Raw genomic sequence first — 72,089 nt, 5'->3', positions numbered from 1 at the left:
GAACCACGTAGCACTGCTCGGTCTTCTCTGTTTTGCAATTAATCTATTCCTATGCTCGTGTGTGCAATCCTCTCATCTTTCCTGGGTTTCTTGTGCTCTTCCCGTGTGTGTGCAGGAGGCTCTGGTTCTCGCTTTGCTCCTCGTAGCAAGAACAAGAAGAGGGCTAGGAGATGCAAGCGCCTGGTTGAGACTCATGAAGAAGAAGAGGTTGTGATTCCCACCAAACCCAATGCCGTGAGAAGTCTGCTGCTGCCAAGCAACGTGTGGATATGCCCTTGCACCGGTGGAAAGCCAAGGATTGGGAAGCCTTCCGAACAAAAAATCCATATGAGGTTCCCATTGCGCCTCGTTGGACCACCGTTCAGTTCTGGAATGAGATGCAAGTGAGGATTGTTCATGAACTTTTTGAGCACAACAAGAATAGGTATGCCAAGCAGTGGACCATTGATCTTGATCATTGGAGGAGCAACATGGAGTATTTTGGTGAGGCCTTGGCTTTTTGTGAGGAGTTTGATTTGGTCAAGCTCATGTCTGTCAACTGTGACTTTGATGTTCAGCTCATTCATCAGTTTTATGCCACTGTTCACTTTGGAGAAGGTGACGCTCGCACTCTCTCGTTCATGTGCTGTGATGAGCTCTTTCAAGTGCCCTGGAGGGCTTTCTGCAATGCCATTGGGTATGAGGATACCGGCCTCAAAGGGAATAGTGGGATCCGTCCTCATGACCATCCCCATTCTATGCCTAAGGAGAAATTTGCTCCTCTATACATTCATGGACGAGGCATTATTGGAGAATCCAAGGATCTTCAGAAGGTCTATGATATCATGCATCGGGTGTTCCGCAATGTGCTTTTGCCCAAGGTTGGAAATCAGGATGAAGTCTATGGGTACCTTGTTGACTTGCTTGTTGCTATGAAGACCAAGGTGGGCTCTGGTGCTACTTTTGATGTGTCCAACTGGATGTGGCACGAGATGTACAACATGGTCATCTACAGGAAGGTCCCCATTTACGCTCCTTTTCTCATGTGCTTTCTAAACTCAGTTTGGGTTGTTCGCCGCCCTGGAGAGCTTCTCACTTCTCAAGACAACCTCACCGTGCATGAGGTCAAGCAACTCAAGAAGAAGAAGCATGTCGAGCCTCGCTTTCCTGCTAATGATCCCGAGGATGTCTATGCCACTTCAGATGATGAGGACTTTGAGCTGGATCCAGGGGCCAAGCCCTCTTAGGTGACCAAGCTCACTGCTAAAGTGAAGAAGACTTTCTACCTCCAGACTGACATTCAGAAGAGGATGTATGAGGCCCATGTCAATGAGAAGCTTGCCATGCGTCGTCAAATTGCTATGATGAAGCATCTCAACATGCCTGTCCAGAGTGGTTCTGAGAAGAGCATCACCCCTGAGGAACGGTGGATCTCTGCGCACAGCACATGGTGTGATGATGAGGCTCCTCACCAGCCTTCTACCTCCTTTGCTGCTGATGATGATATCATGGAGGACGCTGATAAGGACGATGATGAGGAGTCTGATGATGATGAGGATCCAAATGTGACCGAGGAGTCAGAGGAGGACTACTGAGCTCTGGGGCGCTAGCTTCGCTCTTTTCCTTTTTGGTGTCTTGATGCCAAAGGGGGAGAGAGTTCTATTAGGTCTCGGGATTTGCATGGGATTTGCTTGGGTTTGTGTTTGTTCTTTCGTGCTTCGTGTTGAACTTTAGTTTGTGGACCTTGTTGCTTATCTCGACTTGCATGGTGTGAGACATGCGCTCCTCTATTTATCATTAATGTCGTTAATGTTGTTTATCCGTTTAAGTCTTTACTCTTTTATTATGCGCTTATTGTTTAGTTTCGCATGTCTAGTAGGAGTGGTGGGACTATAAAATCTAGGGGGAGTCTTGCTCCTAATGTTTGCCTTTGCATTCCAAAAGCAAATTCAAATTAGTGCATACATCTAGGGGGAGTCCCGTCTATATTTTCTAGACCTCTCTCTTGCAAATTGTGTTGTTGTCATCATCCACCAAAACGGGGGAGATTGTAAGGTCATTTCCCTACTTTGTGTTTTGGATGATGATGACAACCCTTTGTTGGTCTAATCTTGTGCTAAGTGCTTCAGGTTCTCGGTGATTAGGCTTGCATCGATTAGGTATTCTCTCTGGAAGGAAAAGATCGAAGACGGTGTTTATCTATGTGTTTATCCCTTTGGTCGTAGGAAACCCGTACTATTAAGAGGGAATCCACATCGGAAGGAGTTGGGTGAATCATTGCCCGTACACTTTTCCTCACCCACCTTTACCTTCCGTTTCGTGTTAGAGAGAGAGCTCCCCTTCTTTGCAACTGTTTTTCTGTACTCTCAGCGGTTGTACCGCTCGATCGAGCAGTTGTACCGCTGGCTCTTGGCACCGACCCAACCACCACCCCAGGGGTTATGCCCTGGGGTTGAACATCCCAGTTCATGACCAAGCAGTTGTACCGCTGCCCCCGGGCGGTGGTACCGCCACCTTGCTTAAAAATGACTGTGGTGTGTCATTGGCGGTTGTACCAGCCAGGTACCGCTCAACAACCGGTCCGGTTTCTGTTTTGATGCGGTACTCGGGCGGTGGTGGCCCGGTTGTTCCGGTTGTGCTCCGAACACCGGCACCACCGGTGCCCTAAGCGGTTCTACTGCTTAGGACTTAGCCGCCCAGGGTACCAGGGCCAGGCGGCTGCACCGGCGCAGTACCGCTCGTTCACCGCTCACAAGGGTGACTCCCTACTGTTTCAAAGCGCTGGTTGAGCGGTGGCTGAGTGGTTGTTCTTCACAACCGGTACTACCGCTTGTCTGTTCGGTTGTACCACCTGGTAGGGTTTCTGCAGTATACCCGTGAGTCCCGATTGTACCGTGACGAGGAGCGGTTGTACCGTTGTAGTGCTGTTTTCGCAGTAACGGTTGGATTTTAGGGTTTGCTATATAAGGGAGGTTCTTCCACCTACCACATGGACCTCTTGCCTCTCTCTCACCACCATTAATGCCCTTCAAGCTTTCTTGTCTGATCTCCCTCTCTAGCCACTCAAACTTGTTGATTTGCTAGGGATTGAAGGAGGAGACCTAGATCGACACTTTCACCAAAGGATATTTGATTCCCCCATACTTTCATGTGTGGATTTTGTTACTCTTGGGTGTTTGAGCAACCTAGACGGTTGAGGTCACCTCGGAGCCACATTCCATTGTGGTGAAGCTCTGTGGTTTCGTTGGGAGCCTCCAATTAAGTTGTGGAGATTGCCCCAACCTTGTTTGTAAAGGTTCGGTCGCCGCCTCCAAGGGCACCAATAGTGGAATCACGGCATCTCGCATTGTGTGAGGGCGTGAGGAGAATACGGTGGCCCTAGTGGCTTCTTGGGGAGCATTGTGCCTCCACACTGATCCAACGGAGACATACTTCCTCTCAAAGGGAAGGAACTTCGGTAACACATCCTCGTCTCCACCGGTTCCACTCTTGGTTATTTCTTACCTTTACTTGTGCAAGCTTATGTTGTGTTGTTTCCCTTGCTTTCTTGTGAGCTTGTTGTTGTTGCATCATATAGGTTGTTCACCTAGTTGCATATCTAGACAACCTACTTTGTTGCAAAGTTTAAATTGGTAAAGAAAAGCTAAAAATTGTTAGTTGCCTATTCACCCCCCCCCCCTTTAGTTAACTATATCGATCCTTTCAATGACCTTCTCTTAGAACTTTTCCTTGGGGGTGCTTGGAGACGTCATGACGATCTAGATCTGTCAGAAATAGCTCGAAACAAGAACATGGGATATTGCCATGATACGGTGGTCAAAACCTTCGGGGGATTATATAACGAATTTTTATCGTCCAAAACAAGTATTTTAGGAGAAAACAGAGTCCAGAGGGCATACGAGGTGGACACAAGCTTCGGAGGCGCGCCCCCAAGGCTTGTTGCCTCCTCGCGCACTATCCGGACTACTACTTATTTTTCTATTTTTTAAATATTCCAAAACAGAGTAAAATTGCCTCTGAAAAACTTTTGGAGTTGGTTTACTTACATATCACATACCTATTCCTTGTCAGGGTTCTGGAGTGTTCTAGAAAGTTTCATTTATGTACTCCTCCGGTGTTATGGTATGAATATTGTTAGTTTCAAGATTTATGGGTGTACATGAGATATAATGTTTGATTCTTTGCCCATTCACCACCTTCGGGTTGTTGCCTTCAGCGTTGTTGATCTTGATGCCACCGGAACGATAAACTTCTTCGATAATGAAAGGGCCTTCCCATTTGGAAAGAAGTTTTCCTGCAAAAAATCTTAAACAAGAATTGTATAGCAAGACTTGGTCACCTAGATTAAATTCTCGCATTTGTATTCTTTTGTCATGCCATCTTTTAACCTTTTCTTTAAACAACTTGGCATTTTCATAGGCTTGGGTTCTCCATTCATCAAGTGAACTAATGTCAAACAACCTCTTCTCATCGGCAAGTTTGAAATCATAATTGAGTTCTTTAATTGCCCAATAAGCTTTATGTTCTAATTCAAGAGGTAAGTGACATGCTTTTTCATAAACCATTTTATATGGATACGTACCCATAGGATTTTTACTAGCAAATATGCCTGTGCATTGCAACGGGAGAAAAACAATTAGATTATGCACAGGAGAAAAACAATTAGATTATGCACATGTGGTAGAGATAAAAAAAGCCTGAATCAAATGTTAGGATGAGATAAGGACTTTTAAAATGTCATTTCACAAACTATCTCTAAATGATGTCATGATGATATAAGGGACTTTTAAAAGGTAATTTTAAAAACTAAAAATGTGATGGTCGGATAACAACTTGATTTCGTAAGGCGCGACAAAAAAATATTTTTTGGCTGAGCAAACTGCATTGATGGACCATGCCTAAGTTAGACTGATGAATGATGTCTCTCGCCTTGACCTAGCGTAGAGGTGTTTTCCATAACCAGTAAAAACGGTGGCACCAGAATAAACATAGTTGTGTATGGAGGCAAAATAAACATTTCGTCATATAGCTTACAAAAACGAACCGATAGGAAGTTGTGTCAATTTTTAGGGGCTCAGCGTTGTACAGAACACGAAAACCTTTTTCTTACCCGACACGCGAGGGACTAAATAAAATCATAAAACTACCTCTACAAATCCCCTAATAAAACCTCTACGTAAGCGAGCGTTTGTTTTGTTCATTATTTACGGATCTGCATTATTTTCTTTGAACATTTTCAAAAATTCCATGAGCATTTTTTTCAAATTACCAAAAAAATTGAATACACGATACTTTTTTCAAAATCATGAACAGTTCTATTTCTCTAAAAAAATAAAACATGATTTTTTTATAATATGCGAACAGTATTTTGAATTCATGAACTTTTTATGATTTCTCGATATATTTTTTCAAAACTCACAACTTTTTGAAATTTGGATTTTTTGTGAAACTTGAATTAATTTAAAGAAGGAAATACAAATACAAAAATGATAAAGAAAAAAGAAAAAAGAAATAATAAAAAGCAGAGTTGTCATGACCGGCAAATGGGCCAGCCCATTACTACTAGCAGGAAGTAGGAGGCACGCAGAAAAGGAAAGAAAAACGATTGAAACCAGGAGTTGAACCGCGGTCTCGCGCCTGGAAGACTATGGCCGCAACCACCATGCTACTTGTCTGTTCGTGATATGTGAGTGTATCGCTTATATAAGAACCAAATCTGGTGGTGTTTTTTTATGAATCATTTTTTCACTTATAGGTGGCATGGTGGGTAATTTAGGGCATCTTCGGGGGCAATTTTATGAAGGACGAACAGAAGCAATAGCCCATTTATTATTAGGGTAGATAAGCAGTTCTGTAAGCCCATAATGCATCATCAAGTTTCTTAGACCAATTCTTCCTAGATCTATTAACAGTCTTTTGCAGGATCAATTTTATTTCTCTATTACTTAATTCTACTTGACCACTAGACTGAGGATGATAAGGAGATGCAATTCTATGATTAACATCATACTTAGCAAGCAATTTACGGAATGCACCATGAATAAAGTGTGAACCACCATCAGTCATTAAATATCTAGGGACTCCAAACCTCGGAAAAATAACTTCTTTAAGCATTTTATGGATGTGTTATGATCAGCACTACTAGTTGGAATAGCTTCTACCCACTTAGTAACATAATCAACAGCAACCAAAATATGTGCATACCCATTAGGGAAGGAAGATGACTCATATAATCAAATCCCCAAACATCAAATGGTTCAATAACAAGTGAATAATTCTTAGGCATTTCCTGGTGTCTACTAATATTACCAATTCCTTGGCTTTCATCACAAGACAAGACAAACTTACGAGCATCTTTGAAAAGAGTAGGTCAATAAAAACCATATTGTAATACCTTGTGTGTAGTTTTGTCTCCCGCATGGTGTCCTCTGTATGCCTCGGAGTGACACTTGCGTAGGATTTCTTCCTGTTCATGCTCAGGTACACAACGTTTGATAACACCATCTACTCCTTCTTTATAAAGGTGTGCGTCATCCCAGAATTAATGTCTTAAATCATAGGAAAAACTTTTTCTTTTGTTGGTATGTGAAACTAGGTGGTATAAATTTAGCAACAATAAAATTAGCATAGTCTGCATACCATGTAGTACTACGAGAAGCATTTATAAGAACTAATTGTTCATCAAGAAAGCTATCATCAATAGGTAGTGGGTCATCAAGAATATTTTCTAACCTAGACAAGTTGTCAGCTACGTGGTTCTCAGCTCCCTTTCTATCAATAATATGTAAGTCAAATTCTTGTAACAAGAGAACCCTCCTAATAAGTCTAGGTTCAGCATCTTTATTTCCCATAAGGTATTTAATAGCGGCATGATCGGTGTGAACAATTACTTTGAATCAACAATGTAAGATCTGAATTTATCACAAGCAAACACAACTGCTAAAAATTTCTTTTTTCAATAGTAGCATAGTTTCGTTGAGCACTATCTAGAGTTTTACTAGCATAATGGATAACATTTAATTTCTTATCAACTCTTTGTCCTAGAACAGCACGAACAGCATAATCACTAGCTGAAGGAAATATGCCCTAGAGGCAATAATAAAGTTGTTATTTATATTTCCTTATATCATGATAAATGTTTATTATTCATGCTAGAATTGTATTAACCGGAAACTTAGTACATGTGTGAATACATAGACAAACAGAGTGTCACTAGTATGCCTCTACTTGACTAGCTCGTTGAATCAAAGATGGTTAAGTTTCCTAGCCATAGACATGAGTTGTCATTTGATTAATGGGATCACATCATTAGAGAATGATGTGATTGACTTGACCCATTCCGTTAGCTTAGCACTTGATCTTTTAGTATGTTGCTATTGCTTTCTTCATGACTTATACATGTTCCCATGACTATGAGATTATGCAACTCCCGAATACCGGAGGAACACTTTGTGTGCTACCAAACGTCACAATGTAACTGGGTGATTATAAAGGTGCTCTACAGGTGTCTCCGATGGTACTTGCTGAGTTGGCATAGATCGAGATTAGGATTTGTCACTCCGATTGTCGGAGAGGTATCTCTGGGCCCTCTCGGTCATGCACATCACTATAAGCCTTGCAAGCAATGTAACTAATGAGTTAGTTGCGGGATGATGCATTACAGAACGAGTAAACAAACTTGCTGGTAACGAGATTGAACTAGGTATTGAGATACCGACGATCGAATCTCGGGCAAGTAACGTACCGATGACAAAGGGAACAATGTATGTTGTTATGCGGTTTGACCGATAAAGATCTTCGTAGAATATGTGGGAGCCAATATGAGCATCCAGGTTCCACTATTGGTTATTGACTGGAGACGTGTCTCGGTCATGTCTACATAGTTCTCGAACCCGTAGGGTCCGCATGCTTAAAGTTCGGTGACGATCAGTATTATGAGTTTTTGTGTTTTGATGTACCGAAGGTAGTTCGGAGTCCCAGATATGATCACGGACATGACGAGGAGTCTCGAAATGGTCGAGACGTAAAGAACGATATATTGGACAACTATGTTCGGACACCGGAAGTGTTTCAGGAGGTTTCGGACGTATACCGGAGTACCGGGGGGTTACCGGAACCCCCCGGGGAGTATATTGGGCCTAATGGGCCCTAGTGGGAGAAGAGGAGAGGCGGCCAAGGCCGCCGCGCGCCCCTCCCCCTCTAGTCCGAATTGGACAAGGAGGGGGCGGCGCCCCCCTTTCCTTCTCTCCTTCTCTCCCTTCCTTCTCCTCTCCTACTCCTACTTGGAAGGGGGAGTCCTACTCTCAGTGGGAGTAGGACTCCTCATGGGGCGCGCCATAGGAGGCCGGCCCCGTCCCCCTACTCCACTCCTTTATATACGGGGAGGGGGCACCCCTTGGAGACACAACAATTGATGATTGATCTCTTAGCCGTGTGCGGTGCCCCCCTCCACCATAATCCACCTCGGTAATATCGTAGCGGCGCTTAGGCGAAGCCCTGCGTCGGTAGCATCATCATCACCGTCATCACGCCATCGTGCTGACGAAACTCTCTGGCGGAGCTCTACTGGATTGTGAGTTCGTGGGACGTCTCTGAGTTGAACGTGTGCAGAACACGGAGGTGCCATACGTTCGGCACTGAGGATCGGTCGATCGTGAAGACGTACGACTACATCAACCGCGTTGTCATAACGCTTCCCCTTACGGTCTACGAGGGTACGTAGACGACACTCTCCCCTCTCGTTGCTATGCATCACCATGATCTTGCGTGTGCGTAGGAAATTTTTTGAAATTACTACGTTCCCCAACAGTGGTATCCGAGCCAGGTTTATGCGAAGATGATATATGCATGAGTAGAACACAAGTGAGTTGTGGGCGATACAAGTCATACTGCTTACCAGCATGTCATACTTTGATTCGGTGGTATTGTTGGATGAAGCGGCCCGGACCGACATTACGCGTACGCTTACGCGAGACTGGATCTACCGACGTGCTTCGCACACAGGTGGCTTGCGGGTGTCAGTTTCTCCAACTTTAGTCGAATCGAGTGTGGCTACGCCCGGTCCTTGTGAAGGTTAAAACAGCACTAACTTGACGAAATATCATTGTGTTTTTTATGCGTAGGTAAGAATGGTTCTTGCTCAGCCCATAGCAGCCACGTAAAACTTGCAACAACAAAGTAGAGGACGTCTAACTTGTTTTTGCAAGGCATACTGTGATGTGATATGGTCAAGACATGATGCTAAAATTTTATTGTATGAGATGATCATATTTTGTAACCGAGTTATCGGCAACTGGCAGGAGCCATATGGTTGTCGCTTTATTGTATGAAATGCAATCGCCATGTAATTGCTTTACTTTATCACTAAGCGGTAGCGATAGTCGTAGAAGCAATAGTTGGCGAGACGACAATGATGCTACGATGGAGATCAAGGTTTCACGCTGGTGACGATGGTGATCATGACGGTGCTTTGGAGATGGAGATCAAAGGCACAAGATGATGATGGCCATATCATATCACTTATATTGATTGCATGTGATGTTTATCCTTTATGCATCTTATTTTGCTTAGTTCGACGGTAGCATTATAAGATGATCTCTCACTAAAAATTTCAAGGTACAAGTGTTCTCCCTGAGTATGCACCGTTGCCAAAGTTCGTCGTGCCGAGACACCACGTGATGATCGGGTGTGATAAGCTCAACGTTCTTGCACAACGGGTGCAAGCCAGGTTTGCACACGCAGAATACTCGGGTTAAACTTGACGAGCCTAGCATATGCAGATATGGCCTCGGAAAACTGAGACCGAAAGGTCGAGCGTGAATCATATAGTAGATATGATCAACATAGTGATGTTCACCATTGAAACTACTCCATCTCATGTGATGATCGGACATGGTTTAGTTGATATGGATCACGTGATCACTTAGATGATTAGAGGGATGTCTATCTAAGTGGGAGTTCTTAAGTAATATGATTAATTGAACTTTAATTTATCATGAACTTAGTCCTGGTAGTATTAGCATATCTATGTTATAGATCAATGGCTCGCGTTTAGCTCCCCTGTTTTATTTTGATATGTTCCTAGAGAAAACTGAGTTCAAAGATGTTAGTAGCAATGATGCGGATTGGATCCGTGATCTGAGGATTATCCTCATTGTTGCACAGAAGAATTATGTCCTTGATGCACCGCGAGGTGACAGACCGATTGCAGGAGCAAATGCAGACGTTATGAACGTTTGGCAAGCTCGATATGATGACTACTTGATAGTTTAGTGCACCATGCTTTATGGCTTAGAATCGGGGCTTCAAAGACGTTTTTGAAATGCCACGGAACATATGAGATGTTCCAAGAGTTGAAATTAGTATTTCAGACTCATGCCCATGTCGAAAGGTATGAGACCTTTGACAAGTACTTTGCCTACAAAATGGAGGAGAATATCTCAGCTAGTGAGCATGTGCTCAGAATGTCTGAGTACTACAATCACTTGAATCAAGTGGGAGTTAATCTTCCAGATAAGATAGTGATTGACAGAGTTTTCTAGTCACTATCACCAAGTTGCTAGAACTTCGTGATGAACTATAATATGCAAGGGATAACGAAAACGATTCCCAAGCTCTTCGTGATGCTAAAATCGACGAAGGTAGAAATCAAGAAAAATATCACGCGTTGATGGTTGACAAGACCACTACTTTCAAGAAAAGGGCAAAGGGAAGAAGGGGAACTTCAAAAAGAATGGCAAGCAAGTTGCTGCTCAAGTGAAGAAGCCCAAGTCTGGACCTAAGCCTGAGACTAAGTGCTTCTACTACAAAGGAACTGGTCACTGGAAGCGGAACAACCCCAAGTATTTGGCGGATAAGAAGGATGGCAAAGTGAACAAAGGTATATTGGATATACATGTTATTGATGTGTACTTTACTAGTGTTTATAGCAACCCCTCGGCATTTGATACTGGTTCAGTTGCTAAGAGTAGTAACTCGAAAAGGGAGTTGCGGAATGAACAGAAACTAGTTAAGGGCGAGGTGACGATGTGTGTTGGAAGTAGTTCCAAGATTGATATGATCATCATCGCACACTCCCTATACTTTCGGGATTAGTGTTGAACCTAAATAAGTGTTATTTGGTGTTTGCATAGCATGAATATGATTTGATCATGTTTATTGCAATACGGTTATTCATTTAAGTTAGAGAATAATTGTTGTTCTGTTTACATGAATAAAACCTTCTATGGTCATACACCCAATGAAAATGGTTTGTTGGATCTCGATCGTAGTGATACACATATTCATAATATTGAAGCCAAAAGATGCAAAGTTAATAATGATAGTGCAACTTATTTGTGGCACTGCCGTTTAGGTCATATTGGTGTAAAGCGCATGAAGAAGCTCCATGCTGATGGGATTTTGGAATCACTTGATTATGAATCACTTGATGCTTGTGAACCATGCCTTATGGGCAAAGATGACTAAGACTCCATTCTCCGGAACAATGGAGCGAGCAACTGACTTATTGGAAATAATACATACTGATGTATGCAATCCGATGAGTGTTGAGGCTCGCGGCGGGTATCGTTATTTTCTGACCTTCACAGATTATTTGAGCAGATATAGGTATATCTACTTGATGAAACATAAGTCTGAAACATTTGAAAAGTTCATATAATTTCAGAGTGAAGTGGAAACTCATCGTAACAAGAAAATAAAGTTTCTATGATCTGATCGTGGAGGAGAATATTTGAGTTACGAGTTTGGTCTTCATTTGAAACAATGCGGAATAGTTTCGCAACTCACACCACCTGGAACACCACAGCATAATGGTGTGTCCGAACGTCGTAATCGTACTTTACTAGATATGCTGTGATCTATGATGTCTCTTACTGATTTACCGCTATCGTTTTGGGGTTATGCTTTAGAGACGGCTGCATTCACGTTAAATAGGGCACCATCAAAATTCGTTGAGACGACACCTTATGAACTGTGGTTTGGCAAGAAACCAGAGTTGTCGTTTCTTAAAGTTTGGGGTTGCGATGCTTATGTGAAAAACTTCAACCTGGTAAGCTTGAACCCAAATTGGAGAAATGTGTCTTCATAAGATACCCAAAGGAAACTATTGGGTACACCTTCTATCACAAATCCGAAGGTAAGACATTTGTTGCCAAGAATGGATCCTTTCTAGAGAAGGAGTTTCTCTCGAAAGAAGTGAGTGGGAGGAAAGTAGAACTTGATGAGGTAACTGTACCTGCTCCCTTATTGGAAAGTAGTTCATCGCAGAAACCGGTTCCTGTGACACCTACACCAATTAGTGAGGAAGCTAATGATGATGATCATGAAACTTCAGATCAAGTTACTACTGAACCTCGTAGGTCAACCGGAGTAAGATCCGCACCAGAGTGGTACGGTAATCCTGTTCTGGAGGTCATGTTACTTGAACATGACGAACCTACGAACTATGAGGAAGCGATGATGAGCCTAGATTCCGCAAAATGGCTTGAGGCCATGAAATCTGAGATGGGATCCATGTATGAGAACAAAGTGTGGACTTTGGTTGACTTGCCCGATGATCGGCAAGCCATCGAGAATAATGGATCTTCAAGAAGAAGACTGACGCTGACGGTAATGTTACTGTCTACAAAGCTCGACTTGTTGCGAAAGGTTTTCGACAAGTTCAAGGGGTTGACTACGATGAGACTTTCTCACTCGTAGCGATGCTTAAGTCTGTCCGAATCATGTTAGCAATTGCCGCATTTTATGATTATGAAATTTGGCAAATGGATGTCAAAACTGCATTCCTGAATGGATTTCTGGAAGAAGAATTGTATATGATGCAACCAGAAGGTTTTGTCGATCCAAAGGGTGCTAACAAAGTGTGCAAGCTCCAGCGATCCATTTATGGACTGGTGCAAGCCTCTCGGAGTTGGAATAAACGTTTTGATAGTGTGATCAAAGCATATGGTTTTATACAGACTTTTGGAGAAGCCTGTATTTACAAGAAAGTGAGTGGGAGCTCAAGCATTTCTAATATTATATGTGGATGACATATTGTTGATTGGAAATGATATAGAATTTCTGGATAGCATAAAAGGATACTTAAATAAGAGTTTTTCAATGAAAGACCTCGGAGAAGCTGCTTACATATTGAGCATCAAGATCTATAGAGATAGATCAAGACGCTTGATAAGTTTTTTCAATGAGTACATACCTTGACAAGATTTTGAAGTAGTTCAAAATGGAACAGTCAAAGAAAGAGTTCTTGCCTATGTTACAAGGTGTGAAATTGAGTAAGACTCAAAGCCCGACCACGGCAGAAGATAGAAAGAGAATGAAAGTCATTCCCTATGCCTCAGCCATAGGTTCTATAAAGTATGCCACGCTATGAACCAGATCTATTGTATACCCTACACTGAGTCTGGCAAGGGAGAACAATAGTGATCTAGGAGTAGATCACTGAACAGCGGACAAAAATTATCCTTAGTGGAATAAGGATATGTTTCTCGATTATGGAGGTGACAAAAGGTTCATCGTAAAGGGTTACGTCGATGCAAGTTTTGACACTCAGATGACTCTAAGTCTCAATATGGATACATATTGAAACTGGGAGCAATTAGCTAAAGTAGCTCCGTGCAGAGCATTGTAGACATAGAAATTTGCAAAATACATACGGATCTGAATTTGGCAGACCCGTTGACTAAACTTCTCTCACAAGCAAAACATGATCACACCTTAGTACTCTATGGATATTAATCACATGGTGATGTGAACTATTGGTGTTAAATCACATGGCTATGTGAACTAGATTATTGACTCTAGTGCAAGTGGGAGACTGAAGGAAATATGCCCTAGAGGCAATAATAGAATTGTATTAACCGGAAACTTAGTACATGTGTGAATACATAGACAAACAGAGTGTCACTAGTATGCCTCAACTTGACTAGCTCGTTGAATCAAAGATGGTTAAGTTTCCTAGCCATAGACATGAGTTGTCATTTGATTAACGGGATCACATCATTAGAGAATGATGTGATTGACTTGACCCATTCCGTTGGCTTAGCACTTGATCTTTTAGTATGTTGCTATTGCTTTCTTCATGACTTATACATGTTCCTATGACTATGAGATTATGCAACTCCCGAATACCAGAGGAACACTTTGTGTGCTACCAAATGTCACAACGTAACTGGGTGATTATAAAGGTGCTCTACAGGTGTCTCCGATGGTACTTGTTGAGTTGGCATAGATCGAGATTAGGATTTGTCACTCCGATAGTCGGAGAGGTATCTCTGGGCCCTCTCGGTAATGCACATCACTATAAGCCTTGCAAGCAATGTAACTAATGAGTTAGTTGCGGGATGATGCATTACGGAACGAGTAAAGAGACTTGCCGGTAACGAGATTGAACTAGGTATTGAGATACCGACGATCGAATCTCGGGCAAGTAACGTACCGATGACAAAGGGAACAACGTATGTTGTTATGCGTTTTGACCGATAAAGATCTTCGTAGAATATGTGGGAGCCAATATGAGCATCCAGGTTCCGCTATTGGTTATTGACCGGAGACGTGTCTCGGTCATGTCTACATAGTTCTCGAACCCGTAGGGTCCACACGCTTAAAGTTTGGTGACGATCGGTATTATGAGTTTTTGTGTTTTGATGTACCGAAGGTAGTTCGGAGTCCCGGATATGATCACGGACATGACGAGGAGTCTCGAAATGGTCGAGACGTAAAGATCGATATATTGGACGACTATGTTCGGACACCGGAAGTGTTTCGGGAGGTTTCGGACATATACTGGAGTACCGGGGGGGGTTACCGGAACCCCCTGGGGAGTATATTGGGCCTAATGGGCCCTAGTGGGAGAAGAGGAGAGGCGGCCAGGGCAGCCGCGCGTCCCCTCCCCCTCTAGTCCGAATTGGACAAGGAGGGGGGCGGCGCCCCCCTTTCCTTCTCTCCTTCTCTCCCTTCCTTCTCCTCTCCTACTCCTACTTGGAAGGGAGCCCGGTGGGAGTAGGACTCCTCATGGGGCGCACCATAGGAGGCTGGCCTCCTCCCCCTCCTCCACTCCTTTATATACGGGGAGGGGGGCACCCCTTGGAGACACAACAATTGATGATTGATCTCTTAGCCGTGTGCGGTGCCCCCCTCCACCATAATCCACCTCGGTAATATCGTAGCGGTGCTTAGGCGAAGCCCTGCGTCGGTAGCATCATCATCACCGTCATCACGCTGTCGTGCTGACAAAACTCTCCGGTGAAGCCCTACTGGATCATGAGTTCGCGGGACGTCTCCGAGCTGAACGTGTGTAGAACACGGAGGTGCCGTACGTTCGGTACTGAGGATCGGTCGATCGTGAAGACGTACGACTACATCAACCGCGTTGTCATAACGCTTCCGCTTACAGTCTACGAGGGTACGTAGACCTCCCCTCTCGTTGCTATGCATCACCATGATCTTGCGTGTGCGTAGGAATTTTTTTGAAATTACTACGTTGCCCAACACTAGCATCACACATAATTTCAAAGGGTAGTTTCCAATCAGGTGGTTGAACAATAGGTGCAGAAATTAAGGCTTTCTTAAGTATTTCAAAGGCTTCTAAACAATCATCATCAAAAACGAATGGAACATCTTTTTGCAAAAGATTAGTAAGAGGCCTAGAAATTGTAGAGAAGTCTTTAATAAATCTCCTATAGAAACCAGCGTGACCAAGGAAACTTCTTATACCTTTGATATCTTTAGGACACAACATTTTTTCATTAGCGTCAACTTTAGCTTTATCAACTTCAATACCCCGTTCGGATATTTTATGCCCCAAGAACATACCTTCATTAACAATAAAGTGGCACTTCACTCAATTCAAGACAAGATTAGTTTCTTCACATCTCTGCAAAACTCGATCAAGGTTGCTTAGAAGTTCCGTATACGGAAAAATCACCCATGAAAACCTCAACAATCTTTTCACAAAAGTCAAAGAATATAGCAGTCATACATCTTTGAAAGGTAGAAGGTGCATTACATAAACCAAAAGGCATACTCTATACAAAGGTACCAAAAGGGCATGTAAAAGTAGTTTTTTCTTGATCCTCTTGTGACACAGGTATTTAGGAGAAACCAAAATATCCATCTAAAAACAAAAATGTGTATGTTTTGATAGTCTTTCTAGCATTTGATCAATGAATTGTAGAGGATAATGATCTTTCCTAGTATATTTATTTAATTTTCTCAAATCAATTACCATTCTGTAAACTATGATAATTCTTTGTGGGATCAATTCATTTTTATCATTAGGAACAACGGTAATACCTCCCTTCTTAGGGACAGAATGAACAGGACTTACCCATCTACAATCAGTTATAGGATAAAGTATACCTGCTTCTAAAAGCTTTAATATTTCATTTCTTACCACTTCCTTCATCTTAGGATTTAATCGTCTTTGGTGATCAACAATGGGTTTAGCATCATGTTCCATATTAATTTTATGCTGACATAGAGTGGGACTATATAATGCCCTTAAGATCATCAAGAGTATATCCAATAGCGGCACGGTGCTTCCTTAGAGTTTTCAATAATCTCTTTTCTTCATGCTCTGAAAGGTTAGCACTGATAATAACAGGATATATCTTCTTCTCATCAAGATAAGCATATTACAGAGTGTCATGTAATTGTTTAAGATCAAACACGGGATCACTTTTGGGAGCAAGAGGATCTCCAAGAGTCTCAACAGGCAAATTGTGTTTCCAAACATGCATTTGTTTATAGAATATCTCATCTATTTCATTTCTTTCATTCATAAACATATCATTCTCATGGTCTAGCAAGTATTGTTCTAAAGGATCGGTAGGTGGCACAACAATAGAAGCAAGACCAATAATTTCATCTTTACTAGGCAATTCTTTATCATGAGCTTGTCTACGGAATTTGGAGAAATTAAACTCATGAGACACATCCCCAAAACTTACACTAACAGTTTCTTTCTCACAATCGGTCTTAGCATTAACGGTGCTCGAGAAAGGTCTACCAAATATAATGGGACAAAAATCATCTTGTGGGGAACCAAGAACTAGGAAAATAGTAGGGTATTTTATTTTTCCACACAAGACTTCAACATCTCTAACAATCCCAAGTGGTGTTATAGTATCTCTATTAGCAAGCTTAATAGTAACATCAATATCTTCTATTTCAGCAGGTGGAATGTCATTCATAATTTCTTGATATAAAGTAAAATGGATTGTACTCACACTAGCACCCAAATCACATAAGCCACGATAACAATGATCTCCTATTTTAACAGAGATAACAGGCATGCCAACTATAGGTCTATGTTTATCTTTTTCATCGGGTTTAGCAATTCTAGTAGCTTCATCACAGAAATAAATAACATGTCCATCAATATTTTCACCCAGGAGATCTTTAACCATAGCAACATTAGGTTCAGCTTTAATTTGTTCAAGGAGTGTAGGTGTTATTGTATAACTCTTACGCACTACAGGTGAAGCTTTAGCATGTTCTTTTATCCTAACACGAGAAGGTGGTTTCTCAATATAAGCAGTAGGAATAACTGGATTGACACTATAAGTAATAATTTATTCTTTAGCTTTAGTAGGTTCTTCTACTTTTACTTCAATAGGGGGATGCTATTTAGACCAATTCTCCTTGGGGAGATCAACATGAGTAGAAAATGATTCACAGAAAGAAGCTACTATCTCAGAGTCAAGTCCATATTTAGTGCTAAATTCATGAAAAGTGTCGGTATCCATAAAACCCAAAGATTTAACACAATCAAACTCAAGGTTTAACCTGACTCCTTACCTTCGTCGAGCTCCCAATCTTTAGAGTTGCATTTAATTATTTCCAAGAGATCCCATCTGAATGCAATAGTCTTCTTCATAAAAGAAACAGTACAAGAAGTATCGAGCATGGATTGATTATTACGAGAAAGCCGAGCATAAAAATTCTGAATAAAAATATCTCTTGAGAGCTCATGATTGGGGCATGAATATAACATTGACTTAAGCCTCCGCCAAGCTTGAGCGATAATTTATCCTTCACGAGGCCAAAAATTATATATATATAATGCCGATCACGGTGAACCAGATGCATAGGATAAAACTTCTCATTAAATTCCAATTTCAGTCGGTTATAATTCCAAGCTTCAATATCATCACATAGCCTATACTATGTCAATGTGCCTTTCCCTTCAAAGATAAAGGGAAGACCTTCTTCTTGATTTCATCCTCGGGTAAACCTGTGATACGTCTCCAACGTATCTATAATTTTTGATTGTTCCGTGCTGTTATATTATCAATCTTGGATGTTTTATAATAATTTTATATCATTTTTTGGTACTAACCTATTAACATAGTGCCAAGTGCCGGTTGTTGTTTTCTGCATGTTTTTTACATCGCAGGAAATCAATACCAAACGGAGTCCAAATGCAACTAAACTTCACGGAGAATTATTTTTTAACCAGAAGACACCTAATGGGCCCTGGCTGTGCCTGGGGGGTGCTCCAAGGAGAGCACAACCCACCAGGGGGCGCTAGGAGGCCCAAGCGCGCCCTGGTGGGTTGTGCCCACCTCGGGTGCCCCCCGGACCGCCTCTTTGCTCTATAAATACCCCAATATTCCCAAAACCCTAGGGGAGTCGACAAAATATTGATCCAGCCACCGCAGAGTCCAGAACCACCAGATCCAATCTAGACACCATCTCGGATGGGGTTCACCACCTCAATTGATGCCTCTCCGATGATGCGTGAGTAGTTCTTTGTAGACCTTCGGGTCCGTAGTTAGTAGCTAGATGGCTTCCTCTCTTTCTCGCTGAATTCTCAATACAATGGTCTCTTGGAGATCCATATGATGTAACTCTTTTTGCGGTGTGTTTGTTGGGATCTGATGAACTTTGAGTTTATGATCAGTTATATTTTTTTATATCCATGGAAGTATTTGAGTTTCTTTGATCTCTTTTATGCATGATCTCTTATAGCCTCGTATTTATTCTTTGATATTTGGGTTTTGTTTGGCCAACTTGATCTATTTATCTTGCAATGGGAAGAGGTGCTTTGTAGTGGGTTCGATCTTATGGTGCTTGATCCCAGTGACAGAAGGGGGACCGACACGTATCTATCGTTGCTACTAAGGATAAAACGATGGGGTCTATCTCTACATAGATAGATCTTGTCTACATCATGTCATCGTTCTTATTGCATTACTCTGTTTCCCCATGAACTTAATACACTAGATGCATGCTGGATAGCGGTCGATGTGTGGAGTAATAGTAGTAGATGCATGCAGGAGTTGGTCTACTAATCTTGGACATGATGCCTATATAATGATCATTGCCTAGATATCATCATGATTATTTGAAGTTCTATCAATTGCCCAACAGTAATTTGTTTACCCATCGTTTGCTATTTTTCTCGAGAGAAGCCACTAGTGAAACCTACGGCCCCCGGGTCTCTTTCTCATATATTTGCCTTTGCGATCTATTTTTTCCTTTGCATTTATTTTCATATCTATTAAACCAAAAATACAAAAATACTTTGCTTCACTTTATTTTATTTGCGATCTATTTATTCAATCTATTACAACTTTCTCCCGTCCACGCACCAATTTCTGGCGCCGTTACCCGAAAGGGATTGACAACCCCTTTAACACGTCGGGTTGCGAGTGGTTGTTATTTGTGTGCAGGGGCTGTTTACGTTGTGTTGCTTGGTTCTCCTACTGGTTTGATAACCTTGGTTTCATCACTGAGGGAAATACCTGTCGTCGCTATGCTGCATCATCCCTTCCTCTTTGGGGAAATACCGATGCAGTCCTAGCCGACATCAAAAGGAATTTATGGCACCGTTTTTTTTTACTATACACAGTAGGGCAAAACCCCACTGCAATTTTTTGTTTATATTAATCTAAAAAAAGTAAAGTCCCAGAAAGGAACCAAAGTACAAAAGGCTTGAGATAAGCCAAGTAGGAAGACAAAAGAAAGAGGAAAGAAAAAACACTAACAACTAAGAAACTAGGATTACAGGACAAGATTATCCAGCCAAAAACAGTATGCTCTAGCATAGCTCTTTTTAATTCTGAATCTGAGAAGAATTTATGGCACCGTTGCCGGTGAGGATCTTCAACATATACCAGGTTCCTAATCACAAGTCTCATCTCCTCGCAATTTACATTATTTGCCATTTGCCTCTCGTTTTCCTCTCCCCCACTTCACAAAAATTTGTCGTTTTATTCGCCCTCTTTTTCGTTCGCCGTTTTCTCGTCAGATCTCATGTTTGCTTGTGTTGCCATGTGTCTCTTATTTGCTTGCATCTTCGCTTGCTAAAAATCTATTGATATGGATCCTCATCCACTTGCTAATCTTTTCAAAAGATCCAATTATGTTGAACAAATTTCTAGTGAGTTGAGTGCACTTGATTATCTCTATGAAGTTTTGGAAATTTATTTGAGCCTCATGATGAATATGTTATTGATAATAATGTTTGCAATAGTGTTGAAAGTGGGTTTGGAAGAGCGTCAACTTTAGGTGAAAATAATCCCACATATTTGGAGAGTGTTCAATCTTGTGAAATTTCTGATAAAAGTGGGCTTGGAGGGGTCATGACTTTATTTGATGATAATCCCACTATTTTGGAAGAGTGTCAAATTTGCATGCATTTGGATCATGAAGAGAATATTTTATGTGATGGTTATATTGTTGAATTTGATTATGATCCCACATGGAATTATTATGAGAGAGGAAAATATGGTTGTAGAAATTTTCATGTTACTAAATTTCCTCAGGTTATGTTGAGATTGTCAATGTTTTATTCCTTTCCTTTGCATATATTAGATATTTCTTGTGATGATAATTTGTTTGCTTATAAAATTCCTATGCATAGGAAGTATGTTAGACTTAAATGTGTTTGTTATATGCTAGATGATGCTCTCTTTGTGTTTCAATTATTATCTTTCGTGTGAGCATCGTTGAAATCTTATGCCTAGCTAAGGGCGTGAAACTATAGCGCTTGTTGGGAGGCAACACAATGAAAAAAAATTATTTTTGCTTTTTGCTTTCTGTTCTTGAGTGTTTGCACAATTATGCTACTGTTATGATTGTGTTTTTTGTGTTTTAATTAGTGTTTGTGCCAAGTAAAGCCTTTAGGATCTTCTTGGGTGATAGTTGTTTGATCTTGCTGAAAAACAGAAACTTTTGCACTCACGAAAACAATTCTCATTTTTTACCAGAGCGTGATAAAATACCAATTCTTTTTGAAGAAGATTAATATACAAATTGCTCAGGTCTTTCTAATTTTTCAGAATTTTTGGAATTTCAGAAGTATTCGAAATATCCAGATTGCTACACACTGTTATGTATTTGACATATTCTGTTTTCTTTGCATTGTGTGCTTGTTTTGATGGCTCTATGGTTTTCTTTGATGATTTTTTGCCATAGAAAAGTTGGAATACAATAGATATAATGCAAGAACAAAATATGAATTGCTTTGCTATAGTACTTATAGTAGTGATTTATTCTTATACTAACGGATCTCACGAAGGTTTTGTTGAGTTTTGTGTGATTGAAGTTTTCAAGTTTTGGGTTATCTTACGATGGATGAAGGAATAAGGAGTAAGAAGAGCCTAAGCTTGGGGATGCCCCGGCATCCCAAGCTATTATCCAAAAGAGAGCAAGCAACTAAGCTTGGGGATGCCCCGAGTGGCATCCCCTCTTTCTTCTAACGACCATCGGTATTTCACTCGAAGCTATATCTTTATTCGTCACATACTATGTGTTTTTCTTGGAGCGTCTTGTATGATATGAGTCTTTGCTTGTTTTATTTTTTGTTTTAAGTCTTGATCCCTTGTTGGACACACCTATTTGAGAGAGCCAAAATTATGTCATAACTTGTTAGAATTGCTCTCTATGCTTCACTTAAATCTTTTTTGAGCTATGGACTTGCTCTAGTGCTTCACTTATATCTTTTTGAGCATGGTGTGCTTTAGTATTTTTGAATAAATGCTCTCTTTCTTCACTTAGATTTATTTGAGAGTTAATAAAATTTTCAAGAAATTCTCTTTTGCTTCACTTAAATTATTTTGAGAGAAAGAAAAATTATGCTCATGATCTTCACTTATATTTGTTTGAGCTTGTCAAAAGCAACGTATGAAAATTAGTTCCAAAGTGATAGATATCCAAGAAGGATATAATAAAAACTTTCATGAAGATCATTGGACAAAATAAACTTGATTCCTAGTAATAGTTTTGAGATATGATGATGTGATATGTGAGTTATGTTGATGAGTAATTATGCTTTAGTAAGAATATTGGTGTTAAGGTTTGTGACTCCCTATGCAAGCACGAAAGTCAATAATTATGCAATGAAATTATATCCTACTTGTGGTGCATTATTCAGTGTTAATTATGCTTAATGCTCGCTTATGAGATTATTCGTTTCTTGGTTGGTCGCTTCTCAATCTTTTGCTAGCCTTCATTTTGCACGAAGTATGATCTCTACTTGTGCATCCAAAAACCTTCAAACCAGTTTTGCCACATGAGTCCACTATATCTACCTAGATGCGGTATTCTCTGCCGCTCTAAGCAAATTTGTATGTGCCATCTCTAATTTTCAAAATAAACTTCTCTTTTGTGTGTTCGTTCCGCTGGCGGAGCGGTGAGGGGTGGCTAATATTTTCCATGCTAGATGTGTTATTCTCACGATGAGTGTTTATTAACTTGTCATTGCACGAGAGTAAGGCAAAGGTATTAGGGATGCCCAGTCCTGAAATGAAAAATGAATTTACTTTATGTTGTCAAATAATAAATTCCTTGGAAAGTGTTGGTATGGAGGGCAACCGTGGATACGGCTAGCCATGGAAAGTGAAAGTATGGTTGAAAAAGGAATAAACTTTATTTTCTGTTTGGGAACCGCCTATGATATATCTAGCATGGAAAGTGTTGGGAACTCTAAGTCATTTTCATTGGTGGGAAGGATACACCTCCCAAAATGTTTTTATCTCTAAATTTTTTCGCTTTGAGCTCTGGCACCTCTACAAATCCCTACTTCCCTCTGCGAAGGGACTTTCTTTTACTTTATGCAATTTTTATTTTTGAATTTGAGTATCCATCTTCTCTTATAAAAGCACCAACTAGGAGGTAATATGATCGTACTTGAGTATTGGGTGTAGTTAATATGCGAGTGTCTTTCATGAATGGATCAATGGTTGAGCATGATGGGCTAGGGATAACTTATTTTAGTGTTGATATTTTGAAAGACATGGTTGCTTGTTGATATGCTTGAGTATTTAAATTATCATGTCAAAACTAGACTATTGCTTTGAATCACATAAAATTCCAAATGTCCATGCTATAAAGAAAAGATTATGATATGACATGATAGGCACCATTTCACATCAAAAATTCAGTTTTTATCACTTACCTACTCGAGGAAGAGTAGGAGTTAAGCTTGGGGATGCTGATACGTCTCCAACGTATCTATAATTTTTTATTGTTCCATGCTGTTATATTATCAATCTTGGATGTTTTATAATCATTTTATAGTCATTTTATATCATTTTTAGGTACTAACCTATTGACATAGTGCCAAGTGCCAGTTGCTGCTTTCTGCATGTTTTTTACACCGCGGGAAATCAATACCAAACGGAGTCCAAATGCAACAAAACTTCACGGAGAAATTCTTTTTGGACCAGAAGACACCTAACGGGCCCTGGTTGTGCCTAGGGGTGCTCGAGGAGAGCACAACCCACCAGGGCGCACCAGGAGGCCCAGGCGTGCCCTGGTGGGTTGTGCCCACCTCGGGTGCCCCCCGGACCGCCTCTTTGCTCTATAAATACCCCAATATTCCCAAAACCCTAGGGGAGTCGACAAAATATTGATCCAGCCACCGCAGAGTCCAGAACCACCAGATCCAATCTAGACACCATCTCGGATGGGGTTCACCACCTCAATTGATGCCTCTCCGATGATTCATGAGTAGTTCTTTGTAGACCTTCGGGTCCGTAGTTAGTAGCTAGATGGCTTCCTCTCTCTCGCTGAATTCTCAATAAAATGGTCTCTTGGAGATCCATATGATGTAACTCTTTTTGCGGTGTGTTTGTTGGGATCTGATGAACTTTGAGTTTATGATCAGTTATATCTTTTTATATCAATGAAAATATTTGAGTTTCTTTGATCTCTTTTATGCATTATCTCTTATAGCCTCGTATTCTTCTCCGATATTTGGGTTTTGTTTGTCCAACTTGATCTATTTATCTTGCAACGCGAAGAGGTGCTTTGTAGTGGGTTCGATCTTACGGTGCTTGATCCCAGTGAGAGAAGGGGAACCAACATGTATGTATCGTTGCTACTAAGGATAGATAGATCTTGTCTACATCATGTCATCATTCTTATTGCATTACCCCGTTTCTCCATGAACTTAATACACTAGATGCATGCTAGATAGCGGTCAATGTGTGGAGTAATAGTAGTAGATGCAGGCAGGAGTCGGTCTACTAATCTTGGACGTGATGCCTATATAATAATCATTGCCTGGATATCGTCATGATTGTTTGAAGTTCTATCAATTGCCCAACAGTAATTTGTTACCCACCGTTTGCTATTTTTCTCGAGAAAGCCACTAGTGGAACCTACGACCCCCGGGTCTCTTTCTCATATATTTGCCTTTGCGATCTATTTTTCCTTTGCATTTATATTCAGATCTATTAAACCAAAAATACTTTGCTACACTTTATTTTATTTGCGATCTATTTATTCAATCTATTACAACTTTCTCCCGTCCACGCACCAATTTCTGGCGTCGTTACCTGAGAGGGATTTACAAACCCTTTAACACGTCGGGTTGCGAGTGGTTGTTATTTGTGTGGAGGGGCTGTTTATGTTGTGTTGCTTGGTTCTCCTACTGGTTCGGTAACCTTGGTTTCATCACTGAGGGAAATACCTACCGTCGATGTGCTGCATCATCCCTTCCTCTTTGGGGAAATACCGACGTAGTCCTAGCCAACATCAACGTGCAAGCTTAAATAATCCACAAACTTCATCCACATAGATTAGATGCATATCATGATGTAATCCTGCATAAGGATTAGCTAGTAGTTTATCTATCATACCCGAAGGAATTTCATAATAAATATTTTCTATAGGTGTAGTAGGTTGAGGAGAAACTCTTTGTTTTTCCGGTCGGGGTGAAGATACCCCGAACAAGCCCCTCCAAGGATGATTTTCCATAGTGACAAGTAACAGTAAATTTCAGCACGTAATATAAATCTTTCCTTACCAAATTCCACTCACCAAAGGCGTTTCACTCCTCGGCAATGGTGCCAAAAAAGAGTCTTGATAACCCACAAGTATATGGGATCAATCTTAGTCCTTTCGATAAGTAAGAGTGTCGAACCCAACGATGAGCAGAAGGAAATGACAAGCGGTTTTCAGCAAGGTATTTTTTGTAGTCACTGAAATTATCGGTAACAGATAATTTGGTAGTAGAATAATTCATAATGGGTAACAAGTAACAAGTGTAGCAAGGGTGCAGCAAGGTGGCCCAATCCTTTTTATAGCAATGGATAAGCCTAGACGAACTCTTATATAAAGCAAAGCGCTCCCGAGGACACATGGGAATTATTGTCAAGCTAGTTTTCATCATGCTCATATGATTCGCGTTCGTTACTTTGATAATTTGATATGTGGGTGGACCGGTGCTTGGGTGTTGTCCTTACTTGGACAAGACTCCCACTTATGATTATCCCCTCTTGCAAGCATCCGCAACTACGAAATAAGAATTAAGATAAATCTAACCATAGCATGAAACATGTGGATCCAAATCAGTCCCTTATGAAGCAACGCATAAACTATGGTTTAAGCTTTCTGTCACTCTAGCAAACCATCATCTACTTATTACTTCCCAATGCCTTCCCCTAGGCCCAAATCATGGTGAAGTGTCATGTAGTCGACATTCACATAACACCACTAGAGGAAAGACAACATACATCTCATCGAAATGTCGAACGAATACCAAATTCACATGATTACTTATAACAAGACTTCTCCCATGTCCTCGGGAACAAACGTAACTACTCACAAAGCATGCTCATGTTCAAGATCAGAGGGGTATTGAATATCCTTAAGGATCTGAACATATGATCTTCCACCAAATAAACCAACTAGCATCAACTACAAGGAGTAATCAACACTACTAGCAACCCACAAGTACCAATCTGAGGTTTTGGGAAAAGGCATAAGTATTATACCATAATAACATTCCATAATGCAATAAATATCAACATAACATTATGCAAAATGGATGTATCAGAGGGCTACTGGCTATACATCTCGACAAAGAATAAATTGCACCAATTGAAAAAGAATGTAGAAACAGCCCAAGGCCGAGGTGGTGCGCCACCTCGGGAGCAGTCCGAGATAAAGCTCATACATGAGTAGCTGGCTCCACAGAGGACTTTTCTGGCATTAAGCTCGACTGAGCTCCTTCAACCTTTTTCAAGGCCGAGGTGATCAATGACTCCTCGGATGCAGGTCAGCATTGGAGCTCGGCTACAAAAAGACACCTCGGATGCAGGCCGGCATTGGAGCTCGGTTGCAAGGGGACACTGCCGCACGGGAAAACCTTCGAACCCGAGGTGTGGCGTAAAAATAACAAGGCATCTGTAAAGGCCGAGAACTTAAAGGGGTTCCTCGGATGCCCGACGTGTAAATTCTTCGGATACACCTCAGCGATCCTCGAGATCGAAGATGAGAAAATTATTGAACTAGCTTTCAAGTTCGACAGCAAAGACGAAGAACAGTTAGGAAGAACCAAGGAGCATCCCCAACTTGAAGACCAGTTCAGGGGGCTATTGTTGGTGTCCTAGACTAGAGGGTACTCACCACATAGTCTCCCGATCAGGTGGGCCGGGCCGAGGACCCCCATGACAGTTCACTAATGGGCTACTTCGAGCAGCCCATGACGCATACAAGAAAGATTCTACAAGACTTGACACACAAAATAAGGACTCTTCTAAACCCTAGGTCTCCGGTGCATTATATAACCCGAGGTTAGGCTAGTCAATAGATCATTTCATATTCATTACAACAATCTCATGGTAGATACATGTACTATGTACTATACCCCATATCAATACAATCAATAGCATGACATAGGGTATTATCTCTTCAAGAGAGCCCGATCCTGGTTAAAATCATGTGTCCATATTACCATCGCTAAGACACCTAGCTTAGGACCCCTACCTCAAGATATATCGGATTTAGCACTGACGGGACCACCGGGTGAACACTTTCAGCACTTGGTAGAGTTTTGGTTCTCTCCTCAAAACTTGTAGGAAGGTGTAGTGGGTGCAATAAAGATTTTGTGTACGCGATGTTTTCAGGCCACGGTACAGATGCATGCGCTCATATATACACACGTACACTCACCCATATAAACATACAAACATCCTACCCCTATGAGCACCTCCGAGAGACTGAGCCGATATATTATCTAGAGATTGACGAAGTCTCCACAGACGCCTCATAGTCGACGAGAAGATCACACTCTCGCGCATCGCCTAAAATACGGAAAAGAAATCCATAATAATGCTAGCACTAGGACTTGAACCCTGGTGGGCTGGGAATACAATGTTCTCCTAACAATCCAACCAAAGGTTGGATCACTTTTGTGCATGCGTTTTGATTCCACCCGTACCTTCCACCGTAGACCCCCTGCAAACAGTACGGATTTACTGACCAAAGAAATAAAACATCAGAAATGTTGTTTTCGATCTTTTCCTTTCAAATGGGTATCTAATCATTGTCTGTGCAGTTCAAGCATGTTAGAGTAAACGAGATTGAAAGCGAAAGGACAATCAGTCCTAGTTTCCATTGATTCTCAAGTATATATACATCTGGAAGAGGTGGGAAGAAGAGGTGTCTGTTCAAAGGCATCCCTCCAGAACAGGTGCCTGTTGGCAATAGAAAGAGAGAAGGGACATGACTGTTCGGGGTTGGACACACCCCTTTGCTAATGACTATTCATTAATTAGCATGTGCTAATTAATCTACTAATTAATTCCTAACACTCCCCCTTGTACAACACCGCTCCTTGAATGTTTCATCATTGAAAACTTCTTGTACATTGATCTTCCATCTTGAGAAATCTTCCGTATAATCTTGAGAGTCTCCCTCAAAAACCCTGTGGGAAAAATATGAGGAGAATAGAGCAGACATGTTGCTAAAACTCCTTTAAACCCAATGGGAAAAACAATAAGGAGAAAAAGTGCAACATATAATAATTATTGTCTCCTTGATAACTCATATGAGAAAACCTTTAAGAAAGGAGAAAACTGATTGGTGAATTTGGAGAACAATAAATATGCTTTGTATACTTTCCTTTAAAAAAACCAGTGGAGAAAAATAGAAAGTATTGCATATGTCACCTCGTTAAAACCTTTTATGAGAAACTTTGAGGGAAAGCTCATAAGGAAAAAGAGTGCGATCTGATATGTCATTGAAAACTCCTTTAAAACCCAGTGGGAAAAATATAAGAAGAAAATGATATGAAATATCATAATAATTGTCTCTTTTAACTCGATATGAGAAAATCCATAGAGTTTAGAGGACAATAAATATGTCGTGTATACTTTCCTAAAAACCCCGGTGGGGAAAACAGGAAGTATGACATATGATCTCATGTTGATATTACCTCATTAAAAACCTTGATGAGAACCTGTAAAAGTAAACTCATAAAGGGAAAAAGAGTATAATATGATGCTTTGAACAGGAGTAATTTAGGAATATACTCCCCCTGATACTTGCAAATCCTGAAGTCGTCAAATACCAACTCCATGAACATGTTTCTGAAATGTTCAAGTTGGTAGAGACTTCATAGACAAATTAATGAGATTGTCACGTGATTTGATTTGCAAGATGAGCACTATAGTGATATTGCTTACTATGTAACCTGTTTGCATCCAGACAACACAAGCAACATTATCTTCGAGACAATGGTTGGTGGATGTAGTCACGAGGTCTGTTTCGAAGACCTTCATGGGATGGCTACCACACCTAGCTAGAACACAAAGCTTGTCTATGATCTAGCATAGTAGGGATCTGATCTGGATCCAATGATATTGGTGTCCAGATTTCTCTGAAACTGAAGGACTCAGACAAAATGTTTGATGCCTTGGAGATATCGAAAGATATTCTTGAATCCCAACCAATTGTGTTTGGTGGGTCCAATGGCACAAGAATATGGAACTTTGTGTCCCAATATCTCATTCCCATAAACTCATGGTTTTAATGGATCTTTCTCTACGTCTAGAGAATGAAGCCATGTGAGTTATGGATGTATAAGATTTGTCCACAATGAAGTTCTCCAATATATTTTGCATATAGACATCATAGTGTACCATAATGTATGAGTGAAGGTGCTCGAGGTTTTACCCAATCCTTCATCTCAAAACCCGCCATTAATATGATCATGTGCTTCGTCATTGCAGGAGTAATTTCTGTGTATGACAGACATGCATGGGTAATCATCATTGTAGGAGTAATCCTTGTGTATAAGGAACTCACCATATCGGTTGTACCAAAATGTACCAACAACAATAAGTCATATGGTGACTTATTGGTTTTTACACAATGTATGTTGCGCTTTCCATTTCGATTCAGATGTGAGATTCCATTAGGAACCATCTGTGTCTAAATCTAGTGATCGACATGGATATGTAATCACTACATCTATCAACTGCATAGATAGATGATTTTGTACTACCAATGATATAAGTTACCGGAATGAGATTTCACCTCTGGAGAAGAGTTGGGTATCTGCGTGAATCCTTGTGCTACAATACTTGCTCTATGTTTCACCACCTTGTTGTTCTCAATTCTGTTTCCAGAAGAAAACTGGTGTAGGTATTGCTTATGTGAATACCTTTCCCTTTATTGAGCAAGATTATTTCTACCTAGATTATACCCTTTGCTCGAGTTCAGTCCGAGTGTTGTTCACACTTTACCATGGCCATGGTCTTTGGACCTGAATCATGTGGAAGGTTTTTTCAATCTAGTTGAGAAATGTATGTCGACAATTGTAGACTTCCGGTTATATGTTTCTCCAGAATCTATATATCAATATACACTTGATGGAAATATCGTTACCCATGGTGACTGTTCGCAATTTCCAATGCGGTTGAGTCGGGTATCCTGATGTCCCAGTCATTGTGTGCACTATGACCTGGGTTGGTGGAGGTTGCCCATCCACTGGGTGTACACTACCCATTAGGTGTCTGCCAACGTGAAGTTGACTTGCATTTACTGATTCAGAGGCCTCGACATCCTTGCTTGCGAGAAGCTGAATCCTGATGTACTATTGCCATACTTCTCCCCCTGTTGCTACCTCCACTCTTTCGGGCATATTTTTGCAGGATTGTAGGATTATGTGACACCTTTATTTTCAGTAAATGAATCTGGCAGGTTATTTGCAATGTGTTGCAAATCTTCTGAATGCATGGTTCAGATCTTTGAGTACGTGGACTTGAGGAAGAAATATGTTGAGCATTCCACTAATTTCCTGGCATTCTGTATGGTACTTGAAATATCCCCCCTAATGCCTGGAAATGTTTCTCATTGAATCAACATACTGACCTTGAATAACTACCCATGTGAGGGGCTTGAGGTATTGACGGTTATACAGTTATTCCTCACATAGATCCCAAATATATGTTGAGGGGCCAATGATGTATGTCGGGGTGGTGATACCGGTATGCAACCGAATTACCGCAGATGGGAAATACTTGGTAGGTTTCCACGTATCAAAGATAGAGGGGAATAACATTATGCAGTATGGTCATGAGCGTGTAAAAGTGCATGACTCCAACGTAAAGTTGGTAAGTTGCAATTATGAGGTTAAGATCATGGAATGAGCTTAATTCTTTGGATAAAGGATTCTACTAAACCAGTTTGAGTCTAGACATATAGGACAAAGTGCTAAACTTCAATCCTAGGGCCATAGTGAAGGCACGCAAGGAGAATTCTACAACGTTGTCCATTCAATTTTGATTGTAATTGATGTTCGGGATAATGACCCAATGGTTTCATGTGGATAAAGCACACTTGAGACCATCGTATAGATGTGTCTTTTAGAACCATGGAATACCTGAATAGTCTAGTCAATGGTTAGGAAGAGCCACTTACCTCGACTTGATGTGTTCAAGGAGTTTGAGTGGTTCGGCGTAGACTTTAAGGTGCGCGAGCCTTAAAATTAGCTCCCCTGCATCACATATAGTGCACATAAAATCCAAATATTACTAGAATTTAGCATCATAATAGTCATAAAACAATGGAATCGATGATACTTTCTGTTTCAACCCAGTGTCCCGATGACCAAGGCGAGTATGCCAAGTTTGTCATGCAAAAGACATTCTGGAAAACAATCTTGTATGCAACACGTGCTACGGTTTTTGTAGTATGTGTAGTGCAATCATGATGATACATAGATAATGTGTTTGCCATATTCGTTGCATGTGGTAAAGAGAAGATATTCCTCTTTATTGCCATCATAAGTTTCGCTATGGAAACTATTTTGACAGATATCTCTATAGTTTAGTAGGATACGAGTTGACCCGGACACGATAAAGCATCCCTGATTCTGCTTGATTACCCATAGGGATAGTAAATATGATACACGTTGAGCCAATAATATCATCATGTCTAACAATTTTAAAATATCTCCTTTTCACTCAACGAGAATGGAAACATTTCACTTCCCTGAGTATAGAGTTGGTGGTGCATAAGTCCACAACACACATATTATCTTTCATCGGATTGACCCCCATAGAAATCTATATATATATAATTGAAGATTCTCAATATGAAAATCATTGTCAGATATATATAGAATACATACAAATGTATTGTACCAAAGTGCTGATACAAATATATGATGACAACAATACTTATGTTCTTATTACAACATCAGAAATGGACATAGATAAATAGATCACTAAGGAGATTGAGAGACTAACTGAAGTCTCCAAACATATCGATGTAGGTATACTCAACCAACATGTTCTCCATGTGAGCAAGGTCCTCTAGCTGATGGAGAGTCATGGTGTTGCTCGGTCCGAGTGGAACATCGTGCGAACAACCAGTTCCATTTGCAATGTGTGGGTGAAGGTTGAAGTTGGATTCAAACCTTTTTCCTTGGGATCCTTGGCATCTTGGGATTGCTCGCGCTATCCCACGGGACAAGACGGATCTTGATGTCCATGACCCACATAGCGTAGTTGTGGCCATTAAGGGCGAATGCCTCAAATTCTTTAGCCATCGGTTACTTATGGGTAAACCAGAGATAATTAATTTGCAGATGATAAATTAAGGACCATCATGGTTGATGTTGTAATGAACTTTGCAAAATTAATGAAAATTTCAAGAAGTTGGCTTGAAATCATTAGTGTGAACTTCAAATTGTTAAGCATGACACTTTGTAGATAATCTCCAAAGGAAAAATTGGGAGTAGATCTAGCAGCTTTAAAGGAGTATAATCCGATGAAATCCGTAGATACTCATACTTCAAATGCCTTATGTTCATGACTTAATAAAAATGTATGGGAGAGCACTTTGGCAATCATAATGTCAAAAATGACAAAATGTAGGCTTAAACAATAAAGGTAGATAATCTGCAATGCAGTAGATCTATACACTAGCTCGTGATCCAAAACATCAATTTGAAGAAACCACTTTGAATTTTGCATATCAATTCTTTACTCGTATTAAGCCTAAGGCTTAATTAAGATGAACTGATATTTATTTGCAAGAAAATCTCATTGCAAATCAGAGGTAAATAATATCAACATGTTGTGAACATGGAAATTTATTTACATCACGACTTTATTCTGGAGTATACAACTCAACAGAAACAGTATTGAAAAGTAAATACTGGTACAGGGTCCTAATCACGATGGATACTAAATCAATAGTACTGTCAGATTGTGACCCGTTCTAGCATGCTTTGCTAATTTCTTGAAATACAGGGATCATGATGCAAAACGGGGAAAAGATAAGTTTCCTTGTCCCCATTGCTTTGCGGTTACCGCACGGTGGCACAGAGCGCCGCACGCTGCGCCTTCGACGGGCCACGCCGCATGGAACCGCGCTACAGGGCCCTACCGCACGGAGAGGTGGCCGTCGATATGGCCGCCACGCCGCACTGGGTCGTGGTCTCCTGAGCCGGCCGCTGCGGCAGCAGTATCGCGCCTGTGTCGTATCGTACCGCCGCCTCGGGTCGACGGCCGCCGGGAAGCCGCGCCGGTGACGGGCGGCGTGCGTCACCCAGCCGCTGGTCGTGAAGACCAAGCGCGGCTCAGGGAGCAGTACCACGTCAGGAGGCCACGGTCGCGGGTGCTGGCGCACCGGAAGGATGCAAGCCGTGCGACGCCGCCGGCATGGCCAATGCCGCCGCAAGCGCGAACGCGAGCGTTGCGGAGGTTCGTGCGGGGCTGGCCACCGCCGCCGGTCCTGGCGAGGATGGAGATGCCGTAGTTCGCCGTAGCAATGCTGGGTGTGGGCTTGCCTTGCTGTGCAGAGGAGTCGTCGCCTCGTCGGTGGTCCGCCGTCGACGGTATGTGCGAGAGCCACGGTCTGCTACTTCGGTGAAGAACGTCCTCCAGTTCTTGCTTCTAGCCAAATTTCCTTGTTGCAAATTGATGCATGCAGACACAAGTATTGTAATTAGTATATATATTTAATCTAAGCAAGAACGAACAATCAATGCATGAAGTTTTGATCGCATCAGCGGGGGATCATATTTCTTCTAGTGGACAGCGCAAGCAGTACAACCCGTGGTAGTTTCTTGGTAGATGCGATTCTTTGGTAGATGCGTGGCTTCGCCGTCCAGCGGAACAATGTCGTCGTCTTCGCAACGAAGCGCCGTCTTTTCTGGCCTTCTTGCTTTCGACAGACAGGCAGCCGTCGAGGTCCACAAAGGACAGTCATGACGGAGGGGGTGCGCCAGCGGGGTTGGAGGGAACCGACATCCCCCTCCTGATCCGTGTCCACCGCGTGAATCCAGGCCAAAGGCCACGGACGACGCGCTTGATCCGGCCAGCGGCTGCCGCGCCGGGTGCCGTGAGAAAAGCGTCGTGGCCAAGGGCCTTGAGAACCGGGCTAAGGCCGCAGTTGCCGTCCCGCTCAGCCGTCGAGGTGTGCGTTGCCTTTGCTAGCGCTGGAGCGCTGGACTTCCTTGGCCACACATGGCCGGAGGGCATCGTCACGCTGCGTGGTGGCCGCCGTCGCCGAGTCTGGCCGTGAAAACGCTCAGCCAGAGAGCATGCTGATAACGTGTTAGAGTAAAACGAAATTGAAAGCGAAAAGACAATCAGTCCTGGTTTCCATTAATTCTCAAATATATATATATACATCTGGAAGAGATGAGAAGAAGAGGTGTCTGTTCAGAAGCATCCTCCAGAACAGGTGTCTGTTGGCAATAAAAAGAGAGAAGGGACATGACTGTTAGGGTTGAACACACCCCTTTGCTAATGATTATTCATTAATTCGCATGTGCTAATTAATCTACTAATTAATTCCTAACAAGGTGTCTGTTGGCAATAGAAAAAAAGAAGGGACATGACTGTTAGGGGTTAAACACACCCCTTTGCTAATGACTGTTCATTAATTAACATGTGCTCATTAATCTACTAATTAATCCCTAACAAAGCAGTGCTAATTAATCTACTAATTAATTCCTAACAAAGCACACGATTAGGGTGCATTTGGATGCAAAGTATGATGCGGAGCATCCTACGGTCATCTCATAGACCTACCATCGTCTCATCAAGAGCCAAGAGGACCTATGACACGAGCACGAGCTAGAGCTCTCGAGAACGAGGTGACTTCCTTAGTGATATCACATATGATCCACTCGAGACATGGCTACTACCTAAGTCCGATATGCTATGCATGATTAGGTGTCAAGAGGAGCCTCCCGAGGATGCACATGAAGACGGACAAGCCGCCAAGTTCACGGATGAAGAGAACCAACGGAAACGGGTAAGTTCACCTTCTAGGCCCTGGACATCCGGCCATGACCCCGGACATCCGGCCCCTGGAGCATCCACAACAGCAGCAGCCCAGACGCCCAAGCCTACAGGGCCCGGACATCCGGCGTCCAGCCCGGACATCCGGCGCCACGCTACAGAACATCCAGAAGTTTTGCCCTCCAGCCCGGAAATCCGGCCCCCAGCCCGGACATCCGGCCTCTCCTGAAGCCCCGGACATCCGGCCCGTCGCCCGGACATCCGGCCACCCCTGTCTGCGCACAGTAAGGGCCGAGGCCCGTGTACCCCTTCGACTCCCTAGACTATATATACTCTTTCTCCTCCATCTTTCTAGGGTTAGCATTGGTTTAGCTCATATGTGAGATAGAGCATTGCTCATCCATACGGATCTCCTCCTCGAGAGAGACTGCGGCCCCTCTTCGGAGACGATCCACGTTGGATTCAAGACCCCGTCTTGGGTGGCCCCCATCAAGACATCCTCACGGAGAAGAACCGGTTACCCTTTGTATCGTCCTTTGTTGATCGTGGATTGTGTATCTCTCTTTGTGTTTCGAGGATCTAGCACATGTGTGATTATTCTTGTTGGTTTGAGTGATTATCTCGTGTCTTCCCCTCGTGTTTCCCCTCGTGTTCTTCATGTTCTTAGTTGGGATCCGCTCCTTTCGTGAAAGATCGGCCATCTAGGGTTCCACCCTACATCATCTTGGTATCATGAGCCACGTTGATCACGATTTCGGAGCCCCCTCTCTTTGTTTTCTAGCTTGATTTTGTTGTTTTTCATCCTAACCCGAAAATTGCCCCACAAAAATAGCCCCAATTTTTTTTTGTGATTTGTTGGTGTGATGAAGTTTTGTTGGATTTGATCTGCGGATTCGTGTGTTGCAGGTAGATCTAGCTTTTCCCCGTATTTTCCCCAATTTCCATCCACAAATTCCTCCGAATTTTTGCCCCGGATTTGACCTCTCCACGCGGTGTTCTTCGGATCCCGAGCCCGGACATCCGGCCCGACCAGCCCGGACATCCGGCCATCAGCCCGGACATCCGGCCCCTGGCAACATCACTTCCATCCTCCACTCCGTTTTCCGCCTAACTCTAACCAAATTTTGTCCCGGTGCCCACATACACTTCCGCATACCACCACCACTTCCGCATAGCACCACCATAGCCTTTCCCGTTACCAACTCCGACAATTTTGACCCGTTTTGTTTTCAGAATTTGAGTTGTGGTTTCCGTGTCCTATTGTGTTTCGGCTATCTAGGTACGGTTCGGCAACAACATCACCACCGCTCATCTTCGCCAAGGACTACTACGAACGGCTACATTGGTATCACCTTCACCTTCATATCATCTTGGTATAGCGATATCATCATACTCTCTTGCATTTGCATTGATAAACCCATGGCCTTACTTTTGCGTAGCTTACCCATCGAGACTAGCCTTTGAGTATTGCCGGCAACATGACTTGTGCACATTAGTGTTCATACTTCATATAGCATACATACCATCATTGAGTTGCATATCTTGGTATCATCTCTTGTGTCACAAAAGCTGTCTTTGCATACATAATTGCTATCTTGGTTCGTGAAGCATTGCATGAGAAAAGAGCTCAAACAACAAAGAGCCAAACTAGCTTTTAAGCAAAAGGGAAGATAAGCAAAGAGCTTATAAGTAAGAACCATAGCATCATACAACATTAAGATTGTCATACTCAATCATCTTGGATCAAAGCATAGAAACATCATACATATAGCATACTTGGGATAGAAGTCGTTGCATTTTTTCTTAGTAGGTTGTGCACAAGTTTGTATCCGCCTATTGTGCAATCGTGCTAGCGTCTCTCTAGTGTTGCAACAAGAGCATCTTGGTGGATTCCACATTTTGGCTCACCCTTGGTTGCCCAACCCCACTTATCTATTTGCGTGTGTGTTTCCGTGTCCATATCTTGCTATTGGTCTACTTGTTGCATTTGCAAATTTGTGAATCTTTTCCAACATTATTGAGTCTCACTTACAATTGCATCAAATTTTGTGCCACCATCCTAACCAAGCTCCACCATAAGCTTTTACTTGTGTAGGTGTGAGAACCGACAAGAAACGGTACCAATTGTGCTATTCCCTTGCTACACATTGGAGTGATCTTTGATCCATTTTCAACATCGGTCAAGGTACATTTGGTATTGGTTCTTCTCTTTCTCCCACTCACATATCTTTGTTTGGAATGATGGATAGGCCAAGTACTTCTACCAATCCACTCTTCTTGGAGCAAGACGACGACATGTCATCCTACGTCACCAAGACTCAACTATTTGGTGCACACCGAGCTTTGCATCAAGAACAACTTGCTTTGGGCGATCGCATCGACAACCTCGCCACCGATCTACGACAATCTGAGCAACGTACAAGAGACTACTTCGACACATCCATGAGTTCCCTCAAAGAAGATATCCGAACCATGATGGTCCGCTCTTCTACAACTTCGTCCTCGTCAAGACAGAGCCGCTCAAGTCGACACTACGACGACACCATCTCCGGTTCAACACCGACATCGAACACTCTTCGTCGTGCCGCGCGTCAAGACCGTCAAGCTAACCGCAATCCTCTACACGACACCGACTCTCAAGAGCATCGACATCGTCACAACCAAGCTGCTTTCGCACAAGCACAAGAACGGCAACGCCAACGACAACAAGAACAAGAGGAGCGAGCGCGACAACATCAAGATGCACAAGACGCCGAGGCGCAACGTCAAGAAGGACAACTACGTGAAGCTCAAGCACTTGAGGCACAACGTGCTCTTCAAGACTCAAGTCGTGCCGTAGCCAATCGAGGCCGACAAGCTCGACTACATCAAGAAGCACTTCGCGACGAAGCTCAAGAAAGGATTTACCAAGCACGTGTGCATCGTCAAGCCCCTCGTCAAGATCGACAAGCTCCTCGTCAAGATAGACAAGTTTCTCCTCAAGCGAGACAAGAACGTCAAGTCCATCGAGAGCAAGAAGACAATGGACCCCCTCCTCGCCAAGAGCATCATGAGGAAGACAACCCTCCTCACCAAGATCAACATGAGGAAGACAACCCTCCTCGCCAAGAGCGACATGAGATTGCCAATCCTCACCGACATGGGCGTCATCATCCCCGACCCCAACACAATGAAGAGCAACGATATGGCAAGCTAAAGTTCACCATGCCCAAGTTTACCGGAAGCAATGACCCCGAAGAGTACATATCATGGGCATTGAAGGTTGACAAAATCTTCCGCTTGCACAACTACGAAGAAGAGAAGAAGATCGCAATGGTATCCCTCGAATTCCAAGACTACGTCCTCATTTGGTGGGAACAAGTCATTGAGCGCCATGCGGCAAGAGGTGAACCACCCATCACCACTTGGGCACAAATGAAGGATGTCATGAGAGCACGATTCGTGCCAAACTACTACAACCGCGACCTCTTCAAGAAACTCCAACAACTCAAGCAAGGAACCAAGAGCGTTGAAGAGTACTACAAGGAAATGGAGATTGCCATGATACGAGCCAATGTCAAAGAAGATGATGAGCAAACTATGGCACGTTTCTTGAATGGACTCAATCACCCTATCAAGAAGATTGCCGACTTCCAACCATACTCGAACCTCATCGAGCTAGTGCATCAAGCTACCAAAGCGGAACGGCAAGTACAAGACGACTTCAAGTATGCCAAGTTCTCATCCAAGTCCTATGGCCTCTCCAACAATCAAGCTTCGACGACTCCCACCACGAGCAATGGCGACAAGTCAAGTTACAAGAAAGCTTCGACAAGCTCAAGTCGTCCTCCTACTACAAGCAACTTCAAGCCGAAAGCTTCATCATCATCTACTCCAACCGATGAGACCATCAAGACAAGTTCCATCAAATGTTTCACATGCGGAGGCCGAGGCCACAAGTCCTTCGAGTGCACAAACAAGCGCACCATGATCCTCAACGACGACGGCACCTACGACTCCATGAGTGAAGGAGAAATGGAAGCTCTTGAGCAAGTGGCCATGCACCGACAAGTGAACAATGAAGAAGAAGATGATCACATCTTTTGTGACGAAGACTCAAGTCCCGCTCTTGTTGTCTCCAAGGTCTTGACTCTTCAACATCAACAAGACGAAGATCAAAGATGCCATATCTTCCACACAAAGGCCGGCATCAATGGACGGTCCGTCAAGGTCATCATCGATGGAGGGAGTTGCCATAACTTGGCAAGTGAAGAACTATGCTCCAAACTCCAATTGGTCAAGATGAAGCACCCGCACCCCTACAAGGTTCAATGGCTAAGCGACACCGGCACCATACAAGTCGAGCAGAGAGTACAAGTCTCTTTCAAGATCGGCGCCTATGAAGACACTTTGGAGTGTGATGTCCTTCCGATGACCGTGTGCCACCTCCTTCTTGGACGGCCATGGCAATTTGACCGAGGTGTCATTCACAATGGGCGTACAAATCACTATAGCTTCAAGATGAAAGGGAAAGAGTTTGTGCTACGTCCTATGTCTCCAAGCCAAGTGCTCGCCGACAAGCAAAACACCCATCGTGGAGAGAATAGTGAGAGAGTGAACCACCAAAAAGAGAGTGAGCGCCACAAGCCCAAATTGAGTGCCTCCACGATGAGCGACAAGAAAAACTTAGTCCTATTTGCCACCAAACGTGAGATGAGAGAAGTGTGTGAGAACCCATCAAGTGTCCTACACTATGTCCTATTGTGCAAGGATGAGGCACCAAAAACTAACAACTCTCACGATCTACCTTTGGTGTTATCTTCTTTATTGCAGGAATTCCAAGATGTTTTCCCCGATGAGCTACCTCCGGGTCTACCTCCACTACGAGGCATTGAGCACCGAATTGATCTCATCCCCGGAGCGCCGCTTCCAAACAAAGCGCCCTACCGCGTCAACCCCGAAGAAACCAAAGAAATTCAAAGGCAAGTAAAGCATCTCATAGACCATGGACATGTGCGTGAAAGTTTGAGTCCTTGTGCCGTACCGGTCATTCTTGTGCCAAAACGAGACGGTAGCTTTCGCATGTGTTCCGATTGTAGACCTATCAATGCTATCACCGTTCGTTATAGGTATCCCATTCCACGCCTTGATGATATGCTTGATGAACTTTGCGGTGCCACTATCTTTTCCAAAATTGATCTTAAAAGTGGTTACTATCAAATCCGCATACAAGAGGGTGATGAATGGAAAACCGCTTTCAAAACAAAGTTTGGTCTATATGAGTGGTTAGTCATGCCTATGGGTTTATCGGAAGCACCCGGTACTTTCATGCGTCTTATGCATTACGTGTTTCGCCCTTACATTGGTGAATTTGTTGTTGTCTACTTTGATGATATCCTTGTGTTTAGCAAATCTCTCAAAGAGCATGTCACCCACCTTCGCACCGTGCTACAAACTCTTCGAAAAGAGCAACTTTATGCTAATATGGAAAAATGCCTATTTGGTGTTGATAAGCTTGTTTTCTTGGGTTTCGTAGTATCTTCTAAGGGTGTTCATGTTGATGAATCTAAGATCAATGCTATTAAAACTTGGCCCCAACCAACCAATTTGCAACAAGTGCGTAGTTTTCTTGGTTTAGCCGGTTTCTATCGCAGATTTGTGAAGGATTTTAGCACCATTGCTTCACCTTTGCATGCTTTGAGTAAGAAAAATGCACCGTTTGTTTGGGGAACATCTCAAGATATCGCTTTCAATGAGCTTAAGAATTTGCTTACTCATGCTCCCGTGCTTGCATTACCCAACTTTGACAAACCTTTCGAAATTCATTGCGATGCTAGTGGTAATGGCATAGGAGGTGTGTTAACGCAAGAGAAGCGCCCAATTGCTTATTTTAGTGAGAAACTCTCCGGAGCGCAACTCAATTACCCTATCTATGACAAAGAGCTATATGCTTTGGTGCGAGTTTTGCATGAATGGGAACATTACCTACGCCCTCATGAGTTCATCATCCATACCGACCATGAAACGCTTAAATACCTTAAGGGTCAAACTAAGTTGAACAAGCGTCATGCTAAATGGAGTGAGTTCATTGAGTCGTTTCCTTATGTCATCAAGTATATTAAAGGTAAGGAAAATGTTGTGGCGGATGCACTTTCCCGTATATGCATGCTTGTTAATCAACTTGAGTTAAATGTCATTGGCTTTGAGCATATAAAAGACTTGTATGAGCATGATCCTACATTTTCTATTCCTTATGCCAAGTGTTTGACGCATACTTCTTGGGATCGATACTACATCAAAGATGGATATCTTATGAGAGCTAACAAACTTTGCATCCCCGAGTCCTCTCTTCGCTTGTTGCTTTTGCAGGAATCTCATGGAGGCGGACTCATGGGACACTTTGGACGCGACAAGACATTTGCTACGCTCTCCAAGAACTACTTTTGGCCCAAGATGTTCCGCGACGTCAATCGCTTCACCAACCGATGCTCTACATGTCGCAAAGCTAAGTCCAAAGCTCAATCTCATGGCCTCTATATGCCACTTCCAATTCCATATCACCCATGGGAAGACATTAGCATGGACTTTGTGCTTGGTTTGCCTAGAACTCGAAATGGCAAGGATTCCGTTTTTGTTGTTGTGGACCGATTCTCCAAAATGGCACATTTCATTCCTTGCAACAAGATAGACGATGCTTCACATGTTGCAAATTTGTTTTGTAGGGAAATCTTGCGCCTTCATGGAGTGCCAAAGACGATTGTCTCGGACCGCGACGTCAAGTTCTTGAGTTACTTTTGGAAGACATTGTGCGCCAAGCTCGGAATCAAGCTTTTGTTCTCTTCGGCATACCATCCACAAACCGACGGCCAAACGGAGGTGACCAACCGCACGCTCTCCACTCTACTACGCGTGTTGATAAAGAAGAACATCAAGGAGTGGGAGGAGTGCCTACCCATCGCCGAGTACGCCTACAATCGTGCAAGACATTCGACTACCGGCAAGTCCCCCTTCGAGGTCGTCTATGGCTTCAACCCATTGTCTCCATTGGACATTCTACCTCTACCGCTACAAGAGCGCACAAACATGGACGCGAGTGCCCGAGTCAACTTCCTCAAGAAGATGCACGAAGATACAAGAAACACCATCGAGCGCCAAGTACAACGACTCGCGACCAAGCTCAACGTCAACAAGCAACCCATGATGTTCAATGTTGGAGATCTTGTGTGGCTACACCTTCGCAAGGATCGTTTCCCCAAGGAACGCAAATCCAAGCTACTACCCCGAGCGGATGGACCCTTCAAGGTGCTTGCACGCTACAACAACAACGCATACAAGATCGACATCCCACGCGACAAGTACTCCGTGAGCGACATCTTCAACATCAAAGATCTATCCCCGTACCATGGTGATGAGGATTTCGATCCGAGGTCGGATCTTTCCCAAGGGAGGGGAGATGATGCGAGCATCCTGCGGTCATCCCCATGGACCTACCATCGTCTCATCAAGAGCCAAGAGGACCTATGACACGAGCACGAGCTAGAGCTCTCGAGAACGAGGTGACTTCCTTCCTTAGTGATATCACATATGATCCACTCGAGACATGGCTACTACCTAAGTCCGATATGCTATGCATGATTAGGTGTCAAGAGGAGCCTCCCGAGGATGCACGTGAAGACGGACAAGCCGCCAAGTTCACGGATGAAGAGAACCAACGGAAACGGGCAAGTTCACCTTCCAGGCCCCGGACATCCGGCCATGACCCCGGACATCCGGCCCCTGGAGCATCCACAGCAGCAGCCCAGACGCCCAAGCCTACAGGGCCCGGACATCCGGCGTCCAGCCCGGACATCCGGCCAAAGCCCGGAAATCCGGCCAAAAGCCCGGACATCCGGCGCCACGCTACAGAACATCCAGAAGTTTTGCCCTCCAGCCCGGACATCCGGCCCCCAGCCCGGACATCCGGCCTCTCCTGAAGCCCCGGACATCCGGCCCGTCGCCCGGACATCCGGCCACCCCTGTCTGTGCACAGTAAGGGCCGAGGCCCGTGTACCCCTTCGACTCCCTAGACTATATATACTCTTTCTCCTCCATCTTTCTAGGGTTAGCATTGGTTTAGCTCATATGTGAGATAGAGCATTGCTCATCCATACGGATCTCCTCCTCGAGAGAGACTGCGGCCCCTCTTCGGAGACGATCCACGTTGGATTCAAGACCCCCTCTTGGGTGGCCCCCATCAAGACCTCCTCACGGAGAAGAACCGGTTACCCTTTGTATCGTCCTTTGTTGATCGTGGATCGTGTATCTCTCTTTGTGTTTCGAGGATCTAGCACATGTGTGATTGTTCTTGTTGGTTTGAGTGATTCTCTTGTGTCTTCCCTCGTGTTTCCCCTCGTGTTCTTCATGTTCTTAGTTGGGATCCGCTCCTTTCGTGAAAGATCGGCCATCTAGGGTTCCACCCTACATCAAAGTATTTTTGCAGTTTTTTGAAAATACTGTGGTTTTTGAAAATACTTTGGTATTAAATACTTTGAGGTGTTTGGATAAAATAAATATTGTAGTTTGAGATACCAAGGTATCTGTCATACTGTGGTTTTTTTGCGGTATCTAAAAATGAGGTCGGGACCTTTTTTTTCTAAACCGAACTGAGCGAATTCGTTGCCTGCTCGTCTACATCTATCTATTGTCTTTTCAACAGAGTGCTCCTAATTATTTGGCGGTTTGTTTGTTGGTTTGTCTACGGAGACGACGCGCATGTTACGTTCTTCTAGTGATCTTGCAAGCTTCTATCCGATCACTGGCTGCAAAATACACGAGTAAAGCGGGATTCAAACAAACTTGCTCGTGGAGTATATCGATTGGTCGTTGGAGCACCCGTATGCAGCAGGTTAAAGCTAGCTACACAATCGATTCTATCCGCATATAGGCGCACGTACACGCACAATTTTTTTATTTATTTTTGCCCCGGGTAGCTAGGAGGGGATTTGACGTGCATGACATGCTGCATGCATTAGGCGCCGTTTCTACATGCAGATCAGCTCCATGGTATAGTTGAGCAAGGCACAGCGAGTCAAACATCAGTTGCCAAACTCATCGGTGGTATTGTGAAAACTGAGGAAAACCATGGTTTTTAGAAACCGAAGTATTCGTTGCCCATGCATTTAAAAGCTGAGGTTTTGGATTACTGTGTTTTTTCAAAAACAGTGCTGCCAAACTAAGCCTTAGTCTGTAAATTGCATTGTCATAACACCAAAACACTCACGGAGATAAATGTCCTTTCAAAAGGGCCGAGGGAGAGCACCGCGGTAGGAAAATACCTCCTGCATGTTTGAACCGACTTGAAACGAACCAACCAGAAATAAAACCCAGGACATGCGGAACCAAAAGTACAACGCCGCAAACCCGCTTCAGGGGACGTCAGCTCTATAAGATTCCCGATTAATGACCGATATATAAGCCCATACAACTCCAACAGCACGTGTCACCGCCGTGGTCGTTATTGAACAAATGTCACACCTATCGCAGCTTAAGTTCACAGGCAAAAGCAAACTAGCATAACCCTGTAGTATAGGATTTATGCCTCGCAACTTAGTAAACCAGATTCTTCTGAACATCAAACCTCTACCTATGATTTCCTGAAAAAAGATGCTTGAAGCCTGTTACAGCTGTAGAAGAGTTTTCATCACTGCCGGAATATACTACTACCTCTGTTTTTAAATACGTAAGACGTTTTGCCAGTTTAAATTGAACTGCCAAAATGTCTTACATTTAGGAACAGAGGATGTACTATCTTATCTGAGCAACATAATTAGGAGCTCCTGCAAAAGATATACCCGGGTAAATGTAATAAATAAAATCTAAAACTATTATTTCAGTTCTAACGAAATACGCCTACACTCGTGTCATGAAATCGATAAACTTCCTAAGAGAAGATGGAGCACATCAAATACAAACATCATTCCTAGATAGCCCGCTCAACTCTGCAAACTGATCGGTGCAGGTAATTTTCAACCTTAACAGATACAGCATAAAAAAAAACCTCTCCAACGCTATTCAGATGACCTCAGGGTTGCCACAAGCCATTGTTGGGCATATTACGTTGACCAGACACCTTATCCTTGCATGATGGGCAAATGAGGCCGTAATTACCAACCTGCTGTCCATCGACGGGGCCAAAATGGTGGAACTGGCTGTTGCACCATGTACATACTGCTGCGAGCATGCTCCCTCCACTAACCATCCTTGGTACCTTGAGATCCCATCCTGACTGGGCCGGAGGGCCACTTCCCGTCTGTGGTACATTCCCCAACACTAAAGTTGGCTCGGATGTCCTCCCAAAATTCTGCCTGGCCAAGCTCCCAAACTGAGAGGGTTCAGTGGAAGGTACAGGATTAGGTCTGACCACGCTCCCAAACTGAGAGGATCCAGCAGGAGGTCTACAATTGGTTCCAGCCATGTGCCAATACTGAGAGGATTCAGCAGAATGTTTAGAATTAGGTCCGTCCATGTGCCTAAACTGAGAGGATTCGGCAGCAGGTATAGAAGGTGCAGCCATGCGCCCAAACTGAGATGATCCAGTTCGCAGATAATCAGAACCTGCCACACTCCCTAACTGAGAGGATCCAGAAGGAGAAGAATTAGGTCTGACCATGCTCCCAAACTGTGAGGATCTAGTGGGTAAATTATTATTTCTGGCCAAGCCCACAAGCTGAGGGGATCCAAATGCAGCCCATCCATAACCAGGAAATACGTGCTGCTTCTGACCACCAAATCCAAGTTGCAACGCACACTGTTTACATTATTACAAAAAAAAAAACAATTATCACATGGGTATTCAGCATGAAAGATCATTGCCCCAACAAAGTCCAGCACAACAAAATTTGATAACACGGAAACAAGGCAACCGAGATAACCAAAAGGCATTTTCATATTAAGCAACAGTTGTGAGAACGAGAACAAAAAGAAACAGCAAAAATAGAACTATAAAAACATGCATGGGCTTTTTGTTTGCCCCGCCAAAAAACCAATATGGAGTGATATGTATGTAGTACTCCCTCCGTCCCAAAGCAAGTGTCGTTGATTTAGTACATAATTGTACTAAATCAGCGACACTTATTCTAGGACGGAGGGATTATATACTTTCTTAAATCTCGATAAAATATTGAATGAGTTAGGACACATGCATACTGTACTCTATGTTATAATAAGAATTTCATGAGTGCTCATTTCGTATTTAATAATCAAACCGTCAAACACTTTGAATCATACACTTCTTGTGCTCGAGTATTAGTTTATTTACGTTTTATTTGTATTGGAAAGGCGTTGTATAAACAATCATAATAACTAAAAAAATGCAAAGAGTGTTTCCTGATTCAACTACATGTCGTACGACATATCACCAATTAATATTCGTTATCCCAAGTTAGAATATCAAAGAGGCATTGTTTATTAATGTATTACCAGCATGAAAAAATAGTGGTATTTATGATTCTGCATAGAACAGCAATTGCTTTACGAAATTCCCCATTCCCAAAAGTAAAATTTTATAGACGTTCGAATTGGCCGGTGTAGTTTTACACCCTACATAAACTTGTAAAAGTTGTGGATTTGATTCCTTTAGCACAGTATTTAATAATCTAACCATTCTCATGGATCGATATTGAATACTCCCTCCGTCCCATATTAGTTGTCTCTGAAATGGATGTATCTAGACATATTTCAGTGCTAGATACATCTGTTCGAGCGACAACTAATATAGGACGGAGGGAGGACCCTTTAATTAATGCCAAGCTCAAAACAAGCTCAGCTAGGTTTAATCCCGTAATATAAATCTGGTGTGCATATCTTATCTAATTTGTCGAGATGGACCTAATCAGACCTTACATTTGGTTTTGAAAGAATTATGAAAGCCTGCAAAATCATGTAAATTTTACCCAATCCAGGGTTGTGCTGAAAGGTTAAGCAAAAAAAAATCCTCACTCAACCATGCAGAACCGAACTCATACCGGGAGAGAAAGCCAACTTCAAATCCATTTGCTTTGCCTACTATAATTATATTGCTTCTCTTGTTTTCAATGGAAGGGAACAAAGCAACTCACTTAAGTAGCGATCAAATCAATATAGATTCATTATTTTATGATTAATGCCCACCAAAAAAAACCAAACCACTTCTATATCGTGCAAGAGTTATGAAAGCCTGCAAAATCATGTCAATTTTACCTGATCCTGGGTTGTGCTGCTCCTTGGAACATCACCAACAGAATGAACCAAAGTGGACATGCCATCAAAATTGCTCTGCATAGGTATTAGATCGTTGATATTAGCTGCAGCAAGCGGGGTGTAATTAGGAGCACTACCACTGTAATGATTTTGCATATCGTTACTTGGCTTTCCCAACACGGCATGCACAGAACCCATTGAATCATTATTATTCATGGGCCTATTTACAGAAGGACCCTCCACGTTGGCAACATTTCTATAAACAAAAGAACCATTCATGCAGTTGACATCAATACCCTTGGTTAAGTTACTGGCTGTCAAAGTGCTTGAGTCCGGTAGTGCACAGCGGCTCAGAATGTTGGGTTTTGGGTGACTCAAGTTATTACTACACTGGGCAAGACTCCTTTCAGTGATACTACCAGTATAGACATCATTATTATAGCCTTCAACAGCTTCATTACTTGCTCTGTTCTGTGTGGTATTCATTTGTTCCTTGGTATTGTATGCACGCTCTTTGTCACTGTTCTTTGCATGTGTTGAACGGGAAACAAGAGAATCCACATTAGTTGCAACATGAGAGATGGGGCATGTGTTCAAACTAGGCTGGTACACCATGGTATTGTTCTTGTTTCCAAAAATGTTAGCTGCAGCATCATTACCATAACTACCACCGATGCATCTGGCAGCATTAGAGGATCCGTTAGATCCACCAAGGGAACCAGATACTTTATTATTTGAGCCAGAACAGGATGATGTAGTAGATGCACCATCATTATTATTAAAACTGCCAATGAAGCATTTTCCAGCAATGGATGATTGATTAGCCTCATCAACAGCAGTAGAAGTTTGATTGTTTGCACTAGCAATCGGGAAAGATATTGTGTCCAGGCATGAATTAAGGTTGACGTCTCTTGCTTTCACAGTATTATTGACCTCGCCACGCTTTGAAACAGGAAAGCCACGATCAACAATCTGGTCCTCATAATGTTTAGCACTTGAGAAGCTAGAAGGTCTGAAGTCATGGCCACTTCCCGTTTGATCACTAAAATCATCAACTTCAGCAAAGCCGTTAAGCCTGCCATTTGGTTCATCATTGGATTCAGGAGCTACTTTTGGTTTTGGAACAGTTACATTGGCATAATCCATCATAGCATTTCTGTATCTGCATGCACTTCGAGCATCTGTAACAGGAGGAACCTCTACCTGTCTACACCAAGCTTCACTACGCCTATTGAAACTACCGGAACAATTTGTGCTAAAAAGATCTATAACTTTTGAGTTATCACCCCCTTGTTCTTTTGAATAACTCTGATGCTGAGAACATGCTTCGCCTGCAGTCTTGCCCTTTTGTTCAGTTGGTTCAGTAAGCTCCTGAGGGGTAAATTGTAACTCTCCCAAGAAGTTGTTAACTGCCTGTCCTGATGAGATCTTATCAAAGAAAGCTTCAGGAGTAAGCCCCTCATGCCTTGCATGGGCTCCAACATGGCCAAAGTACCGTGATTGCTCCTGAAAGGTCTTGTGACATACAGGGCATTCAAATTTCCCATCTTTACCAACTTTTGGTTCACCAAATTTGCTACTCTTTCTGCGCCTCTTAGCTTTCTTTTCATGAAATAACAGCTGGTGTTGCACATAGGCACTTTGATTGTGCAAAGTTAAATTGCAATTCTGGCACTTATAAGTATTTGCTGGATTTGTATTTCCTTCTACCGTATCCTTTGAATTGCAGGAACGGCTGGAAAAGGTGACAGAAGTAACTGGCAATACATTTAGGTTATCCACACTTGAACCAATTTGATGTTGAAACCCTACAGCCTGTGAAACACATAAATTAAACAAGGAAAATTCAGGTACAAAATAAAATGGCATACACTTATAAACTTACGTCATCTTCACCATCGTCATCACTCAAGGCATGTTGTCTGGTGCTGTTATACTGAATAGGAACTGTTACGGCCGCCGGATACCCAAGAAGTGACATAAGATACACAGAAACTTCTTTACAAGTACGAAACTGATGTCCTCTTGGGCTGGAAAGTATGATTTGTAGGCTTAGCTACACTGGATAATAATATACAAGAAAGAATACATGGAAAGCACAATTGCCCTGGTCAGGCGGTAATGGCAAAAGCATTAACAATGCATGGTAGATAAAGCAAAGCATATTGCTGAAATTCTCTTATCTCAACTAGACTTCCAGGCAACAAATATCAAAAATGTGAGAGCCAGCAGCGCAGCTATTGGACATTGATTCCTACCAACAAAAGGACAAATAGCCTTAAACAGAAAAGTAATTCTTGACGATTTCCAGAATTAAACAACTTAATGATGAGGAATAATTTTCATAGTATAAAGCAAAACCATCATTAAGAATAAAGAATGGTAGTATATATCCGAATACATATGGCACAGTATCTTGGTAATATTTAACTGATTGGAATGCTCAAGTGTCCGGTGTTACTTCAACCAGAAGCACAACAAATAGAAGGTAGTCCCTCTGTTGCAAAATTTAAGGCACCAATAAAATGTGGGCTATGTCAATATGACACAAAAATCATGTCAATGGATTCTTATTCAAAAGCATTTACCAATGATATCACTTTTGTGTCACATAATTCGCATTGTGTTTGTCAATTGCTGGTCAGATTTAAATCTCGGAATGCGTGGACATCTTACATTTTGGAACAGAGGGGGTACCATATATAGAACTGTGTGTTAAAGCCCTTATAACACCATATGTAGAACTATGTGAAAGAATATTACCCCTTTATGCTTTACCTAAGAATATAGTGATAAATTACTGCCATAACAAGCATCAACACAAACTAGTCAGATGGTACCGCTGCAACGTGCACAGTATGCTACTATGCATGCATCGAAGGGTGAAGGATATATCAAAGAAGTGCGCAAATCAAAAGAACATATTTAATAGGCTTAAACTGTTAGTGATTGTATTTTGAAAGCTGAAACAACATCAGTGAATGCTGCTCAATGCTCATAAACCATGACAAATCACCAGTGTTTTCTGCAAACAAGAAAACTGAGGATTATGATTTAACTAGAATCACAGTGTGTTCCTTTGGGACCATTTATTTGCTAGGTGCTTGTGAACAACATTAAGTATTAGCATTTAAAACCCATTCCTAAAATGTACACACAAACCAAAACCATCGCACATCCTTATATAATCGTCATATGCTATCATATATACACTGCAGGAAGAATCCAGATTGTTACACAATATATGTTATGATTGCATTCCCTCTGTCGATGCCACCACAACTGAGTTATCATCATTTATAGGAAATTTGACAAGGCAAAGCAGCAAACCTCACGTAACGGATGCAATGCACCCAGGCATGGTGCCCCTTCCGCTTGAGCCCGAGCTGCAGCTTCCACCCGGTAGGGAGGTGATCCCCAAAGAAGGCTGCGTCCACAAACTTCCTCCGCCGCCTCTGACTCACCCACTGTCCTTCGAGGCAATTGATGAAGTCCATTAGCTCCGCCTCCGACATAAGCCCGGCTGTTTGCCTCCGTAACTCTTCGCCGTATGGGTCGACGAGCCCAGCGAGCCTCACAAGATCAACGGAAACCCCCTTGGAGTTTGTAGTCTCCCGGTCGGGGTCGGGAGACGACAGGGCTAGGGTTTCGGGTGGAGGCAGGGTCGAGGGCGGGCAGGAGGGGTCTTCACGGGCGAAGAGACGGCGGAGATGGTAGGCGACGAGGTGGTTCTCGGGGTTGTTGCCTGCTGACGGCGTGATGGAGGAAGGGGAGGTGGGGAGGGAGGAGGAGGCGGCTGCCGCGAAGCGGAGTCGGGAGAAAGTCTGCTTACGGGACCCCGCGCTCTCGTTAAACACAGCACGGTCGATCTTGAGCGGCGGGAGCGGGTCGGCGTCGGGGCAGCTCCGCGGAGCAACTGCGTGGAGGGACGCGGCGGCGAGGGCGTCCAGGTCAGACTGCGCGAGCACGCGGAGGTCCACCACGGGGAGAACCTCTGAAGCCATTAGCACCGTCGCGACACGGCGGCGGCGCGCTCGGGCGGGAGGACGCGGCAGGCTGCCGGGGCGCCGGAGGTGCCCTGATCCGAGCGTGCCGTTCTTCGAGGAGACGGGCGGGGGATTAGGCAGTTGAGGGCTTCTTCGGCAACTCTCCCCGGCCGTCAACTCCCAGCTCCCCTCCACCAAATCTCCACTACTATTAAACAATCGAACAAAAACCTTTTTACATGTACTCCCTAATTAGTCCCACAATACCACACGAACCAATCTACACCACACGATTAGGTTCATAAGTTTAAATCTAACGGTCATCATTGATCAAATATTCTTATGCTGTGCACGTAGCAATTTTGGATGACTGACCGTATTGCACCAGGAGAGGCTGCGCCCGCTGCGATCCCGCGTCCCCTACAATCACGGAAGGCAATGATCCTGATGCTAAAATCACGCAAGTGATTTTCCTTCTATGCATCATGTCCTACCTCCTGCCGCTTCTAAACTCAAACACACGCACACGAAGCCTCATCGTGGATCATCTAAAAAATTGCGGGCGCTACAATCAGGCGCCCCCGTTGCCGTCCTTGGGAGCGGCTCGCCGCCCGGCGGTCCTCCACTCGGCCACCGCCTTATGCACACCAGCTTCTCCTTACGCGCGGAGTCCCCAACTACTGGGCCATGCGGGAGAGTGCGGGTCACGTGGCTCGAGGCGGTCGGGGATGCGGGGATCCAGGTGTCGGCGGCGGATCTCGCTGGATCCGTTGAAGGCGACAGCGGTGACAGCTTGCGGCGGAGTGAGGCGACACGGAGTAGCCCGGGAGGACGTGGCACTTCTGTCGGTGATGGGAAGATGCGGAGGCGACCGGATCTAGGGCGGCGGCGGTGGTTGCAGTTGCAGGCGGCGGCGGTGGCAGTTCTTCTCCAGCATTTCTGACACCAACAAGGCCGTCGGGAGGTCCCGGCTCGCCAACCAGCAACTATACGGCAAAGCCTGGTGACGCGTGGGCGGAACCTCTTCCCACTGCTCCCGCAGGCGTTCAAGGGCATCAAGCAGATGGTCATCAAGACCTGTATTCTTTTGCCCCCTTTTGTCAAAGGTAAAGAATGTTGCTGGAGACTATACGACCTCCCAGCGACGTGTACCAAGACCACGACCGAGATTTGAAAAAATAGGTATGTATGTTCTGAATAAGTTGTCTCTATCATATGTCGGTATGGTTGCCTTGTTGATCACATTAATACAATTCCCGAATGCAGTGCTGACCTTGATGAAAAAAGGAACATCTACCCTGAAAACTGCATAGAGGCGGCATTGAAACTATCCCTGGGCTGGGCTACAGTTCTTGAACTTTACTGAAGGTCGTAGCCCCGTCGAAGGCAATGGCAATGTAGATGCCGATGTCAAAGCCCTTGTTGTCAACCCCTTGCTACAAAAACTAATGGATTTTCTTTCCAGACTGAAGGTGCTGAAAAAGTTCTCATGGTTGCTCCTTGTGTTTGCATGTGGTTGCTAACTTGATATTCGATTACCTCATGACTGTAGGCATACCCTTACATGAGCGACGATGATTATTCTGCTTTTTTGCAAACCACGCAAGATTTTTGCAGCGACAGGACCATGACCCCTCGAGAAATTTACAAAAACGTGCCTATTAGTTCTTGTGAAACTGTGTGCTAAGTAATTTTGCAGTGATTTCTCCGAGGAAGATTTGAGTGTTTGATTCATAATTCCTTCTTCGTAGGTGAAGAGATGTATGAGTAACTGTCAAGTTGTTGGAATAGTTTGTGGATAATTATCTCCCTACAGACCTAAAGGTACATTTTCTCAACAAGAAAACAACATTCAGTTTATTAACTCATGTGTGACGTGATGGTCTCCTTGGTTCCGCTTTGTAGGCATTTCTAAGAGTTAAAGCATATGATAATCACAACTTGGATGGTATCCATATGAAAGAAGGTGCGCAGAAGTTTTCTACCCTCCTGCCTTGAATACAAACAGTTCCCAGGTTCTTTGTTTCAGCATTCACCTATGGTAACCAGATGCAAGTATCCATCCTTTTTCTATGAATTACTCCCAAAAATGCAATTTGCAGTCCGCAACTTGAGCTATTATCTGTTTATTTTTTACTTCCTAGCTATTGATCAGTACATGAATATCGTCATGCTATCATTCAGCAGCCGGATCAGTAACTTCATATATGTACTATTTTCTGATCAAGTAAATTCATATATGTACTCATCTCTGATTGGTAGCGTCATTATGCCGCCGCTTGAAGATAAACAAGCATTTACTCTTTATTCAGTTAATAAACTATTGTTTGTTTGTTTTTTCTTGTGCTGATGATGATCCTAAGCGTGATGATCTGTTGGTGAGTCAGAATAATTCTTATAGATCGAAGTTAGCACCTATCGTATGTGGGTTTAAAAATTATAAAATTATGAGAATAGACAAAAACGCTCATCGTTAAAATTATTTGTGTATTTTTAAGGAGAGTTGTCGAATGTGGTGGTACCCATATGACTGGTGTCGCGGATATAAATTGTCTTCTTAGGATGAGTTGAGTTGTCGAATTTCATTCCATGCTTGAGCTTGATAATGATATTTACTTTTAATGGGCTTTGTAATGTGCTTTCATTGAATTATGTGAGTAGAGATGCACAATGTGCGTACCTGTCAGGTTTAGCTCAACTCGTTGTTATTGGGGTAGTAGAATGAGTCCTCCGAGCTTGCTAAATGTTTTTTTATATATAAGTACTGCATGCGTGATTATTCTTATTGCTTATTACTTCAAATTTTGTCTGCTAATTGTCTCAGCAAAAAATATATTAAGTGTTCCCTTTATATTTCATTTTTGTAGCCTCTATTGTACTCTGCACCCCTACAAGAATGAAATTAGTTCATGTTCTTACATACTTATTTAAAGCATTTATATAAAAGGAATGTGGTAACCCATTTAAATGAGGGGATTATTATGCCTCCAACTTGTGCTTACCATGTGTGAGTCAGGATTCAGGAGGCCTAATGATGTGGAGCATCCTATGGACGTCACCATGTCAAGAGTCCGTTCGGCAAGTGACACGTGCGACATCTACTTCACATACACAAAGGTGAATCATCTCCTTTACACGTGCTCACTTGACATGATGTAGGGTGAAACCCTATACGGCCGATCTTTCACGAAAGGAGCGGATCCCAACTAAGAACACGAAGAACACGAGGGGAAACACGAGGGAAAACACAAGAGAATCACTCAAACCAACAAGATTCAATTACACATGTGCTAGATCCTCGAAACACGAGAGGAGATACAAGATCCAAAGTCAACAAAGGACGGTACAAAGGTAACCGGTTCTTCTCCGTGAGGAGGTCTTAATGGGGGTCTTCTCCGTGAGGAGGTCTTGAATCCAAGGGGATCTTCTCCGTAGAGGGGTCGCAGTCTCTCTCGTGGAGTAGATCCGTAATGGATGAGCAAAGCTCTATCTCACAAATGAGCTAAACCAATGCTAACCCTAACTAGGAGGAGGAGGGGGTCTATATATAGTGTTAGCCCACGAAGGGGTAAGTGGAAAGGGGGGATACATGGGCCCTTGGCCCGTTCTCTGCGCACAGGCAGGTGCCGGATGTCCGGGCTAGGGGGCCGGATGTCCGGTGGCTCACAAAGAGCCGGATGTCTGGGCCTCTGGCCGGATGTCCGGGCTGACGGGGTTCAGCTTCGGGTGCGTTCTGTGATGGGCGCCGGATTCCGGGGGTCGGGCCGGATGTCCGGGCTGGTCCGGATGTCTGGGGCCTATAGCAGCTGGCTCTTCTTCCTTCTCCTTCCTTCGGTCCCGCGCACACTTGGCCTTGGTCCTTGGGCTCTCCATGGTCTCCTCGGGTGTACCTGAGTATGCACAAGGTCTGCGCTTGAAGTAGCATCCATGTCTTACATGCGGAAAGGAGCGAGTTCACCTTAGGTCCAATGGTGTAGGCTCGAGTATACATGGGGATGATCGTAGGATGCTCCGCATCATCTCCCCTCCCTTGGGAAAGATCCGACCTCGGATCGAAATCCTCATCACCATGGAAACGGTTGTCGTGGACGGACTTGTAGATGGACGAAGTGGAAGACATGGCGCAATCCAAGTACTCCAAGGTGTCTCCTAGTGGTACACATGCAAAAAGAGCAAACACAAACGACACTTGGAAATACAATGGTTAGCGCACACAAGGTGTCCATCATGTAAGAATGAGTCCGTGGAGCAAGATTGTCCGTGGCAAAACGCATGAAGCATAGTAAGATGATATAGAATGATATGCAAAGCATTCATGGGAGCAAAAGCATTCATTGTGCACACAAATGTGTTGTGAATATGATCAATGCAACCATGGTGCAAAATGATGTCATAGTGAGACGGTTTATCAGCATGAATATGGCAATGGATGCTCAATATGATTATGTTATCATGCAATTGATGGTAGGCAATGTGATCATTATGTATGAATATGCCATCAAGAAAGATCACAACAAATTTGCTAAGGAAGTGTACAAGCTCATATATCATGGATGACATGGAAATAGGTGCAACAAGGCAAGCATAATGTGAGTCATTCCATGCATGGGGTGCAAACTTGTGGTGAGTATGATATGTCCATCGAGCATGACATGTGGACACACAATCAACAAATATGGAGGTGTTGGGGCAATGTGTCAAAGGAGTGTTGATATACCAATGCTCGATGTCATGGCATGAGTGGAAGTCCGAAGGTGCATCCAATAAGTGTGAGCGCTCCTCAATGTGAAGGTCCATAGAACCAATCTCCAATGTCGCTCCTCCGTTCACGAGATGTGTCATGTAGACAACAAGAAGGAAACAACAATGAAAGAGTGAGCCATCCAATATGCGTACTTGAGGATGGCTCAAATGAAGGAGTTCACCTTTATGAGGATGTCGAAAATGTTGGTGTCGCACATCGTGTATGCCTTCATATAACCAAAATGACTCGTGATCGTACCGCCTTGTGAATCTGTCAAAATGAAAGAACATGACAAACACTCGGAAAAACAAATGAGGTTAGTCCAATGTAACACCTATCATTTGAGTGGTAAGATAACCAACAAGTGTTCTCATCATTCTTATCATAAGAAAGGACAAGGTGTGGTATGGTATGAAAGCATATGATGCAACTACAACCAAAGACAATAGGCTCAATAAAACAAGCATGCATCACAAGTAAGGTGTCAAAGTCTCCAAGATCAATAAGCATAGTATGGTGCACTCACTACAAGTAGATATGAGAGAGGCAACTAATGGGCATAAGAGACAATGATCAAGATATATCATGTGAGAGGCATGAACATATATGTCATCAACCCAAGAAAGCGAGTAAGGATGGAACATGGGTGATGCAACATAGCAAGTAATCATATGAATCAAGTCATGCAAGCTAGTAGTGCGAAGATGCAACGTACTAGGAGGAATCATGGCAAGCATGTCATGTTTGCAAATAGTGGGCATGAATAATTCACATGATATAGCACAAGCATGAAAGCAAGATATGAGAAAAATATCATCAATGTATTGGCGAGAGGCCATATGTAAATAGCAATGGGACATCATGACTCTCCCAACACACGAATCAACAATAGCATTAGGCACATGATAAACATGGCAATAGCAACAAGGATCTCCACCAAGCATGCAAATACACATAGGAGTATCATAATGGTGCATCATGGGTAAATGCAAGCAAGGTCACAATCGCATGGCAAAGGCATAGAAGCAAGCATAACATGCAAAGTGAACATGATAGAATGGGCATAAGGTGACAAGTGGTAAATAGCCCATAGCCGTGTGAGAGACAAGTAGAAAAGATGCGCGTAGTCGTTGCGCGAAGAGAACGGTGGTAAGGATAGTCCACGGGATCCCAAATCGTCGTTGCTCTCAAGAGCTCGTTTCGTCAACTCTTGGGATTGAGAGGTTGACGAGTATACATGAGTACCTACACAAAACAAAGGCAAAGAAAAAATTGTGTGTGCATGGTATATGTACACATCATCCATCATGATGCATACGTGCTTGTGTTGGTTAGCACAAAATATCCAATGCTCAAATAAATGCGATGCGTGATAAAGAAACATGTCATCCATCATGAGAGGTTTGTTATTATGTATAGCATAATGGAGACTCAAATTGTGTAATGCATCATGAGAAATATGTAGAGCATTGTTATTCATGGAATGCATATGGTGCACGCAATTATGGGAATCATGCAAAGTATGGAATGCATCAAAATCTCCTAATATGTATGAGGGAACTATGGGGGTCTCCTCATGAGCATTTGTAGGAACATCACATGGAGAATATTGACAACATCCAATACAATGCATATTTGGAACAATGTGATCATGGCATGGCATAGTAGATGAATTGCGCAAATCATGTAAAGGAAGCATAGCAATATCATCACATGAAAAACAAAAGCCAATGACCATCATTTCGTCATCTATGCCATAAGTGCAAATGGGATTTATCTTAATGGGGCATGCATAGTTACTATGTTGAGATTGAAATGATGCAATATGGGAGATCTCACTCATAGCATATGACAAGTTCAATGGATTGTCAAACATGATGTGACCAATAGAATTTTTACATGATATCCTATGGAGCATAGCATCACAACTAGGCAACTCAACATGCTCATCATCATATTCATCATAAATTGGTTAGGTTGCGGAAGTCGGTGGTGGTTATGCGAAAGTTATGGTGGAAGCCCTAGGCAAAGATGCCAAAGTTCGAAAAATTTGATGGATTCAAATGGTGATGGTAGTATTTTTGTGGGATGGGGAATGTCAATGGCTTCAAAACGAGCTAAAGAACTTCAAAAACGGACTCCGGATGAATTAGTTATGCACAAAACGATGAAACGGGGAAGGCTGAAATCCCAGGGGTCGGACATCCGGGGTCAGGGCCGGATGTCCGGGACCTGATGTCCAGAACCGCGCGCGAAATTGCGCTCCAGGAGCCGGATGCTCGGGCTACAGGCCGGATGTCCGGGGCTACGGGCCGGATGTCCGGGCTCCAAATCCGAGGATGAACTCGAGGAACTCGATTTTGGGGGCGGAAATTGATGATTTCGGGGGCAAAATTGCGGAGATTTCGTGGATGGAAAGTGGGGAAAATTGGGGGAAAGCTAGATCCACTAGTAACAAAGCAAATCCATGGATCAAATTCAACAAAACTTCATCACACCAACAAATCACAAAAGAAAATTGGGACTATTTTTTGGTGGGGATTTTCGAATTTAGGACGAAATCAACAAAACTAGGCTAGAAAACAAAGAGAGGGGGCTCCGAAATTGTGATCAACGTGGCTCATGATACCAAGATATCATGAGGCAAGCTAGCTCTGATCCAAGATGATGTAGGGTTGAACCCTATACGGCCGATCTTTCACGAAAGGAGCGGATCCCAACTAAGAACACGAAGAACACGAGGGGAAACACGAGGGAAAACACAAGAGAATCACTCAAACCAACAAGATTCGATTACACATGTGCTAGATCCTCGAAACACGAGAGGAGATACAAGATCCAAAGTCAACAAAGGACGATACAAAGGTAACCGGTTCTTCTCCGTGAGGAGGTCTTGATGGGGGTCTTCTCCGTGAGGAGGTCTTGAATCCAAGGGGATCTTCTCCGTAGAGGGGCCGCGGTCTCTCTCATGCAGTAGATCCGTAATGGATGAGCAAAGCTCTATCTCACAAATGAGCTAAACCAATGATAACCCTAACTAGGAGGAGGAGGGGGTCTATATATAGTGTTAGCCCATGAAGGGGTAAGTGGAAAGGGGGGATACATGGGCCCTTGGCCCGTTCTCTGCGCACAGGCAGGTGCCGGATGTCCGGGCTGGGGGGCGGATGTCCAGCGGCTCACGAAGAGCCGGATGTCCGGGCCTCTGGCTGGATGTCCGGGCTGACGGGGTTCAGCTTCGGGTGCGTTCTGTGATGGGCGCCGGATTTTCGGGGGTCGGGCCGGATGTCCGGGCTGGTCCGAATGTCCGGGGCCTGTAGCGGCTGGCTCTTCTTCCTTCTCCTTCCTTCGGTCCCGCGCACACTTGGCCTTGGTCCTTGGGCTCTCCATGGTCTCCTCGGGTGTACCTGAGTATGCACAAGGTCCGCGCTTGAAGTAGCATCCATGTCTTACATGCGGAAAGGGAAGATTCGGAAAGGAGCGAGTTCACCTTAGGTCCAATGGCGTAGGCTCGAGTATACATGGGGATGATTGTAGGATGCTCCGCATCATGACACCTTCGAGGATGGTATACTACTTGACACTCCACTCGTGTGCATGCATAGGTATTGTCGGAACACTACGGACGACGAGGAGGAGTGCAAGCGCCAAGGAACAACTACACCATCCGCGAGGAAAGCCTGGAAGAGACGATGGAAGAAGACGGAGCTGCTGAAGCTACAGCGGCAGGACATCCGGCGCCTGTGCAGCCGCCCAACAGCTGCACCAACGGACGACCGGACAAGCTTCAGCGGCCGAACCTCCGGCGTGACCCCGAACATTCGGCGCCTCGCCAACACCCGGACATCCGGCCTCTCCCCCGGAAATCTGCCATCGATGGCAGAACGCACCCGAAGTTTGGCCCCTTCAGCCCGGACATCCGGCCCGAGCCCCAGACATCCGGCGTCTCCTGAAGCCCCGAACATCCGGCCCCCTGCCCGGACACCCGGCACCTGTGCGTGCACAGCCGGGCCAGAGGCCCATGTATCCCCTCCTAACTTACCCCTTCGTGGACTAGCCTATATATACTCCATCCCCTTCCTCTAGTTAGGGTTAGCAAAGGATTAGCTCATTTGAGATAGAGCTTTGCTCATCCATACAGATCTACTCCACGAGAGAGACCGCGGCCCCTCTACGGAGAAGATCCCCCTTGGATTCAAGACGCCCTCTTGGGTGGTCCCCTTCAAGACCTCCTCATGGAGATGAACCTTACCTTGTATCTTTCCCTTTATTGTTCATGTACCTTGTGGATCTTGTGTGTTTGATTGTCTAGTGGATGTATGATTGGACTTGTTCTTGAGTGTTTACCCTTGTGATTTCTCTCCGTTCTTCCCCGTGTTCTTCGTGTTCTTAGTTGGGATCCGCTCCTTTCATGAAAGATCGGCCGTATAGGGTTCCACCCTACATCATCTTGGATCGGAGCAAGGTTGATCACGAATTTGGAGCCCCTACCCCTTGTTTTCTAGCTTGATTTTTTTGTGTTCTTCCCCAATTTCGAAAATCTCCATCAAAAATAGCCCCAATTTTTTTGGATTTGTTGGTTTGATGATGTGTTTGTTGGATTTGATCCATGGATTTGCTTGGTTTCAAGTGGATCTAGCATTTCCCCAAGTTTCTCCACTTTCCGTCCATGAAATATCCCCAGTTTTGACCCGGAAATCATCAATTTCAACCCCCAAATCGAGTTTCGAAGTCCAATTCCCGATCTGGAATCGTCGGGCCGGACATCCGGGCCATCTGGCCGGACATCCGGGCCCCAAGCCGGACATCCGGCTCCTGAAGCGCAAAATCGTGCAAGTTTCTGGACATCAGGTCCTGGATATCCGGCCCCGACCCCGGATGTCCGACCCCTGGAGCATCAGCCTCCCGTGTTTCACCGTTTTGCCCGTAACTTTCACATCCGGAGTCCGATTTTCGCGTTCTTTAGCTCGTTGAGTAGCTATTAACATCCTCTATCCCTATAGATAGGTTTCAACACCATTTGACTCCATCAATTTTTTTTAACTTTGGCATCTTTGCCTAGGGCTTCCACCATATCATCCGCATAACCACCACCGACTTCCGCAACCTAACCCATTTTGTTCCTTATAGCATTAGTGGTTGTTTGAGTTGCGATTCGAGTCTCCTAAGGTGTTTCGGCTACTTAGGGACCATTGCTTCTTCATCAACTACCACCATAATTTCCGCATAGGCTTACCTACCATACACTTCCGCCACCCCATATAACCCAATTTTGTTTGTGTTGTGAGTTGTGTCTCCTAAGGTGTTTCGGCTACTTAGGGACAGTGCTTCCAACTCCGACACCGTGTATAGTTCACCACCACCTCACCCTCCACTTCCCCATCATTGCATTTCCGTAATCCCATTGAGCTTCCGCAAAATCACCACCGCATTCCCGCTACCACCATTTGACATTTGATGGTTGAGATTTTGAGTTCGCGGTTTTTTCGTTTCCTAAGGTGTTTCGGCTACTTAGGGACGAGTCTCCATCATCTTGGTATCTACATCAAGAACACCGCCACTCATCATCGCCTCAGACGGTAACCTCCATATCATCTTGGTATCGTGGTATCCCTCCATTGTATATTCCCTTGCAATTGCATTGATAACCCCTAGACCACTTTGCGTCACTTGCCTATTGAGACTAGCCATTTGAGTATTGCCGGCAACGTTACTTGTGCACATTAGTGATCTACACCTTCTATTGCATACATACCATATCATAGTGGTACCATCATATCATCTCTTGTGTCACAAAGATTGTTCCCGCATATACACAATTGCTATCTTGGTTTGTGCATTGTGCAAAAGTGGCCATACAAAAAAAAGAATAAGCTTTTAAGCAAAGAAAAAGAGAGCAAAGAGCTTGTAAGCAATAGCCATAGCATCATACCACATTGCACATAAGATTGTCATATCCGATCATCTTGAGAGAAACATCGGGAACATCATACACATAGCATACTGGGGATAGAAAGTTTATCGATTTTGCATCGTATAGGTTGTGCACAAGTGTCGTATCCGCCTATTGAGCAATCGTGCTAGCGTCTCTCTTGAGTTGTGCAACACGAGCGTTTTCCGTGGACTCCACATTGTGTGCTCATTCCTTGCTTGCACGACCCCATTTATCTATCCGTGTGTGTGTTTCCGTGTGCCATTCATTGCTATTGGTCTACTTGTTTCACTTGCAAATTTGTGAATCTCTTTCAACATTATTGACTCTTGCTAACATTTTGCATCAAATTTTTGTGCCACTATCTGATACGTCTCCGTCATATCTATAATTTTTGATTGTTCCATGCCAACATTATACGACTTTCATATACTTTTGGCAACTTTTTATACTATTTTTGGGACTAATATATTGATCCAGTGCCCAGTGCCAGTTCCTGTTTGTTGCATGTTTTTTGTTTCGCAGAAACCCCATATCAAACGGAGTCCAAACGGGATAAAAACGGACGGAGAATATTTTTGGAATATTTGGAAAATATGGGAAGAAGAATTAACGCGAGACGGTGCCCGAGGTGGCCACGAGGCAGGGGGCGCGCCTGCCCCCTCGTGGGCCCCCTGTAAGGCGGTTGCTGCTCTTCTTTGGCCGCAAGAAAGCCAATTTCAGAGAAAAATCTGGGCGAAGGTTTCAATCCAATCGGAGTTACGGATCTCCATATATATACGAAACGGTGAAAGGGCTGAAGAGGGGAGCGCAGAAACAGAGAGAGACAGAGAGACGGATCCAATCTCGGAGGGGCTCTCGCCCCTCCCATGCCATGGAGACCAAGGACCAGAGGGAAAACCCTTCTCCCATCTAGGGAGAAGGTCAAGGAAGAAGAAGAAGGAGGGGGGCTCTCTCCCCCTCGCTTCCGGTGGCGCCGGAGTGCCACCGGGGGCCATCATCATCACCGCGATCTTCACCAACACCTACGCCATCTTCACCAACATCTCCATCACCTTCCCCCCTCTATCTACAGCGGTCCACTCTCCCGCAACCCGCTGTACCCTCTACTTGAACATGGTGCTTTATGCTTCATATTATTATCCAATGATGTGTTGCCATCCTACGATGTCTGAGTAGATTTTCGTTGTCCTATCAGCGGTTAATGAATTGCTATGATTGATTTAATTTGCTTGTGGTTATGTTGCTGTCCTTTGGTGCCCATCATATGAGCGTGCGCCTGGATCACACCATAGGGTTAGTTGTATGTTGATAGGACTATGTATTGGAGGGCAAGAGTGACAGAAGCTTCAACCTAGCATAGAAATGGATACATACGGGATTGAAGGGGGACTAATATATCTTAATGCTATGGTTGGGTTTTACCTTAATGAACGTTAGTAGTTGCGGACGCTTGCTAATAGTTCCAATCATAAGTGCATAGAATTCCAAGTCAGGGATGACATGCTAGCAGTGGCCTCTCCCACATAAAACTTGCTATCGGTCTAGTAAAGTAGTCAATTGCTTAGGGACAATTTCGCAACTCTTACCACCACTTTTCCACACTCGCTATACTAACTTTATTGCTTCTTTACCTAAACAGCCCCTACTTTTTATTTACGTGCTCTTTATATTTTTGCAAACCTATCCAAAAACACCTACAAAGTACTCCTAGTTTAATACTTGTTCTAGGTAAAGCGAACGTTAAGCGTGCGTAGAGTTGTATCGGTGGTCGATGGAACTTGAGGGAATATTTGTTCTACCTTTAGCTCCTCCTTGGGTTCGACACTCTTACTTATCGAAAGGGCTACAATTGATCCCCTATACTTGTGGGTTATCAAGACCTTTTTCTGGCGCCGTTGCCGGGGAGTCATAGCGTGGGGTGAATATTCTCGTGTGTGCTTGTTTGCTTTATCACTAAGTAATTTTTATTTGTTGTTCTTAGTTGTTCTCTATCTCTAGTTATGTATATAGAACACGAAATACCAAAAAAATTAGGTTTACTTGCTACTCATGGAGATGGGGAACCTCCTAAAACCCTCGATGCTGGTTATGTGAAAGATATTATGTACTACTTTGATAATCCTGAGAAAACCCCATTCAACTATGTAATGGGAGACACGTTGGATCAACGTGAATACTTTAGGGATTATCGCTTGACTCAGAAAGGGAAACTATTATGGGATCAAATCCATATATTGAAGTGGTATGCTAGGCAACTATGCTTGAGATATGATTATACTTGTTGCTCTAGGATGAAGGCTCCACACCTTCCCTTTTCATGCAAATTTAATGATAATGAACCTTGGCTTCTTATGCTAAAGGTATATATGATTACTATGATGTTGAACAAATAGAAGAATTTGTTGCTTTTATGGGTGCTTATGAAATTGAATCTGTATTTAAAGAGTGTGAAAATCTTTATGATGTTGTTTATAGACCTGAAAATTTAGCTATCCTTAAGCATTGTTATGAGAATTATGAATACAATTCCAATATTGATGCATTTATTGAGAAAGTCTCCGCTGTCCAAGAAGAGTCTAATATTTCGCAGGAAACTATGGAAGAAGAAATTAATGACATTATGAGCTCATTGGATGAAAAAGATGAGGAGGAGAGCGAAGAACAAAAGGAGGAAGAGCGGATTGATCACCCGTGCCCACCTTCTTATGAGAGTAACCCTCCAACTCATACATTGTTTAATTTCCCTTCGTGCTTACCGAAGGATGAATGCTATGATGACTGTTATGACCCTGTTGATTCTTTTGAAATACCCCTTTTTGATGAACTTGATGCTTGCTATGCTTGTGGCCAAGATACCAATATGAATGATGCTTATGGAGATGAACTTGCTATAGTTCCTTATGTTAAACATGAAATTGTTGCTATTGCACCCACACAATAATAGTCCTATTATCTTTTTGAATTCTCCAAACTACACTATATCGGAGAAGTTTGCTCTTATTAAGGATTATGTTGATGGGTTGCATTCTACCGTTACACATGATGATTTTGATGAATGTAATATGCATGTGCTTGCTGCTCCTACTTGCAATTATTATGAGAGAGGAATTACATCTCCGCCTCTCCATGTTTCCAATATGATAAAATTGCAAGAAACTGTTTATACTATGCATTGGCCTTTACTATGTGTGCATGGATTGTTCTTTTATGACATGCCGATGCATAGGAAGAGATTAGACTTCGTCATTGCTTGATATATGTTGCTTTGTGCTCACTACTAAACGCCAAATCATTGCTAATTAGAATTGGCTTTGATATACCTTGGGATCCTGGTGGATTCACTACTTGAGCACTATATGCCTAGCTTAATGGCTTTAAAGAAAGCGCTGCCAGGGAGACAACCCGGAAGTTTTAGAGAGTCATTTATTTCTGTTAAGTGCTTTTATATAGTTTAAAAACACAAAAAATAAAGAGGGGAACCTAAAACTTTTTCAAAAAGAAAAGTGAAAGTGAGAGAGACAAGCATTGTTGAAGTGGGAGCTAGCCTTTAACTTTGTTCATGCTCACGGAAACTTTGTGAATCTTGATTACAGAAACTTTTCAACAAAAATAATTATCCCCTTGTACAATTCCATTGTATTATAAAAATAATGTGCCAAGGTTTGCCTTTAGGATGTTTACAATGCTTGTTGGTTTGTACGGTGCAGGACAGAAACTTTGGCTGTAGTGCATGATTTTTAATTTTTTACTGGAACGTCAAACGGTTCTGAAACTTTTTGCACTGTATTTCTATACAAATTATTTATTTTTCCTAATTTTGGCAGAATTTTCAAGTATCAGAAGTATGGTGAATGTTCAGATTATTACAGACTGTTCTGTTTTAGACAGATTCTGTTTTTGATGCATAATTTGCTTGTTTTGATGAAACTATCGATTTATATCAGTGGATTAAGCCATGAAAAAGTTATATTACAGTAGCTACAATGCCAAAACAAAATATGAATTGGTTTGCAACAGTACTTAGAGTAGTGATTTGCTTTATTATACTAACGGATCTTACCGAGTTTTCTGTTGAAGTTTTGTGTGGATGAAGTGTTCGACGATCGAGAAGGTGTCGATGTGAGAAGAAGGAAGAGAGGCAAGAGCTCAAGCTTGGGGATGCCCGAGGCACCCCAAGTAAATATTCAAGGAGACTCAAGCGTCTAAGCTTGGGGATGCCCTGGAAGGCATCCCATCTTTCTTCAACAAGTATCGGTATGTTTTCGGATTCGTTTCATTCATGCGATATGCGCAAATCTTGGAGCGTCTTTTGCATTTAGTTTTCATTTTCTTTTATGCACCATGCTGGTATGAGATATTCCTTGGTTGATTTATAGAATGCTCTTTGCACTTCACTTATATCTTTTGAGTATGGTGTCGGTGTCAAACTGGCGGATCTCGGGTAGGGGGTCCCGAACTGTGCGTCTAGGATCGATGGTAACAGGAGACGGGGGACACGATGTTTTACCCAGGTTCGGGCCCTCCCTATGGAGGTAATACCCTACTTCCTGCTTGATTTATCTTGATGAATATGAGTGTTACAAGAGTTGATCTACCACGAGATCGTAATGGCTAAACCCTAGAAGTCTAGCCTATATGACTATGGTAATGTGTCCTTTCCGGACTAACCCCTCTGGTTTATATAGACACCGGGGGGATCTAGGGTTTACATATAGTCGGTTACATAAGAAGGAATCTTCATAGTTGGTCGCTAAGCTTGCCTTCCACGCCAAGTAGAGTCCAATCCGGACACGGGTACGGTCTTCGGCCTTCATGTCTTCACAGCCTATCAGTCCGGCCCATGGATAACAGGCCGGACGCCCGAGGACCCCTTAGTCCAGGACTCCCTCAGTAGCCCCCGAGTCGGTCTTCAATAGCGAGGTGTTCGACACACAAATTGTCTTCGGCATTGCAAGGCGGGTTCCTCCTCTAATGATCTCCAAGTGACGTATTCGACAATCGGTTCAATGTCGCTCCCCTCGGCTTCTGCGTGTTAAATAACTTCGCCTTCCACGTGTTTAAGCGAAGGTGGAAGGTCGGGGCATTTTTGCAGATAACACCCCATCCATGCAAGGAAGAGCGCCTATTTGAGAGATTGGATCCTAGATCCATTCGGCGCCACGCAGAGGAAATCCCCGGAAACTGCTTAGGAGAAACCATTCCAGCATGGCTAGCGCCCCTAGCTCCTCCACCCGTTCTGGCCCAAAGAAAGGCGAGTGGGAGAGGTGTTCAGTGTCCCACAGCCGATTGATGAAGTTGCAGACGCAGGGGTTTCTTCCCCCTGCAGATCTAGTTCCTGTTCGAGCGGGGCTAGATTCCTTCAACGGTGAGATTCAGGTAGAGGACTTTCCCAATCCGTCCGGGGGAGAGCGAGTATGTCTCGTCCCTTACCTGCTAAGGGCGTTGGATTTCCAATTCATCCGTTCCTCCGAGGGGTTCTGGAATACTATGGCCTCCAGCTGCACAACTTCACCCGTGCCTCCATTCTGCACATCGCGGGTTACGTTGCTTTATGCGAATTATTCCTGGGTATCGAGGCTCATTTCGAGTTGTGGAGGAAGTTGTTCTGTCTTGTCCCACGCAATCACGGGGGGGTCAATATTTGAAGTGGGCGGAGCCGAAGTATGGCGTATCGCCGATACTGGATATCTGTCCGGTACACCAAGGAAGGCACCCGAAGAATGGTCTTCCAAATGGTTCTATATCGAGGACGTCACGCTTCCTGACCCAGTTCGAAAGGGACTTCCTGAATTTGCGAGCGTTCCGCTGAAGAAACGCCACAGTTGGCGTCCCAGAGCCTTGAAGAGGATGACAGTGCGGAAATTCGTCAGCTTATGAGCAAGATAAAGATGCTCGCTCAGTCCGGACTCACAATAATCGTGGTAATGGCGACCTCCATAGTGCGAGGGGTTCAGCCGCTACAATAGAGAGGGCTGCCCATGTGGCACTACAATGGAGAGGATGACGCCTCCCGCTATGGCCGGAAGGGTCCGGATACCCCCGCCGCTCTGGCCAAAATATTGGCCGAGCTGTTTAAAGGGGAGGAAGAGGAGTTTCTTCGCATTAAGCGCAGAGATGGGTATTCTATGTATGATCCACCTAGTTGGGTAAGCCTCAACCCCTCTGTCCCACTCATTCTACTTCCGGATTACTTTTGATAAATCTCAAGTCTGTTTGTTATGATAGCACTGGCGGAAGGTCACCGAAGGACTTCATTGTCCCGCCCCACAGCCGGAGAATCACAACCGGGAGCTTGATCCTGGATTTGAGGAGGATCCGGATATATTCGTGGTGCTCGCGGAGGGAGTGTTTTACCAGACAAGCTATGACGTCACAGAAGTGGCCATCACCGCCGACTACCCTGGCCTTCTTCCCGCTTCACATGTAAACAATCAAGAAACACTTTTTCTAAAAGAGTGCTCTTATTCTGCCTCACCCACCGCACTGTATCGTGCTCCACAGGGAAGACGTTCGGCGATCCCGAAGAGATCAGCTCCTGCACCGGGCAAACCTTCGAAGAGGAAGATCGGTGAAGACACAGCCAGACCTTTGTCGAGGAGGTACGGATAAATATGCTTCTCGGCTGCTGCATCCGCATCCGACTATGACTTGTGTGTTTGTTTGGCTACCGGAAAAAGGTTCGCCGAACTGTGTCCGGGGACCCGGCCAGTCGCGCTCCCAACACTCAAGATTTAAATCCGGTCGGGGTGACGGGGGCTTGTGTAGGAACGACGCCGGACTGCCCTTCGGCCGAGGGTTCGGAAAATATGTCTGTCACCAACTCGGAGGTGGAGAGCGCCATGAATCATTGGCGCTGCAGGGCTGTTTTACGAGACCCCAAGTTTTCGGAAGAGGCTTTTAATGCCTTTAGCTCAGGCGACGCATACATCCGAGCTGCTCAAGATGGGCTTAGGAGTGCCACGAAGCAATATCTGATGGATGTGCAGGTAAGTTTCCTTTGTCAAAAAAGGATAACCATATGCCCGTAGCCCCCGAGACTGAAAGTAGTTGGCACAACTAATTTAAGGATCGTTGTACGACCAGGTCCTTACAGAAAAGAATGGCTTGCTAGCCCAAGAGCTGGAGCAGTGCTGGGCACAGCTAAATGCCGCTACTGCCGAATTGGAAAACGTCAAGAAGTCGTCTTCTGGTAATGTTCCCCTCCACCGAGGAACAATAATTGTGTACCAACTGTGCTAATGCTGCTGCTGATCGCATAATAGGGTCGTCTGATCAACTTGAAGAGAAGTTGAAGATCGCCCAAGAGGGAGAAAAAGAGGCGAAAAGGCAACACGCAGCAGGCGAGCGTGTGCTGACCCGCATCAGAGACGAGAAAAACAAGCTACAGGATTCCAACACTACATTGGGTGAAGAGTTGAAAGATGTTCGAGCCCAGCTAGCCGATTCCGTGAAGGAGAACAAAAAGCTGCGGGGCGGCATCTTTAGTATGTGTCCGAACTATTTTTGAAGTAGCTCAGAGATAAATGGGACTGATATAGTCATGTTTGCAGGTATATTGACGGGCCGTCCTGAAGAGGAGGTGTCCGGATCATCAAGTGACCTGCTACAAAGGCTGTCACATGTGCACGAGCATGCTCGGCTAGCCATGCGGAGTGTTGCCAAGGCCTTATGGCCGTCCGCCTCCCCTCCAGGAAGTATGGAGGAGCTTGTAGAGCTGTTCAAGGGAGCGCGGCGGCGTATCCGACTATGGAAGATATCGGCCTGCCGAGAGGGTGCACGAGAGGCCTGGGCCATGGTGAAAACGCGATATACCAAGCTGGATCCTAATCACATGGCCCGGGTTGGACCGCTAGGGTTAAATGGGGAAGAAATTCCCGTTAGTTTAGTATATGACCAAGTAGAGGTGGCTGCCAAATATTCCCAACAGGATTGTAAGTTGGACCGCCTGTTGGACGGTATAGAGAAGGAAGTGTTTGAGTCCAAGTGACTATGTACTTTCCTTACCCTATGTAACTCTGGCTGAATTGTATAGCATTTGTCATGGCAGACCTTTTCGCTTCAACCTCCGGAGCCGGGGGTGCGGAGTGTTTCCGGATACCCTCGCGGCCGAATAGACCGGGGTATGCCTGGAAAACTAGGCATAGGGGTCATAGTTGCTTGAACAGACACGTTGTATTCTGCTAGTTATGTTATATTACATTGAGATCATAAGCAACATCTTCCAGAGAGAATAGTTCCATTAAGGGTTCCTTTCCCTGGGTGTGCATGTATTAATGTACATGTCTGAATTGTGATGGAAAAATCACAGTGTATGTAGCTTCTGGGGGTTCGCAATGGAGTAATTGCAAAAACGTCTTTAATTCACCGACCGAATATTCCCTTAAGAACGCCAGCTTTCGGCTTCACCCAGTCTGAGGTACACATCCGGATGACCCGACAGTAACAATCGCAGAGGTGCTCCCTTTATGCCCTAGCCGAACTAACGGGAAGGTAGGGCATAAGCACAGGAGCCAGGCAACCCAGCTTGGCCAAAACTTAAGTCATATCGATGCATATAGTGGCGAAGAAAAGGTACATATGGAAGAACTCATATGTGAAGAGCTTGATGCTCGAGGAATAATAATAAAAAACTTCTGTCCAAGAAGCCCCCAGGTATAATGGACGTGCACATATTAAAATATGTACGCCAGCGGTGTTCGGTCGAGCCGTATCAGAGCTTTAAAGCGAAGAAATAAAGGTGAAAAAGAGAGAAAAAGTAATGGAAACTATAGAGGAGAAGGAGACTAACAAAGAGTTCGGCGCTAGGCATAGAACCTTCGAAGTCTGGCCGCGTTCCAGGGGTTCGGCTCTAGGCGATTGTCTGATGCATCGCGAAGACGGTAAGCTCCTCATGTGAGAACTTCGTCAATTATGAAGGGACCATCCCATTTGGGCTTGAGTTTGTCCTTTTTCTTCTCCGGCGGGCGTAGAACGAGTTCGCCAACGTTGTAAGTCTTGGCCCGTACTTCTCTGCTTTGATATCTTCGAGCCTGCTGTTGATAAAATGCTGAACGGGCTTTGGCGACGTCGCGCTCCTCCTCCAGGGCATCTAGGCTGTCCTGCCGATCCAACTCGGCCTCTTTCTCTTTGTACATACGCACTCGAGGTGAGTCATGTATAATATCGCAGGGCAACACAACCTCTGCACCATACACCATGAAGAAAGGTGTGTATCCGGTAGTACTGTTGGGCGTGGCCTGCAGCCCCCAGAGTACGGAGTCGAGCTCCTCAACCTAGTGCTTGTCTGATTCTTTCAAAGACCGCACTAGTCTGGGTTTGATGCCGCTCATAATAAGACCATTCGCTCGTTCGACTTGACCGTTGGTTTGCGGGTGGTAGACAGAGGCGTAATCGAGTTTAATGCCAAGATTAGAGCACCAGGTTTTTACCTCGTCGGCTGTGAAATTAGAGCCGTTGTCGGTGATGATGCTGTGTGGGATACTATAAAGGTGCACCACACCGGATATGAATTCTATCACCGGGCCAGACTCAGCCATTTTGACCGACTTAGCCTCTATCCACTTAGTGAACTTGTCCACCATCACCAGTAGATATTTTTTCTTATGGCTTACCCCTTTAAGGGGTCCAACCATGTCTAGTCCCCAGACCGCAAAAGGCCAAGTAATGGGGATAATTTGCAAAGCAGTTGGGGGCATATGGTTTTGGTTGGCGAAGAGTTGGCATCCGACGCAGCGTTGGACAAGGTCCTGTGCGTCTGCTCGGGCCGTCGGCCAATAAAACCCAGTACGGAAGGCCTTGCTAACAAGAGCCCGAGCTGCGGCGTGATGTCCACTGAGACCTGCGTGAATTTCCGCTAGAAGCTGCCGCCCCTCTTCTTCGGAGATACATCTTTGAAGTACTCCGGTAGTACTTTTCTTGTAGAGCTCTCCGTCGTGAACCTTGTAGGCCTTCGAGCGCCGAACAATGCGGCGAGCCTCATTCTGGTCTTCGGGAGCTCCTTCTTATTAATGTAGGCCAAGAAAGGTTCGGTCCATGGAGTAATGACTGCCATAATGAGATTGGCCGACGGTGTTATTTCGGTGGCTGAGCCCCCGGTACTATCGGTGTGTTCGGGATTTGGAGTTGTATTCGGATCTGGACTATTGTTGCTGCCCTCCCCTTGCCACACCACGGATGGCTTGAAAAGCCTTTCCAAGAAGATGTTAGGTGGGACGGGGTCGCGCTTAGCGCCGATGCGAGCAAGGACGTCCGCC

At 43.8% G+C, this 72,089-nt stretch overlaps 1 protein-coding gene across 1 annotated transcript; it reads right to left on the bottom strand.

Moving 5' to 3' along the window:
• Window positions 1–44,774: 44,774 nt before the first annotated feature.
• On the bottom strand, window positions 44,775–51,360 carry LOC123163695 (uncharacterized). Its single transcript, XM_044581048.1, has 4 exons — window positions 50,505–51,360; window positions 49,060–49,204; window positions 47,175–48,989; window positions 44,775–45,744 (listed from the first exon to the last, which is right to left on the bottom strand). The coding sequence occupies exons 1-4, from the start codon at window positions 51,176–51,178 to the stop codon at window positions 45,019–45,021; spliced, it is 3,360 nt and encodes a 1,119-aa protein (XP_044436983.1). The 5' UTR covers window positions 51,179–51,360; the 3' UTR covers window positions 44,775–45,018.
• Window positions 51,361–72,089: the final 20,729 nt, after the last annotated feature.

This window comes from Triticum aestivum, chromosome 7D (genome assembly GCF_018294505.1).
Source record: "Triticum aestivum cultivar Chinese Spring chromosome 7D, IWGSC CS RefSeq v2.1, whole genome shotgun sequence".
NCBI classification, from domain to species: Eukaryota; Viridiplantae; Streptophyta; class Magnoliopsida; order Poales; family Poaceae; genus Triticum; species Triticum aestivum.
The sequence above is the reverse complement of the archived record's forward strand: the minus strand, read 5'-3'. Positions and strand labels throughout refer to the sequence as shown.

What these genes read in the sequence shown, in the direction of transcription:
- LOC123163695 (XM_044581048.1), bottom strand. Translation starts at nt 51,178, where the DNA reads ATGGCTTCAGAGGTTCTCCCCGTGGTGGACCTCCGCGTGCTCGCGCAG. An exon ending in CATTGCATCCGTTACGTGAG is followed by an intron (nt 49,205 to 50,504) that starts GTTTGCTGCTTT and finishes CATACTTTCCAG; the next exon opens with CCCAAGAGGACATCAGTTTC. An exon ending in GCAGCACAACCCAGGATCAG is followed by an intron (nt 45,745 to 47,174) that starts GTAAAATTGACA and finishes TAATGTAAACAG; the next exon opens with TGTGCGTTGCAACTTGGATT.